We start from the raw sequence: 65098 nt of genomic DNA, 5'->3' as shown, positions 1-65098 counted from the left end.
CATTTTATTGCTTGATACTAATATTTATAATAATAATATTAAAGAGTATGCAATTAATGCTTACTGTGTCCTTCATGAAGCTCATGAGTCAATTCCTCTAGAAAGCCCCAGTGCCTCATTGCCACCTGGGTTTTCCATCTACTGTGCAAGGGTCATTGCCCTGTCCCTGCCCTAAGAGAGCTGTCATTGAAGATCACAGCTCTCTTAGGGCAGGGACAGGGCAAAGACCCTTGCATTCAACACAAACCCCATTATGTGTATATTCCCATTTAATTTTCACAACTTTTCCTTGAGTTAAGTACATTATCATCCTCATTGTGCAGATGTTGAGACCAAGGTGCAGAGAATTAAGCAAACTGCTAAAAGTCACACTCAGTGGGTGAAAGAGCTGGGGTTCACCCCCAAGATGAATTGAGTCGAAAATCTGTGCTTTTAATTACTCTTCTATACTGCCTCAAGTATTTGGTTGTTGGTTGAATGAATTAATACATCTTAAAACTACAAAGAGCCTTTAGTATAGCTTTATATAATTCCCTACAATAACCCCAAATTTTCTCTGGCTTATGTAAAAGTTACCATAAACTTTGTGGCATAACAGTAGAAATTTATTTCATCACAATTATGGAGGCTATAAATCTAAAATTCCTTTCATTGAAATTGAGGTATAAGCAGGACTATGTTCCTCTGGAAGTTCCAGGACAGAATCTGTTCCTTTTCTTTTCCGATTTCTGGTGATTGTCAGCATTCCTTGGCTTGTGGATGCATCACTCCAATCTCTGTCTCCCTGGTCACTGTCTTTGTTCATTTTCTGCTGATATAACATAATAACATCATCTGGGTAATTTATAAAGAATAGAAGTTTGTTTGGCTCATGGGTCAGAGGCTGGAAAGTCCAAGAGCAAGGTGCCAGTATCTGGGGAGGGTCATTCCATGGTGGAAGAATGGAAGGCACAAGTGAGCACACAAGACAGACAGAAGAAATTGGGCTGAACTCTTCTCTATAAAAACATAATCTTGGGCGGCGCCTGTGGCTCAGTGAGTAAGGCGCCGGCCCCATATGCCGAGGGTGGCGGGTTCAAACCCAGCCCCGGCCAAACTGCAACAAAAAAATAGCTGGGTGTTGTGGCGGGCGCCTGTAGTCCCAGCTGCTCGGGAGGCTGAGGCAAGAGAATCGCGTAAGCCCAAAAGTTAGAGGTTGCTGTGAGCCGTGTGACGCCACGGCACTTTACCCAAGGGCGGTACAGTGAGACTCTGTCTCTACAAAAAAAAAAAAAACAAAAAAAAAACATAATCTTGTGATAACTAACCCACACTCATGATAATGGCATTAACCATCTCCTAAAGTCCCTACCTCTCAACACTGTTACAATGGCAATTCAATTCTTTCTTTCTTTTCTTTTTTTTTTTGAGACAGAGCCTCGAACTATCACCCTGGGTAGAGTGCTATGGCATCACAGCTCACAGCAACCTCCAACTGTTGGGCTCAAGAGATTCTCTTGCCTCTGCCTCCCAAGTAGCTGGGACCACAGGTGCCTGCCACAATGCCCGGCTATTTTTTGGTTGCAGCCGTCATTGCTGTTTGGCGGGCCCAGGCTGGATTTGAACTGGCCAGCTCAGGTGTATGTGGCTGGCGCTTTAGCCACTTGAGCCACAGGCACCGAGCTGGCAATTCAATTTCAACATGAGTTTTGATGGAGACATTCAAACCATAGCATTCCATCCCTGGTCCCCCAAAACTCATGTCCTTTTCATATACAAAATGCATTAATTCCATAACAAGAGCCCCCCCAAACCTTAACTCATTCCAGCACGTACTAAAAAAGTCCAAAATCCACAATCCACAGTGTCTCTCAACTAAATTGGTTATGGATGGGACTCAAAGCATGATTTATTACATATATATATACACACACACATGTATTTTGAGACAGCCTCAAGCTGTCACCCTGGGTAGAGTGCTGTGGCATCACAGCTCACAGCAACCTCCAACTCCTGGGCTCAAGCAAGTCTCCTGCCTCTGCCTCCCAAGTAGCTGGGACTACAGGCGCCCGCCACAATGCCCAGCTATTTTTTGGTTGCAGCCATCATTGTTGTTTTTGGTGGGCCCAGGCTGGATTCGAACCCACCACCTCTAGTGTATGTGGCTGGCGCCTTACATATATATATATATAAAAATATATATATATAATATATATATAAATATATATATATAATATATATATATATTTTTTGAGACACAGTTTCACTATGTCACCCTTGGTAGAGTGTCATGGTGTCACAACTCACAGCAACCTTCAACTCTTGGGCTTAAATGATTCTCTTGCCTCAGCCTCCTCAGTAGCTAGGACTATAGGCACCTGCCACATTGCCTGGCTATTTTTAGAGATGAGATCTTTCTCTTGCTCAGGCTGGTCTTGAACTCATGAGCTCAGGAAATTACACCTGCCTCGGCCTCCCAGACTGCTAGGATTACAGGCATGAGCTACTGCATCCAGCCTCAAAGTGTAATTTATCCCAAGACAAATTTCTTCATCTGTGAGCTTGAAACATCAAAACAAGACATCTGCTTTCAAAATGTAATGGTGGGGGTCGCTTCATATTGGTCAAGGGAACAAGACAACAAGAGGACATTTCCATTATAAATACTTATGCACCGAACATAAATGCTCCCAGATTTATGAAACAGTCCTTAATTGGACAGAGCAATATGATATCCTATAACACCATAATATCTTGGGACTTTAACATCCTTCTGACAGAACTGGACAGATCTAAACAGAAACTAAACAAAGATACAAGGGACATAAATGCAACCCTAGAACAATTGGGGTTAATAGACATATCCAGAACACACCATCCCAAAGTTAAAGAATGTACATTCTTCTCATCAGCCCATGGAACATACTCCAAAATAGATCATATCCTAGGACACAAATAAAAACTCAACAAAATTAGAACAATTCAAATGATACCTTTCATCATTTTTAGAACACAATGCAATAAAGACAACTCAACTGTAGGAAAGATTTTCATCCCCACACAAAGGCATGGAAACAAAAACAATCTTATGCTGAATGACAGTTGGGTCAAGGAAGAGATGAAGAAGGAAATTATTAAATTCCTCTAACATAACAACAATGAAGCCACAGGCTACCAAAACCTATGGGATACTGCAAAAGCTGTCCTAAAATGGAAAGTCATCACATTAGATGCCTATATCCAAAAAACAGAAAGAGAACACATCAACAACCTAATGAATCATCTTAAGGAAATGGAAAAGGAAGCACAACCTAATCCTGAACCTAGCAAAAGTAAATCAAAACCAAAATTAAACCAGAAATAAATGCCGTTGAAAACAAAAGAATCATTCATAAAATTAATGAAACAAAAGTTTGGTTCTTTGGGGGCAGCATCTGTAGTTCAATAGGTAGGGTGCTGGCCCCATATACCAAGGGTGGTGGGTTCAAACCCGGCCCCAGCCAAACTGCAATAAAAAAAAATAGCCGGGCATTGTGGTGGGTGCCTGTAGTTCCAGCTACTCTGGAGGCTGAGGCAGGAGAGTCACCTGGGCCCAGGAGTTGGAGGTTGCTGTGAGCTGTGTGACACCACAGCACTCTACAAAAAAAAAAAAAAAAATTGGTTCTTTGAACAGATAAACAAAACTTGGGTGGCACCTGTGGCTCAAAGAGGTAGGGTGCCGGCCCCATATGCCAGAGGTGGCAGGTTTAAACCCAGCCCCGGCCAAAAACTGCAAAAAAAAAAAAAAAGAGAGAAAAAGAAAAGATAAACAATACTGATAAACCTTTGGCCAGATTAATTAGAAACAGAAAAGTAAAATCTCTGATAACCTTAATCAGAAACATAACAGAGGAAATATCAATAGATACCACAGAGATACAAGAAATTATCTCTGACTACTACAAGAAACCTATTCCCAGAAATTTGACAATGTGGAGGAAATGGACCAATACCTGTAATCACACTATGTCCCCAGACTTAACCTAGAAGAAATAGATCTCTTGAACAGACCAATATCAAGCACTGAAATTGAAGAAACAATAAAAAAGCTTCCAACAACAATAAAATAAGCCCTGGACCAGATGGCTTCACACAAGAAGTCTATCAAACCTTCAAAGAGGAGCTTGTATTTATACTGCAGAACCTATTCCAAAACATTGAGAAAGAAGGAAACTTTCCCAACACATTCTATGAATCAAACATCACCCTGATACCAAAAGTAGGAAAGAACCCAACTAAAACAGAGAACTACAGACCAATTTCACTGATGAATATCAAGGTAAAAATACTCAATAAAATATTAGCTAATAGATTAGAGCTACACATTAAAAAATTATACATCATAATCAAGTAGGCTTCATGCTAGGGATGCAAGGTTGGTTTAACATATGCAAATTCACCATATCAATAGAAGCAAAACCAAAGACCATATGATCCTCTCAATCAATGCAGAAAAAGGATTTTTATTTTTATTATTTATTTATTTACTTATTTATTTTTGAGACAGAGTCTCAAGCTGTGCCCTGGGTAGAGTGCCGTGGCATCACAGCTCACAGCAACCTCAAACTCTTGGGCTGAAGCAATGCTCTTGCCTCGGCCTCCCAAGTAGCTAGGACCACAGGTGCCACAATCCTTGGCTATTTTTTTTGGTTGCAGTTGTCATTGTTGTTTTAGCTGGCCCTGGCTGGGATCGAACCCACCAACCAGCCTTGGTGTTCATGGCCAGCACCCTACCCACCGAGCTACAGGCACTTCCCCAGAAAAAGGATTTGACAAAATTTAGCATCCTTTTCTAATAAGAACACTTATGAAAATAGGCATAGGTGGCATTTCTATTAAATTTTTATTTTGTTTGTTTGAGACAGAGTCTCATTATGTTGCCCTGGGTAGAGTGCCATGACATCACAGCTCACAGCAACATCAAACTCTCTTTTTTTTTTTGTAGAGACAGAGTCTCACTTTATGGCCCTGGGTAGAGTGCCGTGGCGTGACACAGCTCACAGCAACCTCCAACTCCTGGGCTTAGGCGATTCTCCTGCCTCAGCCTCCCGAGTAGCTGGGACTACAGGCGCCCGCCACAACGCCTGGCTATTTTTTTGTTGCAGTTTGGCCGGGGCTGGGTTTGAACCCGCCACCCTCGGCATATGGGGCCGGCGCCCTACTCACTGAGCCACAGGCGCTGCCCCAACATCAAACTCTTAGGCTTAAGCGATTCTCTTGCCTCAACCTCCCAAGTAGCTGGGACTACAGGTACTGCCCACAATGCCTGGCTATTTTTTTTTGCTGTAGTTGTTATTATTGTTTGGCAGGCCCTGGGCAGGTTTGAACCCGCCAGCCCAGGTGTATGTGGCCGGTGCCCTAGCCGCTCAACTATAGGCTCTGAGCTTAGGTGGCATATTTTTAAACTGATTGAAGCCATCTATGACAAATCCACAGCTAATGTCATACTGAATGGAGTAAAACTGAGAGGTTTTCCACTTAGAACTGGAACCAGACAAGGATGTTCTCTATCACTATTACTATTCAACACAGTTCTGGAAGTTTTAGCCAATGCAATCAGGCAAAAGAAGGATATTAAGAGCATCCAAATGTGGGCAGAGGAGTCAAATTCTCCCTACTTGCTAATGATATGATTGATCTTCTACTTAGAAAACCCCAGGACAGCTCGGTGCTTGTAGCTCAGTGGCTAGGGTGCCAGCCACATACGCTGGAGCTGGCAGGTTCAAACCCAGTGAGAATTACAATGAGAATTACAACCAAAAAATAGCCGGCGTTGTGGCGGGCACCTGTAGTCCCAGCAACTTGGGAGGTTGAGGCAAGAGAATCGCTTAAGCCCAAGAGTTTGAGGTTGCTGTGAGCTGTGACGCCATGGCACTCTACCCAGGGCAACAGCTTGAGACTCTGTCTCAAAAACAAAACAAAACAAAAACACAGAGACTCAACCACAAGACTTCCAGAGGTGATGAAAAAATACAGTAATGGGCTCAGTGCCTATAGCCCAGTGGTTAGGGCACCAGCCACATACACTGAGGCTGGCAGGTTTGAACCCTGCCAGGGCCAGCTAAACAGCAATGACAACTGCAACAACAACAACAAAAAAAAATAGCCGGGCGTTGTGGCAGGCACCTGTAGTCCCAGCTACTTGGGAGGCTGAGGTAAGAGAATCGCTTGAACCCAGGAGTTTGATGTTGCTGTGAGCTTTGACACTACAGCACTCTACTGAGGGTAACAAAGTGAGGCTCTGTCTAAAAAAAAAAAAAGAAAGAAATACAGTAATGTTTCAGTGTATAAAATCAATGTTCACAAATCAGTATCCTTTGCATACACCAATAACAGCCAAGTTGAGAAGCAAATCAAGGACACAACTCCCTTCACAGTAGCCTCAAAGAAAATGAAATGCCTAGGAATATACCTAACAAAAGAGGTAAAGGACTTCTACAAAGAGAATTATGAAACCCTAAGAAAGGAAATAGCAGAAGACATTAACAAATGGAAGAACATACCATGCTCTTGGCTGGGAAGAATTAAAATTGTTAAATTGTCTATACTACTCAAAGCAATCTACAGAGTCAATGCAATCCCCATTAAAATACCAACATCATACTTTGAAGAAATGAAACAAATAGTTCTTCATTTTGCATGGAATCAGAGAAAAACCCATATAGCCAAGGCAATTCTTAGTAATAAAAACAAAACTGGAGGCATCACTATACCAGATTTTAGGTTATATTACAAGTCCACAGTGATCAAACCAGCATGGTATTTGTACAAAAATAGAGACACAGACATACGGAACTGAATAGAAAACTAAGAGATGAAATCAGTCTCTTACAGCCATCTGTTCTTTTATAAACCTAACAAAAGCATACACCAGGGAAAAGAATACCTATTAAATAAATGGTGCTGGAAACCTTTCACCACTTGGAAAAATTGATTCAAGATGGCTAAAATATTTAAATCTAAGACATGAAATGATAAAAATCCTAGATGAAAGTATGGGAAAAACTCTTGAAGATGTCAGCGTAGGGAAAGATTTTATAAAGAAGACTTCAGTGGCAAGCGCAACAACAACAAAAATAAACAAATGGGACTTCATTAAACTGAAAGGCTTCTGCACAGCTAAGGACACAACAATTAAAAGCAAATAGGCGGGCTTGGCGCCCGTAGCACAGTGGTTATAGCGCCAACCACATACACCAAGGTTGGCAGGTTTGAAACCTTTTTTTCAAAGAAAAAAAAAGTTTTCCCTTCTCTCCACGTATGTGCCAGCATCTGCAACTTTGGGACGTTGTGATGTGGACTATTCTCACTGGGGTTAGGTAATAACTCAGGTTGGTTTTGATTTGCATTTCTCTGATGATTAGGAATGCTGAGAATTTGTTCATATGTTTATTAGCCATTCATCTGTCTTCCTCAGAGAAGGTTCTGTTCACGTCTCTTTCCCAGTGATAGATGGGATTCTTTGCTCTTTTTGTTGATTAATTTGAGTTCACTGTAGGTTCTAGTTATCAATCCTTTGTCAGAATTGTAACATGCAAATACCTTTTCCCATTCTGAAGGTTGCCTATTTGCTTTTTTTTTGAGGCAGAGTCTCACTATGTTGCCTTGGGTAGAGAGTGCCATGGAGTCATAGCTCACAACAACCTCAAACTCTTGGGCTTAAGTGATTCTCTTACCTCAGCCTCACAAGTGGCTAGGACTACAGGTGCCAGCCACAACGCTCAGCTATTTTTTGTTGCAGTTGTCTATGTTGTTCAGCTGGCCCAGGCTGGATTTGAACCTGCCAGCTCTGGGGTATGTGGCTGGTGCCTACAGCTGCTTAAGCTACAGGTACCCAGCCAAGAAGGGAACACTTTTACACTGTTGGTGGGACTGCAAACTAATACAGCTTCTTTGGCAAGAAGTATGGAGAATCATCAAAGAACTCAAATTAGACCTGCTATTTGAACCCATTATTAGGCATTTATCCAGGAGAAAAAAATTGTTTTATCATAAGGACTTTGAAATGCCTTCTGGGTATTTCTTCCATTGTTTTTATGTATACCACCTGGCTCCCTCTATCCATGGTATCTCTTTAGCAAATAGTCACTTGGTCACACCCTTAGTATTCTCTCCCAAACATGCTCTTTCACTCTTTACCTGGACAGGCTGTGAGTTTTGTAAGTATTTCAGCTCTGCTTCCCTTTTCATAATAAATTGTGACTTTAAGTTATTTCTTTGGACTTGCTTCTCACTGTATGCAGTTAAAAGTAACCATGCAGCAGCCTGAATGCTTTGATGCTTAGATGTTTCTCCTACTAAATATTCTAATTTACCACTCTTAAGTTTTTCATTCCATAAAGTCCTCAAGTTTGAATATAATTTCCAACCTTGTTCCTCATTTCCGTGTAACTTCATCAGAATAACCTATATGTCCATATTTCTACTAACATTCTGGTCACAAGTATTTAGGTAATCTCTAAGAAGATGCAGGTTCTCATTGCAATCAGTGTAACTGGCTTATTGTACCCTCAATGAATCCCCAACAATAAAAAAAAAAAAAAAAAAAAAAGAAGATGCAGGTTCTCTTTAGTTCTAAGATCTTCCGTTAAGCCCTCACCAGAATCACCCTTAATGTTTTCATTCACAGCAATTCAGGTTTTTTCTAGTGTGCTCCTCAAAATTCTTCCAGTTTCTACCTATTGCCCAGTTCTAAGGCTGCTTCCACATTTTCAAGTATTTTATAACAATAAGCCCACTTGTCAATACCATTTTTTTTGAATTAGTGTGAGGGTAGAACCCTCATGACCTAATTCCCCTTAAAGGCCCCATCTCTCCACACTGTTAACAATGACAATCTAAATTTCAGCATGAGTTTTAGTGGGAACATTCAAACCATAGCAGTCACATTGCCCTCTTCTCTTCTGTTTGTGTCAAATACCCTCTGCCTCAATCTGATAAAGACACTTATAATTACATTTAGGGCCTACTCAGATAATCCAGGATAATCTCTCCATCTCAAAATCTTTAACATAATCACTTTCTTGTAAGGTAATGAAGCTGAGAGCAAACCTGACTAAGCTTGTCAAACTTCAACCTGTTTGGCTTGCTTTTAGATGTTTTTTTTCTTAAAGACTCCCTTCAGTTTCCTTACAGATGACATCTCTGACATAATGGGTCACAATAGTAATGGTTGCCTAAGTATTTTTTCAGGAACCTAAAGTCAGTATCTTGTTTAGTTCAAGCCAGTTGAGACCACTGCTTGAGTGTTTTCCAAATGACCTTTTGACTCAGAAGACCAAAATATCCACCTACAGATCAAACTAATGCTGCCATTCTTCAAACATGCTTCCTAGAAAGAGCCTTGAAACTTGGCTATGATTGTGCAGAACACAGATTACCTCCCTCTTCCTTACCCCTAATCACCTTTCCTCATGCTTCAGACCACCTTGCTCCTCTATATCATAAATATCCCTAAACCTCATCTTCCTGGAAGTCAAATTGAGACATGTTCTCCCATATTCTTACTTGGCTGTCTCATGAGCAAACCTTTTCTCTGCCGCAAAACTGTCAACTCAGCCATCAGCATACTGGGCCTGGTTCGATAATAGCAATGCTCATTGATTCCAAAGGTTACAATGTGTCTATCTTTTGGGGGAACATTATTCAATCTACCACAGTCTGCCCTCTGGACCCCAAGGATTCACATCCACACAACATGCAAAAAACATGCCCTCCATTCGTCAGTCCTCAAATCTGTCTCAACCCATTCAGCATCAATTGAAGTCCCAAATTTCATCAAATATTATCAACTCAGAAATTCCAAATATCATCATCTAAAATATGTATGAGTGAGATGCTAGTTGTGATCCATCCTGGGGCCTAATTCCTCTATATCCATGGACTTGTGACACTAAAAAACAAGTTATCTATTCACCAAATACAGTTGTGGGATGGGCATATGATATCAGTTATAGGCATTTTCATTTCAAATGGGAGAAAATGGAAGAAAGGAAGAAGTCACTGATCCCAAGCATTTGAAATCCAGCAGGGTAAATTCTATTTGGGTTCAAGGCCTGGAAATAATTCTCTGTGGCTTGTGGCTCTGCTCTCTGGACTAGTGACTCTGCTCTCAGAATGTATGTCAATCACAGGTATTCACATCATCAGACCAGAGATTCTTCAAATATATTTCCCAGATAATCACATTTCTATTACTGGCTACGGCAGAGATAGTTGAAGAGAGTTGAAGAGATTGTTGAGTCGCATGCCTAACCTTTTCAGAACTAGCAAACACAGCTACACTCTTGACTTTTTCTTCAGAGCATGTCTTCCTGACAGTGACTCTACTAATTTTGGTCTATTTTGCAATCTTGATAGGTTGAGAATTTCCTAAATCAGCAAGCTTGGATTCTTTTTGCATAATAGTTGTTTCCTCGATTTGTTGTCAAACTGCAAGAGGGTTTCTGGCCTAGGGGATTTCTTGCCTAGGCCTAGTTGCTTATCAAGCAAAGATCCAATTATTGACAAGGATTGCCAAAGAAGAAAGGAATTTTTTTTTTGAGACAGAGTCTCAAGCTGTCACCCTAAGTAGAGTGCTGTGGCGTCACAGCTCACATCAACCTCAAACTCTTGGGCTTAAGCGATTCTCTTGCCTCAGCCTCCCAAGTAGCTGGAACTACAGTCACCCCAACAATTCCCGGCTATATTTTTTGTTGTAGTTGTCATTGTTGTTTGGCAGGCCTGGGCTGGATTTGAACCCGCCAACTCCAGTGTATGTGGCTGGCGCCCTAGCCGCTGAGCTACAAGTGCCAAGCCAGAAGAAAGGAATTTTTAACACAAAGTACAAGGACAAGAAAAGGGGAGAAGCACCTCAAATCCTTTCCCCCCAACTAACGGAGATCAAGGGCTTTTACAGGAGGGGCCACATGCCTTGAGGAAGGTCCTGGTGTAACTAACAAGAAGCTACAGGCATTTGGGGGAGGTTGTGAGGGAAGGTGAATCTTGGCATCAGGAAGTCTGTCCAGTGGCCTTCAGAATCTCAGCTTTGTCTTGGACAAAATCCACCGTTTCTGAGAAACAATTTACAAGGTCAAGTAGTTAGTTAAGGGAGAGGACTATAAAAAAAACATACAGGGGTCATTGAAATTTGTTCCAGAAAGCTAGTTACAATTTATCTCTTTCCATTTTACTAAAAACCGCAAGAATAAATCAGAACACCTCATTTCTTTGAAAATCTCTTTTAGGTAAATGCCCACGTGTATCACGTATAATTTCTGCTTTCCACAAAACTGTAGGACACAAATCAGCTAAGGTTTCTGTCAGTGTGTAACAAAAATTGCCTTTCTTCTAGTTTCCAAGATTCTGCTTATGATGATATATGAATTCTCTAAGATGATACAAGTTTTCTTTCCTATACTCCTTACTTCCTTCTTAACCCTTTCAAGAATTGCTTTCAAATGTTCACATTTCTATCAATCAAGTAAATCTAGGCTTTTTCTGTCTAGCTCTTCTACAATTTTTGGGCCTCAACTCATTATCTAATTCCTTTTTTTTTTTTTTTGGGACAGAGTTTCACTTTGTCACCCTTGGTAGAGTGCCATGGCATCACAGCTCATAGTAACCTCAAACTCTTGGGCTTAAGTGATTATCCTGCCTCAGCCTCTCAAGTAGCTGGGACTACAGGTGCCCACCACAATGCCCGGCTATTTTTTTGTTGCAGTTATTGTTGTTTAGCTGGCCAGGGTCGGGTTTGAACCTTCCAGCCATGGTGAATGTGGCTGGCGTCCTACCTACTGAGCTACGGGCGCCACCCCATTTTTTTTTTTTTTTTTTGAGACAGAGTATCGCTCTGTCTCCTGGGATTAGAGTGTAGTACTGTCATCATAGCTACCATGCCCAGCTAATTTTTCTATTTTTTGTAGAGACAGACTCTTGCTCAGGCTGTTCTTGAACTCCTGGCCTCAAGTGATCTGCCCACCTTGGCCTCACAAAGTGCTAGGATTAGCATTGCACCTGGACCATAACTCTAATCTTGAAGGCCAGCATCCTCAGATCTCTTTCTCCATCTTCGTATTGTCTTCTCTATGTGTTTCTTCAAATCTCCCTCTGCTTTTTTCTTATAAGGATACGTACAGTTGGGCACACTACCACATGTCTGTAACCCAGCACTTTGGGAAGTTGAGGCAGGAGGATCGGTTGGGGCCAGGAGTTTGAGACCAGCCTGGACAACACAAAAAGACTATGTCTCTACAAAACAAAAACAAAAAAAGCAGGAAAAATTAGCTGGGTGTGGTGGTGCACACCTATAGCCCAGCTACTTAGGAGGTTGACATAAGAGGATTGCTTGAGCCCAGGAGTTTAGGGCTGTAGTGAGCTATGACTGAACTGTTCTCCAGACTGAGTAATATAGTAAGATCCTTTCTCTTAAAAAAAAAAAAATAGACAGGCTCACTGCTTGTAGCTCAGTGACTAGGGCACCAGCCATATACACTGGCCAAACAACAATGACAACTACAAAAAAAAAAATAGCCAGGCATTGTTGCAGGTGCCTGTAGTCCCAGATACTTGGGAGGCTGAGGCAAGAGAATCGCTTAAGCCCAAGAATTTGAGGTTGCTGTGAGCTGTGACACCACAGCACTCTACTGAGGGTGACATAGTGAGACTCTGTGTCAAAAAAAAAAAAATGGACATGTGCCCACCTGGATAATTCAGGACATTCTCTCCATGACAATAACCTTAACTTTAATCACATCTGCAAAGAACCATTTTCCAAATAAGGTAACATTTACAGATTCCTCGGATTATACCCTAATATCTTTGGGGGCCATTATTTAGCCTACTACAAGTAGTAAGGTTGGAAGAGTTATTCTCAAGTTCTAGGGTCACTGGGTTTGGAAAGGAGTGACTGGAGCTCTTTGAGGTTACATGGAGTGGGAGGCGATGCAGCCTCTTGGGTGGGATGTGGGCTCTGTAGTCACATTTGAATTTACTTCTCAGCCCCAACATTTGATGACCTTGGGCAAGTCACTCACTTTCCAAGGACATCCATTTCCTCCTCTGTGAAATGTGGTAATGATTGCATCTCCCTCACAGGACTATTGTGACTTGTGCCACTAAGGGACTTAGCTTAGGGCTAGGCATATTGTGAGTGATCAACAAACATTAGCTCTCATTATTTATTAAACCGCAAACAGAATGATAATAATATTGTGGATTTATTCTGTGTCTACTCTGTCCCAGGTTCACAAGGAATGTTAAAACACATTCCCCCCCCAGGAACCTGTGATGTAGATGGTCTTATTGTCCCATGCCACAGATGTAGACTCAGAGGCCAGGATTTGTTCAAAGTCAGATAGTCAACAAATAGCAGAGGAAGGACTGAAGACTATGTCTGAACTTTCACCACAGGAGGAAATTCTAAACTCTAGCACCTGTAGAGAGCCCATGTAAATGACAGGGACACATGTGTAAGACACAAGTCTGAGGCCAGTTGTGTGGAAGGACTTGCTGACTGTCAAGGCTGAAGACGGTGTGTGGGAAAGCAAAATGGTGGAAGTGTCCATGCACAGAACTTTTCCATAAAGAAAATGAGAGATCAGGGTGGCAGCTCAAAGAAGTAGGGCACTGGCCCCATATACCAGAGGTGGCAGGTTCAAACCCAGCCCTGGCCAAAAAACTGCAAAAATAATAATAAGAAGAAGAAGAAGAAGAAGAAAAGAAAAGAAAAGAAAAGAAAAGAAAAGAAAAGAGAGATCATTGGCATTGGCCTTTGTGACAGATAGCTGTGCGAGGGCAGAGCCTGCCCTATGATGCAGGATGCTGTGGATCTTTGGACCCTAGGATTTGATAGGGTGGAAGGCCCAGTAGGTTCTGCACATGGGACACCTAATTGTCAGACCCCGTGCATTCGGATATCCAATTGTTCCAGCATCATTTGTTGAAAAGCTATCCTTTCTAACCTACATTGCCTTTGCACCTTAAAAAACTGGCTATCTAGGCTCGGCACCCATAGCACAGTGGTTACAGCACCAGCCACATGCACTGAGGCTGGTGGATTTGAGCCCCACCCAGGTCAGCTAAACAACAATGACAACTGCAACAAGAAAATAGCCAGGTGTTGTGGCGGGCGCCTGTAGTCCCAGCTACTTGGGAGGCTGAGGCAAGAGAATTGCTTAAGCTCAAGAGTTTGAGGTTGCTGTGAGCTGTGATGCCACGGCACTCTACCAAGGGTGACAAAGTGAAACTCTTTCTCAACAAAAAAAGAAAAGAAAGAAAAAAAGAATTAGATAATGAAATGAGACTCTGTCTCAAAAACAAACAAACAAACACAACTGGCTATCTATGGATGTGTGGGTTTATGTCAGGAGTGTCTATTTTGCTCTATTTATCTATTTGATCTTTACACTAAAATTACACAATATTAATTAGTACATTATTTAAATAACTTTTTTGAGATGGGGTCTTTATAATAATTCTTGAGTCAGATAATTTTAAGCCTTCTAATTTTTTTTCTTTCTTCAGTTGTTTTTGTCTATTCTAGATCCTTTGCATTTTCGTATGAATTTTAGAATCAACATGTCAGTTTCTACCAAAAATCTTGCTAAATTTGTGATTGATATTGTGTTAAATCTATATGATTAAACTTGGGGAGAATTGACATCTTAACAACATTGGCTCTCCCAACCTATGGACTAGGTATCTCTCTCCATTGGCTTAGGTCTTGTTTAATTTCTCCCAGGAGTGTTTTGTAATTTTCAATATATAGGTCTGTCAAATCCTTTGTCAAATACACCCTGAAGTATTTGATATTTTTAACAGTATTTTAAATGTTATTTATTTTTTTTATTAAATCATAGCTGTGTACAGCAATATGATCATGGGGCACCATACACTTGGTTCATAGACCATTTGACACATTTTAATCACATTAGTTGACATAGACCCTCCTGGCATTTTCTTAGTTACTTTGCTAAGACATTTACATTCCACATTTCTGATTGTTGCTTGTATATAGGAATACTTTGTGTCTTGTATGATGATCTTGTATTCTGCAACCTTACTAAACTCACTTATGAGTTCTAGGACTAAAAGTTATTTATTTAAAAATAAATTCCATCTGGTTGGGCAGCGCCTATGGCTCAAAGGAGTAGGGCGCTGGCCCCATATGCCGGAGGTGGTGGGTTCAAACCCAGCTCCGGCCAAAACTGCAAAAAATAAATAAATAAATAAACAAAAAATAAATAAATAAATTCCATCTGGCTGGGTGCCTGTAGCTCAGCGGCTAGGGCACCAGCCACATGCATCAGGGCTGATGGGTTCCAACCCAGCCCAGGCCTGCCAAACTACAATGACAACTATAACAACAACAACAACAAAAAAGCTGGGCGTTGTTGCAAGTGCCTGTAGTCCCAGCTACTTGGGAGGCTGCGGCAAAAGAATCACTTAAGCCCAAGAGTTTGAGGTTGCTGTGAGCTGTGACGCCACAGCACTCTACTGAAGGCAACATAGTGAGACTCTGTCTTAAATAAATAAATAAATAAATTCCATCAGATCTGTTACATACATGAAAAAGTCATCTCTGACATTTTAAAAATTTTAACCATGAGCTTGCTTTATCTACAGATGTGCCATTTTAATGTGGCCCTCATGTAACTTTTTTTTTTTTTTTTTGCAGTTTTTGGCCAGGGATGAGTTTGAACCTACACCTCCGGCATATGGGGCCAGTGCCCTACTCCTTTGAGCCACAGGAGCTGCCCGTCATTTAACTTTTTCCCCCCTAAAATATAGTACAGAAAAGTGAAAAAAGAAGCTATTCCATAAGGTCTTTTACTTAGTATTCACTACCACTATCAACAAACCATTAGATCAGTGATTTTCAACCATGGGGGGTGAATTTACTTCCTAAGCGGCATTTGGCAATATCTTATAAATTTTTATTTATCATAACTGGGATGGGGGAGCCACTGGCATCTAGTAGGTAGGGGTTAGGGATGCTGGTAAACAACCACTGGTGGGCAAGACAGCCCCATACCCAACAAAGTGTCAGCCAGCCTGGGATGTCAGCACCACAGAGGTTGAGAAACTCTTCCTTAGAAGTAGATACAAACCCGACACTTACCCAGCAGGGGAGATACTGTGATTACAAAGGCAGTTTCCCCAAGTTTAGGTTTATCCATTGTACTCTCTGCAATTTCCCCAAATGTAGGAAATTCAATTGCATAATTTGTAGTGATGGAGGACTGTACTCATGTTCTCCCCTGGTATGATTTAAAAAAAATTAGATACATACACAGATGTGCATACACAATGAACATGCAGATGATGTTGTGTGGGCAGTTGTGGCAGGGTTCATTTAAATTTTACGTAAATTTTATCTTTCCCTAGACTGACGTGGTGGCTCATGCCTGTAATCCCAGCACTTGGGAGGCTGAGACCAATGCATTGCCTGAGCTAACAGTTTCTCGCAACCAGCCTGAACAAGAGCAAGATTCCGGCTTCTAAAAATAGCCGGGTGCTGTGGTGGGCTCCTGTAGCCCCAGCTACTCAGGAGACTGAGGCAAGAGGATCGCTTGAGCCCAAGAGTCTGAGGTTGCTTTGAGCTATGACGCCATGGCACTCTACCAGGGGCGACGAAGTGAGACTCTGTTTCAAAAAAAAACAAAAAAACAACCTCATCCTTCCCTAAAATCCTGTGATAACTCTACCTTTTCCTTTGGTGAGAAAACTCATGGTCCTGGTGTGCAGCCTCCTCATTGAAAAGAGTCAGTACACTTGGCGTTGTCAGATTGCAGGTTTGTTCCTGATGCTATCAGGCTGATCAAGTTAGGATAAACTCATGGTGTGAAATCAGATTCTCCATTCTGAGGTATTTCTGGGAAACCCGGCTAATCCAGAAACTCTGGAGGAATGGGAGGTGAAGAGTTTCTTATTTTAGGATATAAAAGTATACACTGGGCTCCGTGCCTATGGCTCAAGCAGCTGAGGAGCCAGCCACATAAACCCGAGCTGGCGGGTTTGAATCCAGCCTGGCCCGCCAAACAACAATGTTGGTTGCAACCAAAAAAACAGCCCAGTGTTGTGGTGGGTGCCTGTGGTCCCAGCTACTTGGGAGGCAGAGGCAGGAGAATTGCTTGAGCCCAGGAGTTGGAGGTTGCTGTGAGCTGTGATGCCACAGTACTCTACTCAGGACAACAGCTTGAGGCTCTGTCTCGAAAAAAAAAAAAAAAGTATAAGCTGGCTCGGCACTCGTAGCTCAGTGGTTACAGCACTGGCCATGTACACCAGGGCTGGTGGGTTCAAACCTGGCCTGGACCTGCTAAACAGCAATAACAACTGCGACCAAAAAATAGCTGGGCATTGTGGTGGGCACCTGTAGTCCCAGCTACTTGGGAGGCTGAGGCAAGAGACTCACTTAAGCCCAAGAGTTTGAGGTTGCTGTGATCTGTGATGCCACAGGTCTCTATCGAGGGTGACATAGTTGAGACTCTGTCTGAAAAAAACAAATAAAAAAAGTATAAGTTTATTTTATATTAGAGAGAGGGAAGAGAGTGGGGGAAAAGAGATGAGACAGAGAGAGCAGAGAGCAGGGAGTGAGAGAGGGGAGATGAGGATGAGAGAGGGAGGGAGGGGGAGGGGGGACAGAGACAGAAGGAGGGAGGGGGACAGGGAGAGAGAGGGAAGGAGGGGGATGGACGGGGAGGGAGGGAGGAGGGACAGAGAGAGAGGGAGGGAGGGAGGGAGGGGGACAGAGAGAGAGAGGGAGGGAGGGAGGGGGACAGAGAGATAGATGGGGAGGGAGAGAGAAGGAGGGAGGAAGGGAGAGAGACAGAGAGAAAGGGAGGGAGGGAGGAAGGGGAACAGAGAGAGAGGGAGGGAAGGGGATAGTGAGAGAGAGGGGGAAGGGAGGGAGGGAAACAAAGAAAAAGAGAGGGAGGGAGGGAGGAAGGGGGACAGAGAGAGGGAGGGAGGGGGACAGGGAAGGAGGGAAGGACGGGGACAGAAAGAGAGAGAGGGAAGGGGACAGGAAGGAAGAGGGAGGGAGGGAAGGAAACAGAGAGAGGGAGGAAGGGAGGAAGGAGGACATAGAGAGGGAGGGAGGGATGGGGGAGAGAAAGAGAGAGGGAAGGAAGGAGACAGGGAGGGAGAGGGAAGGAGGGAGGAAGGGAGACAGAGAGAGAGGGATGGGACAGAAAGAGAGAGGGAGGGAGAGAGGGGGACAGAGACAGAGGGAGGAGGGGGTGGGACAGGGAGAGAGAGAGGGAAGGAGGGAGGGGAAGAGAGAGAAAGAGAGAGATGGCAGGGCATCCCAAAGAAAGAAAGGAAGAATGCCAGCCAGGTGAAGAGTTTCTTAACTGAGCCTCTGAAGCATGGGCATGGTGAGCTGAGTGAAGGTCCTAGTTTATGAAAGTCCATGGCCAAAACATTTTCTACTTGGAATGACCTTGTCCTTCCTTTCCTTGCAGCAGCAACTTCTTCAGGGCCTGGGGACTTAATGTTCAGTTGATAGCCCAATCCTGTGACCAGAACCTTCTGCTGGAACTTTGTGTTAGTGAAGCTGTGTAACCTGCGTGCCTACCATAGCATCTCGAAGTAGCTGGACCACCAAGCACAGTATCTTTGAAGGGTGTCACTGGTGCCCAGGATTGGCACTATTTCCAGGTAGATGTTGAAATCTGCACTGCTTCTCAGTAGCAAAATCAGATGCCCCTGCTCATCAAATCTTGAATGATTAATCAAGCGTTCTTTCTCTTCTGGCCCCGGGAGTTCCCATAGCCCCATTGGTGCCTGGATCCTGGGGCTAATTCTTTCCAAACTGCAGAGCTACAAAGCAAAGTAGCTTAGACCATCTGTCCAGAAATCTGGGACATGAAGTCCTCCCCTAAGGCCTTTGAACCTGCTAGTACAGCCAGTGTGTTCTGGTACTTGAATATCTGGAGGCAAATTTTGGGACAAGATGACCTGCTGGGGCACAGACAGCATAGGGAAGGGACACTTTCCGCAGTCCCAAGGGTGTCAAATGTGGGCTCCTTATTCCTGCTCTGAGGACACCTGGGCTGCTCTTGGGCAGAAAGGGCAGTTTCTCCTAGCCCCCTCGCTCCAGCCCTCCCCAGGCCTGCCAAGCAGGCATAAATCATCAGCTTTCCAGGTCCTGACCTTTTGTCTTGGGTGTGCTCTCCACAGATTTCACTAGACATGTGAATTTTCCCTGGATGAAGGACAGTGGGGACTCCATGGGACAGATGACAGGGCAAGAAGTCCTCCAGACAGAGGCTGGGGTAGCCAGATCCCCAAATTAGATTCTCATTGATTCTGCTCCAGTTGTGTACATGAGTTGGGTGTATGGTCCTTGCAAAGGAAACCCTCCGTCCCTGCCTCACCAAGTGGCCCACTCTGTCTCTGCCTTTTATCTGCTGATCTCTTTCTGATCTGTTCTCTTCATTCCTTCTTTCTCTTACAGTCTCTCAGACTCTCTTCTCCCTCCCATACTCTCTTCCTTTTCTGTCTCTCTGCTCCTTGCCTCTTGATTAAAGATGTTGGCTGCTGCCTCTCCAGCCAACGTCCAAACCCTTGTAGAACTACATACATGGGCAGTGACATCTGCCTTTAAACACTTGTCCTTTTTTTTTTTTTTTTTTGGTAGAGACAGAGTCTCACTTTATCGCCCTTGGTAGAGTGCCGTGGTGTCACACAGCTCACTGCAACCTCCAGTTCCTGGGCTTAGGTGATTCTCTAGCCTCAGCCTCCCAAGTAGCTGGGACTATAGGCGCCCACCACAACGCCCGGCTATTTTTGTTGTTGTTGTTGCAGTTTGGCTGGGGCCGGGTTTGAACTGGAGACAGCTACTGAAGGGAGCTGGAGCATGGAATGATGGAAACCCCTCTCAGGGCCCAACACATTCACCCTGAGCCTGCATATGAAACAATAATGAGTAAGATTTGTTACCTAAAGGGAATCAGTGGGAATGTGGTGGGAAGATGGAGGGGATGGGAAATAGGAATGAGCAGGGAGCAACACTTTCAAGTACATCTTTTTGTAGAGTTTTGACTCTTAGAACCAGAGTAATGTTTCACATATTCCAAAAAAAAAAAGGAAAGTAAGGAAGAGGGTTAAAAATAAATATAAAAATAAATATGTACACATACATTAAAATAAACTGAGGCTCAGTACCAGTAGCACAGTGGTTACCGTGCCAGCCACATACACCGAGGCTGGCGAGTTCGAACCCAGTCTGGGGCCAGCTAAACAACAATGATAACTGCAACAAAAAAATAGCCAGGCATTGTGGTGGATGCCTGTAGTCCCAACTACTTGGGAGGCTGAGGCAAGAGAATCGCTTAAGCCCAAGAGTTCAAGGTTGCTGTGAGCTGTGATGCCATAGCACTTTACCGAGAGCAACACAGAGAGACTCTGTCTCAAAAAATAAATACATAAATAAATAAACTAGAATGTGTGTGTGGGATGCGAAGAATGGAATTCAACAGAAACAAAACCACCTGTGTTACAAATGAATAACCACCACACTGAAGAAAATAATTTACCTAAATAACTTTGGGAAACAATTATTTTGACTGGATACTATCAGGCTAAAAGTAAAAAGAACCATAGATGAATATTGTATTTTAGTTAGTAAATTTTTTTACACAGGCATTACCAATCTGGAAAAAAGATAGGGCTAGAATGACTCTGAGGTCTTGAAATTGAATTGGAGATGTTAATATAAACCCACGGGACATTCTGCAAAACAACCTACTTAGGTCCTGTAAACAATGTCAATGTTATAAAAGATGAAGGAAGATTAAATTAAAGGAGACTGAAGATATATGACAAGTAAATTCAAAGCATAAGCCAGGACTGAATCTTCGAACAGACAAAAAAAATTTATTTTGCTGTAAAAGGCATTATGGGACTTTTGGCACATTTTGGAAAAGGTTTGGAGATTAAATAATTGTATTGTATACTATCAATGTTAATTTCCTGACTTTGCTTATTTTATTGTGGTTATAAAAGTCTCCTGTTTTGTTTTTAGGAAAAAGTACATTAGTATTTAGAGCAATGTACCTTTAAATTCAGAAAAATTATATATGTATATAAGTCATTTATGTAAAGAAAATGGGGCAAAATAATAACATTTGAGGAATCTGGATGAAGGACATATGGAGTTCTTTATACTACTTTTGCTACTTTTTGTACGTTTGGAATTATTTTCAAATAAAATGTTAAAGTAAATGCATATTATTAGACCTCATCCATAACCTATTGTATTAGAAATTCTGGGATTGGGGTCTAGGAATATGCATGAACAATTCTAACTTCATAAAAATTCTCCATTTCCAAGGGTTTTCCATATATTTAAGAGAAGTTGTAAAGATGTACATAGCTACTGTATTAGTCTGCTCAGGACACCATTAAAAAATAGCATATGTATACCATAGAATACTATTCATCCATAAACAAGTGGAGACTTTACATTTTTTGTATTAACCGGGATGGAGTTGAAGTCCATTATTCTTAGTATCATATGAATGGAAAAGCAAGTACCTAATGTACTCAATACTATTATAAGACCAGTAGATGAACAATTATTCTCCCATGGGAGAGAAAACACAATGAAATTCAAGTGCGGGGAGTGGAGGGAGGAGGAGAAAGGAGGATGAAGGGTGAGGGGGACTGATGTGCTCTCACCTAATGGGCACAATATAGGGGTATATGGCACACCTCCTGGGTGAGGGGCTCAACTACAACTTGAACTTTACCTAACAGATACAAACTGTGTAACCCAGTAGTTTTTACCCTCATATTAATCTGAAGATTAAAAAAATACCATAGACTGGGTGGGCTACTTAAACAATAAATTAAATTTCTCTCAGTTGTGGAGGCTGGAAAGTACGAGATTTAAGAGCCAGTATGGTTTGGTTTCTGGTGAAGCCTCTGTTCCTGGCTTGCTGATTGCTGCCTTCTTGCTGGGTCCTCACTTGGCAGAGAGAGAATTTCTGGTATCTCTTCCTCTTTTTTTTTTTTTTTTTGCAGTTTTTGGCTGGGGCTGGGTTTGAACTCACCACCTCCAGCACATGGGGCTGGCGCCCTACTCCTTTGAGCCACAGCAGCACCCATCTCTTCCTCTTTTATAAGGAAACCAGTTTTATTGGATCGGGGCTTTACCCTTATGACCAAATTTAACCTTAATCATCTCCCTAAAGATCCTATCTCTATACAGTCACCTAGGGTTTTAGGGCTTCAACATATTAATTTTGGGGGAACACAATTCATCCCATAGCAATTTAACACAAATAAAGTCTAGACATAATTGTGGTTTTAATTAGGATCACACAGAAGATTATGTGTCCTCTCTTCGGTACATTGTATCTGGACCTTGGGTCACATTTCTACCATCTGTGTCCTTCAGATCTAAGCCTTGATCCTGGTCCTATATGAACTCTTCTACCCTCACTGCTACTCAGGTCTGACCTTGAACCTGGTTCTCTGTTCAGTTTTTTTCCTCTACACAGGCTTTTGTTAATCAGTTAATCCTTCTGCCACTAATGTGCTACCCTGTTTCCCTGAAAATAAGACAGTGTCTTATTTTAAGGTGTGCTCCCAAAGATGTGCTAGGTCTTATTTTCAGGGGACGTCTTATCTTTCCTGTAAGTAGGTCTTATTTTCGGAGGATGTCTTATTTTCGGGGAAACAGGGTACTTGTTGAGGAAGTTAACTTAGGTCTCTGTTAACTATTTCATCACCAACTTATTTCTGTCATGAAACCCAAACCTGATCTCTTTTTTCCCCAATGGACAGGAAGTAGGATTTATCGGTGGGTGTGAATAAGGAGGGGGTAGCACAGTGGAAGCCATTATGAGTGCAGGACCTGCCACATGTCCAGGGGCCCACTATCAGGAATGTATTTGACCCAATAAATTCTGAGCCATTATGTCTTCAAATTCATCCACATTAAACTTGGCAAAACCTTACTTCTTTGAGACGTGGATCTTTTGGTGGCCAGGAAATTTGAACTTGGCCCAACATAGGGCCTCAGTCACGTGGTCTTCGTTCTGCAGTTTGGTGTGGATAGACATGATGATTTGGCCAATGTGAACCCTTGCTACAGTTCCCTGGAGCTTTTCAAAGGCACTGTGCATACCTGTCTGGAGCTTAGATTGGGGACAGAATAAGGTCTGACACATGAACATATATCAGAAAAGACTGTTTCTAAGGTCCCTTAGAGCAACTCATACAAGCAACAGGCTGCGTTTGCTACCAAGGAGGCTGCTATTTTTAGCCATTGCACATTGGGCCCGTATCAGCTTAATTGGCTGCAGGTGATTCCTTTTTATTTCTTCTTCCATCAATACCTCTTCTGATCTGTGAATCAAACCCAGGTCTCTTAACACCATTAGTTTCTCCCTCTGATTGATACATTAAAACCAGATTTCAGTTATAGATTTAAGCATTAATGCTCCTTTTTTTTGACCACGAATCTGGCTATCTGTTAAATCTTTAATCATTAATGACCCTCAGCTTTAACCTTCAAACCTGGGACTCTGTTAATTACTCCACCATCACTGTGCCTATATTCTAGATCAGGGGTCCTCAAACTTTTTAAACAGGGGGCCAGTTCACTGTCCCTCAGACCATTGGAGGGCCATACTATAGTTTAAAAAAAAAAAACCTATGAAAAAATTCCTATGCACACTGCACATATGTTATTTTGAAGTAAAAAAACAAAATGGGAACAAATACAATATTTAAAATGAAGAACAAGTGAAGTTAAATCAACAAACTTACCAGTATTTCAACGGGAACTATGGGCCTGCTTTTGGCTAATGAGATGGTCAATGTCCGTTTCCATATTTGTCACTGCTAGTTGTAACAAGTGATGCAAGTGTGCATCAGTTAGTCTAGATCTGGTTGGAGATTTCAGATGTTTCATTCTGGAAAAAGTCTGTTCACAGACATAAGTGCTGCCAAAGATAGTTGCCATTTTGAGTGCATGGTTCCTGAGATTAGGATATGTACAAAAGACTTAATAAAAAAAATTAAAAAAAAGGATATGTCTCAGAGGGGAAAGATGCATAGAAATTAGGAAGGCTGCTTGACTTGAATGTGTCTTTCAGAGAGTCACAATTCTGCAGTTCAGCCATTTCCATTTGGTAAATCGTATCCACATTTTCAATGTCAATAGAAAAGGGGTTACAGAAAAGCTGTATGTCCTGTTCATGGAGATTAAGCTCTTTAAATCTAAATTGAAACTCCTTTTGCAACTTTTCCAGTGAATCCACACATGTTTTATTTGGGAATGCAACCAATGGATTTTCCGCTAACAGATTTTGAGTTGTGGGGAGATGGCAGAAATTTTCCTCCTTCACTTGTTTGATGAAGAAGCCTAATTTTACTTCAAATGCTTTCACATGTGATTGCATAGCACAGATGACCTTCCCCTTTCCTTGAAGTTGCACATTGAAACTGTTGGGTAGCTCTATTACATCTGTCACAAAGGCAAAGTGCTATTTCCATTCTGCATCATTGAGCTCTGCTACTTCTTTGTTTTTTGAAAGCAGAAAAGCTGTAATCTGTGGAAGTAAGTCATAGAAATGTTTCAAAACTCTCCCTCGACTCAGCCAATGGACTTCTGTGTGGTACGGAACATCTTCACAGGCAACATTTAGCTCAGACAGAAATTCCTGAAATTGTCTGTGGTTTAGTGCATTAGCTCTAAAGAAGGTAACACAAGATACCACAATTTTCATAACGGAGTCCCACTTCACTGATTTACTACACAGCGTTTGTTGGTGGATGAGGCAATGTATGGCTATTGGATGAGAATGGTTATGTTTGTCCATCTCTTGGTTAATGTGAGCAATTACTCCTTTCTTAGACCCCACCATGCTAGGAGCACCATCAGTTGTCACACTGGCTAGTTTAGCCCAGTCCAGCTCCAACTATTCACAGTTTGGCAAACCTTTTCATAAATATCTTCTCTGGTAGTAGTTCCTTTGATGCTTTGCAGTGCAGCAAGCTCTTCTGTGACTTCGAAATAGTCATTCATCCCACGAATAAAAATTAGAAGTTGTGCAGAATCACAAACATCATTACTTTTGTTGAGTGCCAAGGAAAAATAGGAAAGTTTTTTTGCGAAGTTTTGCAAATGCTGATGCAAATAGTCTCCCATTTCTTCAATCCTTCATGTAACTGAGGGTCCTGAAAGACTCACTGTACTAAATAAATTGGCCTTCTCTGGACACATCTCTTTGGCAACAGAAAGAAGGCATTCTTTAACAAATTCTCCCTCCACAAATGGTCTGCCAGTGCACATTATTAGCTTGGGCAACTTGAAAACTTGTTCACAGTGATGAAGTATTTAGTTGTTTCTGCTTCACAAAAGTATTTTGCTGAGTTGTCAATGTATATTTCAGTTTTAATATTTTATCTTTTCTCACTTCTCCAACCAAATAATCATATTTATCTTTATGTTGAGCTTGATAGTGTCGATGCATATTGTATTCTTTGAACACAGACACTACATTCTGGCATATCAAACACACAGCTCTTTCCTTGTACTGCATGAAAAAGTAATCATAAGTCCACTGTTCTTTGAATATCCTACACTTGGAGTCAATTTTTCTCTTTCTTGATATCATTGTTTCCTAGGGATTCCAAATTGCTATTAGTAAAATATCAATATATATATATATATATATAGCGCTCCAAAAACAGTATACCAGCAATAACTTTGCCCACACAGAGACATATAGACTGCACTGCCCATCAATGCAGTCTGATCAGTGCCCATCAATGCAGTCTGATTAGTGTCCATCAATGCAGCCTTGCCAGTCCACATCATTTCAGCCTCGCCAGTGCCCATATGGTGGAACTCCACTTTTACCTCAGGCTCACACTGGTGCAGTGTGGGAACAGGCCCGATTACAGAGCTGGTTCCTCCACCACCTTTCTAGTTCACACTACCCTGTGCAAACTGTACTGCGATCTATGAACTCGCACAGGAATCTGATCACATGTGTGAGAAGACCCATGCAATCAGATTCCACTGCAGGAAAAAAAAAGAAGGCATGTATGCCTTTTGTCTTCCAAATCTAATGCGAGTTCAGCCATACAAGCATATGACTGAACTTGCACTGCTCAGAGATTGCAACAGTGTGAACCGGGGCTTACATAGCATACAACATACAACATCATACACAACTCAATAGCAATCAGAATATAAATGCACTTACTGGCAATTAAATTGGGTTTCCTACTCCTCGGCTGTCTGCAGAGCTGGATTAAGTTCCTATGGGGTCCTACGCAGATTACCAGTTTGGGGCCCTCACGTGATAACACTGGCATTGACCATTTGTATTAACACTGACTGCTGACCATTTGCAATAACACTGAGCACTGACCATTTGCATTAACACTGACCGCTGACCATTTGTGATAACACTGACTGCTGATGATTTGCATTAATACTGAGCACTTACAATTGTCATTACCACTGAGCACTGACTATTTGCATTACCTGTGAACTCTGACCATTTGCATTACCTCTGAGCACTGACAATTTGCATTAGCACTGAGCACTGACTATTTGTGTTATCACTGTGATGCAACTCCCCTAGAAACCACACCCGACCAACTAACCAACTTAAAAAAAAGGCTTTCCTAACTTAAAAAAAAAGGCTTTTCTAACTTCAAAAAAGGCGCCTCTATCTGTAAAAAAAAAAAAAGACCTCCTAACTTCAGGAAAAAAAGGCCCTCCTTAACTGCAAAAAAGGCCCTACTAACTGCAAAATAAAAAAAAAATACACCTCCTAACTTCAAAAAAAAAAAAAAAAATCCTAACTTGTTCTTACCTCAGTCCTTAGGCAGCAGCAGGCTCTGCACAGGCAACCTGGTGACTACTCCGATTACACCAGAGACTGAGAGGAGGAGTCGAGAGACAGAGAGAAGAAGCAGAGTCGGAGAGTTGGTGCACATTCCACACATTCTAGATCAGGGGTCCTCAAACTTTTTAAACAGGGGGCCAGTTCACTGTCCCTCAGACCGTTGGAGGGCCATGGATGAGTTGGCTGCTAAACAGGACAGGCGGGTGGCGAAAACACCCGGTGGGCGGATAAACGTCCTTGGTGGGCCACATGTGGCCCGTGGGCTGTAGTTTGAGGACCCCTGTTCTGGATCCTAAACCTGGGTCTCTCGATCCTGGATCAGTATTTCTATTGATATTCCATCAATTTACTTTGTTCTAACCTTAAACTCAGGCCTTTGAAACAATTCCAATGTAACAGCCTGGGCCCCTTATCAATGCTTATTTGGTTTGAAATCAAATCTTTGTTTTTTGTTTGTTTTTTGAGACAGAGCCTCAAGCTGCAGCCCTGGGTAGAGTGCCGTGGCATTATAGCTCACAGCAACCTCAAACTCTTTGGCTCAAGCGATTTTCTTGCCTCACTCTCCCAAGTAGCTGGGACTACAGGCACGCACCACAATGCCTGGCTATTTTTTTTGTTGTTGCAGTTGTCATTGTTGTTTTTAGCTGGCCTGGGCTGTGTTCGAACCCACCACCCTTGATGTATGTGGCTGGCACCCTACCCACTGAGCTACAGGCACTACCCTTGAATGTAAATCTTATCTACCATCAATAGTTTTCTCCTGTTAATACCCTGTACCTCAATCAGATCTTCTACCACCATTGAAGTTTGACCTCAAAATTGTGGTAGAGAGAATGATGTCCCCCTACCCAAAGATGTCCATGTCCCAACATCTAGGACCTGTGATATATTACCTTACATGGCAAAAGGCATTTTTCAGATGTGATTAAGAGTCTTGGGAGAAGAAGTTTTTTTTTTTTTTGGAGACAGAGCCTCAACGCTGTCACCCTGGGTAGAGTGCCGTGGCTTTACAGCTCACAGCAACCTCCAACTCCTGGGCTTAAGTGATTCTCCTGCCTTAGCCTCCCAAGTAGCTGGGACTACAGGTGCTTGCCACAACACCCGGCTATTTTTTGGCTGCAGCTGTCATTATTTTTTGGCGGTCCTTGGCTGGATTCGAACCCGCCAGCTCAGGTCTATGTGGCTGGCGCCTTAGCCACTTGAGCCACAGATGCCGAGCCGAGAGAAGGAGATTTTTCTGGATTATCTGGATGGTCCCAATGTAATCAAAGTTCCTGTAGGAACACAGCCTGTTGCATGGCAAGAGTAATGCCATCAAGAAATGAAACCACCATTTAGCTCCTACATACCAATGTGTTCACACACCAAGGTTAAGAAGCAATGCATGTAGAATAGATAACCTCCCCTAAGGATGCTTACCTAACTTGCCCAGTGGTCATGAATTTTGCAAGAGAGTCTAAATAAAACATGACCAGATACATATTTTACCAAAAAGCTTGCTGTATAAAGGATACTTTCTGGAGGGCAGGTTTGGGGAGCCACCGTTGCATGGCCTCCTGAGACATGGATTCTATTGCTAAGTCCCCATTAAATGTTTCTTTTTGATAAACTGCATCTGTCAGTCTCTTTCTTCAGCCTCTCAGCTCCCTCAGCCTTTGGGGGTAGGTGTGCATAGACTTGTTTACCAAGGAATAGGTTCCTATAAGACAGAGGGAAAACAGTCAAAGAAGGAGCTGTGATGATGAAAGCAGAAGGTTGCAGACAGAGATTTGAAGATGTTACACTGCTGGCTTTGAAAATGGAGGAAGGGACCCTGAGCCAAGGAATACAGGTGGTCTCTAGAAGTCAGAAAAAGCTAAGAAATGGACTTTCCAAAGGAAAAAAAAAAAAAAGAAATGGACTTTCATCTGAAGGGAGTGCAGCCCTGCCAACACCTTGATTTTAGCCCATTTCAGATTTCTGCCCTCAGGACTGTAAGATGATAAATCTATATTGTTTTGAGCTAGTAAGTTTGTGGTAATTTGTTAGAGCAACAATAGGAAATGAATACAGGCACTGCACCATTATTGCCCATCTGGTCTATACTCGGACCATGTCCTTGTTAACTGTTCCACCATCCATGTCCCTCAGGTCTGACGCCCAACCCCAGACACTGTTAGTCATTTCACCATCAAAATCCTTTATCTGTGCCATCCGACCTGAGCTCTGATTTTACTTCAGACTTAGGCATCTGTTATCTAGACTACCATTAAAGGGTTCTGATTCAGAGATGTAATTCAGGGTTTTGAGGGTGGAAAATTAAAAATTGCTTTGGGTCTGTGTATTAAACTTGAGAGTCAGTCTGTTCATTTTCCCACTGTCCGGGGAATTTAGTTGTGAATTGTTTTTCATGTCTGTTGACTCTTTCTGATTCTTGCCCCTCAGGTTTATACATTGACTTCATACCTCAGTTATGTTTTCCCTATCTATGCTCCTTTGGTGTGTGCAGAAAGTCATGTCTGTGCTAACTCTTTTGTCATTTGTGCTCTTTCTCCTGTGTGCGTCGGACCCAGCCTCAGCTAACACTTTTTTTAAAATTTTTTATTGCAGTTGTCATTGTTTATTTATTATTTTTTAAATTTATTAAAATTTATTTTTATTTTATTTATTTTTCTTTTTGAAACAGCCTCACTTTGTCACCCTCAGTAAGTGCTGTGGTGTCACAGCTCACAGCAACCTCCAGCTCTTGGGCTTAGGCAATTCTCTTGCCTCAGCCTCCCGAGTAGTTGGGACTATAGGCGCCTGCCACAACACCCGGCTATTTTTTGTTGCAGTTTGGCTGGGGCTGGGTTTGAACCCACCACCCTTGCTTTATGGGGCCAGCTCCCTACTCACAAAGGCACAGGAGCCGCCCAGCAGTTGTCATTGATGGTTTAGTTGGCCAGGGCTGGGTTCGAACCCGCTGGCCTGGGTGTATGTGGCTGGCGCCGTAACCACTGTGCTATAGATGCCAAGCCAGAATTTCTCTATGAATTCTGTTATGCACTGATGCATCAGTACTGGTTACAGGATTCGACATTTTCTTCACATATGTAAGGGTTTTCCCTATTATAAATTTTCCACATATAAAATGGTTCGAGCACAAGATGAACACTTGTCAAGTTCTTCACATTTGTAGAGTTTCTCTACAACATGAATTCTATTGTGTAAAGAAAATCGTGACTACTGGCACATGGCTTTGCCACATCTTCATATTGTTACCATTTTCCTCTGGTATTTCTCTTATGTTTACTAAGGACTGAAGACCAATTAAAACCTTTGCCACATTGTTCACATTTTTAAGGTTTCACTTCAGAATGATTTATTTTATGATTATAAATGATCACATAGTGATTAAAGGCTTTGTCACAGTGTTGACATTTGAAGGATTTGTCACCGGGATGAATTTTTTCATGTCTAAAGATATGTGAGTACCAGTTAAAGGTTTTGCCACATTCTTGACATTGGTAGGGTTTCCTCTTCAGAATGAATTATTTTATGTGCAGAAGGATCTGAGTACTGGTTAAAGGCTTTGCCACATTCTTCACATTTGTAGGATTTCTCTCAAGAATGAATTCTTTCATGAGCAGAAAGATGTGAATTCTGATTAAAGGCTTTGCTACATTTGTTGACATTTGTAGGGTTTCTTTCCAGAATGAATTCTTTCATGTCTAAAAAGGTGTACATTCCAGGTAAAAGCTTTGCCACATTGTTGACATTTGTAGGGTTTCTCTCCATTATAAATTTTCTTATCGTTAGAATATTTTGAGCTATGGCTAAGACATTTCCTATAATTTTCACACTGGTAGAGTTCTTCTACAGTATGAAGTCCACTGTGGGTAGCCAGGCTCGAGCAACATTTAAAGACTTTGCAACATTCTTTACATTTGTACTGCTTTTCCACAAAATGAATTATCTGGTGATTTCTAATGCATAAGCATAGGTTTAAGGTTTTCTCATATTTTATACACCCAAAAGTTTTGTCTGTAGTATGTATCATCTTATGTGTATTTAGATTTGATAATTTTTTGATGACTTTAAAACACTTACTGCATTCGTAGATTTTGCCATGAGGAGCTGTTAGATATTCGTCAAGTCTACTATAACATACTTTCTGGTGCATACACTCAACACCCTTTCCCAGTCTTCTGTTAAGTTTAAATTTTCAGGGCCATAGTTTTCATATCTTCTCAGGATTATCTCTGGGAAGAAAATATTTATACCCAGGTCTTGTGAATGGTCTTCAGTAGAATAGATTAGATATAGCTGGGTGCTTGACTACTGTCTGGTGTGTCTTTACCTTCCAGGATTCTTTGCTTTGCTCCAGACGGGTGATGAGGTCTGGCTTAGAGACAGCAAGCCCATTTCCTGGCTTTTTTGTTGTCCTGGCATCCTCCTCCACATCATGCAGTAACTGTAGGTCACAGGGTAACAGAGGCTGTGACAGAGACACCTGTACCTTTCAGATTGAAGAAGGAGAACAGCACGCAGATTGAGCCTCAGTTCACACTTTTATCATGAATGCTTGTTTGGTTTAACGTTGAAGTCAGGCCCTGTTTAACTCTTCCAGCAATATTGCCCCTTAGGTGTGGGTCAGCCTCCCCCTTCTTTTTTTTGGCCCTTGTTAACTACACCACCATTAATGTTTCTATGATCTGTAGCTCAGTTTTGGGCCTAAGTTAACGTTCCATTCAAAGCCTTTCTGAAATGACTTTGGAATGGGTCACTATTCCACCATCAATAGCCTTCTGGTTTGACCTTCAAGCAGCCTTTTGGTTAATGTTTTCTCCTTCCATACACCCTGGTAAAGGTCTTGAATCCTAGCACTTTCTCAATTATTTTGCCATCAGAGCCCCTGTTTTGTGAATGTAGAACCTGAGCCTTTGTTAATTCAGGAATCCCATTCCGGGCTGACTTCCAATATAGCCTCCTGTTAAGTCTTCTAAAAATCAATGACCCTTAGGTTTTACCTCGAAATTCTGATTCTATTAACATTTTTCTAGTTGTTTGTACAGAATGAGTCCTACTATGTTGCCCAGGCTGGACTGAACACCTGGCCTCCAGTGATCCTCCCACCTTGGCTTTCCAAAGTGCTAAGATTACATACATAAGCCATCGCGCCATCGCGCCGGGCCAACTCTTTCAGTTTTGATATAGCTGTAAAAGGCCACATCTGCTCACGTTAAGGCTGGCAGCAAGTTCAAGCTGTGAATGACAGGTGAAGACCGGCCCTTCTGTGTTCAAAGGAGCCAACGGAAGACCGAGTAAACAGTGAGTGACAGGCAGGGGCGGGCTCTGCCTCTCTGAAGGGTCAGTACGAGGGTGAGAGGGCGCTGACGGCCAGATTGTGAGAGGCTGGCGAGATGTGTGTATGAGCCCACTAAGTGTCAAAGGCCATTTTCACTTTCTCTAGACGTTTAATAAATGAGGCGTCCTCCGAGGACTCTTCTAGGTGGTTCCTCCACCATCCGGCTTTTCCACTTTCCCCATTTCCCACCCGATGTGTAGCCACGACTTTCCTCTGGCCGGGCCTCTTCTGGTGGCTGGGAACGCCCACTCGCCAGTCCGGGACGGTCGCGGCACTTCCGAGCCTCACACTGCTTTCACAGGACCAACCCCTAATACCCTGCTGTAGGGATATCACGGGGACTCCCCCGTCTCCCAAATGCACATCTCCTTTGGCGGGAATGGTAGCCTCAAGAAGCAATGTGAGGCCTCTCCCTACGACATAAGTCCTGGCGCGACGGGATGACGCCACTTTTGTTACTGATAGAGCTCAGCTTCTCAGCTGTTTCTGAGCTTTGCGAAAGATAAACTCTGGCGTCATCCGGATCCACAGAGGAGGGCTGCAAGGGAAAGGTCCTTTCGGGGACCCCCGCGTTTGAGCCAGCGGGGAGCCACGCCTTGGCTTGAGAAGGAGCTTTTGGGTCCTGAGAGCAGAGCCAGGGTGAGGGGCCTGGTGCGTGATCAGTGATGGATGGGGGGACCTGTGGAGGGCTTCTTTGGACTGAGTGAAGTGAAGAACAGTTGATAGGAGAGTCTGGGACCAGGGATAACGGTGTATAGCCTATGTGATGGGGAGTTTGTGGAATGAGTGATGGGGCGCCTAAGGAATGGGTGAAGGGGGTCTGGGGTGAATCATGGAGGGTCAGTGCGCTGAATGGTGAGTAATGGGTGGGGTGAGTGGCTGTGGGGTGGCTGTGGGGTGAGCAATGGGTGGTATGTAGGGTGAGGCATACTGGTCCATAGGGTGAATGATAGAGGGATGTGTGGGGGTGAAGGATGGTGAGGGATGAGGGTTGGTAGGGACAGGAATTCGGAGGTGTGAGGTCAGTGTTGAGATTCTGTAGGGTCCATGATGGGTGGCGCTTATTTGAATAAACAAAATTCCTGTCTATGTGGTATCAACATTCTGATGGATAAGTTAGACATTGTGGTTTGGATTTGTAATTCCCTGATGACTAATGAGATTGAGCACTTTTTCATAAATGTATTGATCACTTACTTGGACAGCCTCTTTTGTGGGGCACCTGTTCAGATCCTTTGCTCATTTTTCCGTCATGCTTTCTACCTTTCCCTTATTGATTTGTAGGAATTGTTTTTATATATTCTGATACCTCTCTTTTATCAGAGATATGTGTTTTGTAAATATCTTCTTCAAGATTTTAGCTTTACTTTTCCTTATTGTGGCTTTGAATATGAAGATTTTGAGTTAATCTTAAATTGCAAAGCATAATGTAAACCTAACATTTTGTTATTCTTTGAGTTTTAAAACAATGTCCTCTGTAATTGAGGAGAATTAATTTTTTAGCACATCCACAAGCAAGCAGAGTTGCATCTCTAAAAATTTTGGTGCCAGGACATACAAGGAGTTCTCTGCTTTTTTTTCTTCCACCACTCACCCTGTAATCACTGGCTGTGCGATCTAGGCTGAATTGGTTAACATTTCTAGCCCTCAATTTCCTCAGTGTGAAATGTGGATTATAGTAGGGCCTACTGGCCTATGGGTGAGCTCACACCTGTAATCCTAGCACTTTGGGAGGCTGAGGAGGGAGGACTGATTGAGCTCAGGAGTTTGAGACCAGCCTGAGCAAGAGTGAGACCCAGTCTCTACTAAAAATCAGAAAAACAAAACAAACCTAGCTGGGTGTGCTGGTGCACACCTGTAGTCCTAGCTGCTCTCGAGGCTGAAGCAAGAAGATTACTTGAGCTCAAGAATTTGAAGTTGCTGTCAGCTATGACTCCACAGCACTCTACCCAGGGCAACAGTGAAACTCCGTCTCAAAAAAAAAAAAAAAAAAAAGAAAAGAAAAAAGAAAAAGAAAAAAATAGGAGGGTCTACCCTGTGAGGCTTGGGAAGAGAATTAAGCAAGTCAATACTTGATTGTTATCTATTTTGTGGTAGTTTTGTAGCACTGGCCATCCATGAGCTCAAGATTACCGCTGCTCATGTGATACTCAATAAATCTAGTGAAAGAAATTAAATACCAAGGAATAAAATTTTGTCAGATAGGGTTGAGCTTTGGTGGGCCACGAACCATTGTAATGGCTAAGATTTTTTTTTCCAAGAACCAATTTTTGTTTTTTTTTTTTTTTGAGACAGAGTCTCACCCCATTGCCCTCGGTAGAGTGCCATGGCATCACAGCTCACAGCAACCTCCACCTCTTGGGCTTAGGCGATTCTCTTGTCTAAGCCTTCTAAGTAGCTGGGACCACAGGTGCTTGCCAGAATGCCTGGCTATTTTTTTGTTGCAGTTTGGCTGGGGCCGGGTTTGAACCTGCCACCTTCAGTATATGGCAGTACCCACTGGGCCACAGGTGCCGCCTCCCAAGAACCAATTTTTGTCCCCTTGGAGGCAATATCATCTCCATGGGGAACGCATGATCTACACTTATCTGTTACTAAACAATTGGGAGCATGTTCTTGTGATCTGCCTCTTCGTTTTCCAGCTGTATTTCCATGTCATTAACTTTATTTCCATAGTAATACTTACTTACTTTCTTTTTTTTTTCTTACTTTCTTTTTTTAAGAGTAAAATTTGATTAGATTTTATTGAGAATTCTTATGTGAACACTTACTTTATTTCTAACATAATACCTGAATAAAAACATCATTCTTATGGAAAATTTCAGATATCTATAAAAATAGGGGGAATTGTATGGTGGATCCTTGTTAAGCCCATCACCCAGTCAATCATCAATTCATGGCCAGTCTTGTTTCATTTAGTGGGGGCTGGAAAACTATGAGCAGTGGTGTACACAGCTATGATTTAATAATAATAAAAAAGTAAAACAAACAAACAAAAAAACTATGAGCAGTGGACCAAATCTGGTCTGCTGATTTTTTTTTTTTTTTTTTGAGACAGAGTCTCAAGCTGTCGCCCTGGGTAGAGTGCCTTGGCGTAACAGCTCACATCAACCTCAAACTCTTGGGCATAAGCGATTCTCTTGCCTCAGCCTTCCAAGTAGCTAGGTCTAGTGATTTTTTAATATATCCATGAGCTAAGAATGGTTTTTACAATTTCTAATTGTTGGAAAAAATCAAAAGAAGAATAATATTTTGTGACAGAAGAAAATGATATAAAATGCAAACTTTGGTGTCCAAAAATGGCATTTTATTGGAACACAACCAATGAGTACCATTAGTTTCTGTATTGTCTATGGCTACTTTCAACCTGCAATGGCAGAACTGAGTAGTTGCAACAGATACCACAGACCCCACACAGTCTAAAACATTTACTATATGCCCCTTTATAGTAAAAGTTTGCCAACTCCTCATCTAGACTACCCACAAACTTTGTCCTCCTAGATTTTTTTTTCTTTCTTTTTTATTGAGGTAAAAGTACACTAATACTAAGTGTATAGCGCAATGATTTTTACATACATAGTTCTTACTATTTTGAAACAAATTTTATAAATACCAGTTCATCCATAAGTAGTTCATTATGTAAAAGATAAGGACTTGAAGGTCAATACCGTTATCCAAGGTAAAATAATTAGCAATAATATCTTCAGATCATCAGTGGTTAAATTCCTTAATGTAATCAAATACCTACTCAGGGCTCAAACTTTAATGATTATCCAAACTTCTTTTTGTCTGTTCAAATTAAGACCCAAACAAAGTCTATACTTCACATTAATTGCTGTGTCTCCTGAGTCCTTTTTTTTTTTTTTTTAGACAGAGTCTCAAGCTGTCGCTCTGGGTTGAGTGCTGTGGCATCACAGCTCAGAGCAACCTCAAACTCTTGGGCTTAAGCAATTCTCTTGCCTCAGCCTCCCAAGTAGCTGGGACTACAGGCGCCTGCCAGAACACCCCACTACTGTTTTGGTTGTAGTTGTCATTGTTGTTTGGCAGGCCTGGGCTGTATTTGAACCCACCAGCTCCGGTGTATGTGGCTGGCACCCTAGCCGCTGAGCTACAGGTGCTGAACCCTCCTGAGCCCTTTTTAATCATCTTGCAAGCGTCCTCAAACTTTTTAAACAGGGGGCTAGTTCACTGTCCCTCAGACCGTTGGAGGGCCGGACTATAGTTTAAAAAAAAAACAACAACTGTGAACAAATTCCTATGCACACTGCACATATCTTATTTTGAAGTAAAAAAACAAAACGGGAACAAATACAATCACACTGCCTCATGTGGCCCGTGGGCCGTAGTTTGAGGACCCCTGACTAGAGTGTTCACTTTTTAATGGTTGCCTGTCTTTCCACTAGAGGTTCCATAATTTATTTTCCCAGTATTCAGTACTGGGCATTTACATTATTTTTACTGTAGTGTTAAAGACAAAGCTGTGTTGAAGGCTCCTGTGGTTAAATATCTGTCCACACCCATCAATTGTTACCATAGAACAAAGTTCCAGAAATGGAATTACTTAGGTGAGAAACACAAGTCATCATGAATTAACAAACAATGCATTTTCATATTCTGCCACCGAATACAGTTTTAACTCAGCTTCATCTCTGAAGACTCTTCTGCACCCCACCCTGACCCCACCTCTATTGCTCTCCAAAGAGAAATAGAAAATGATTGAATCTCAGGTAAATTGTTTCCAACAACAAAATGGGAAAGGGCAATTAGTTGAAAATAAGAATTTGAGGAATTTAGAGAGAATAGAAAATCAAAACACAGGCAAAATTGTTATGAAGATAAAAAGATCTGTATCTGACCTTACTTCATGTGAATGGAACTAAACATTTTTACTATGAGCTTCCTGGAAGCCACGGTGAATTGGGCAAAGTGATTAATTACATGATTTGCATCTCCATAAAGAGAGATCAGTCCAATTCCTTAGCAAGTCAAGATTTCTGGGACTCTGGCCTAAGAAATTTCATCATTGAGTTTTCCTAAAGGCCAACGGTTTCACCAATGGTTTTCCTAAAGAGGGTGTTTATAGCTAAAACGTGCTAGCAGAGGCTTGGAGACAGATAGTTTCTCATTTTTTTATGGCTCTTTTGCTGACATCTCTGAGTTTGTGGGGTTATGACTCAAGTCAAGGTCAGATCCTTCTCTTCGGCTTTTCCATTTTTAGTCTATTTTTTCCCTCTCAAGTTAATCTATACATGGGGTAAAGAATGTAAACAATATAGCAAAGAAAAACTTAGAAAGTGAAATATCTCTGTAATCTAGCTTCTGTATCATGTTATTGTATGTTGAACTCATGTAACAAGTTGGGAAATACTCTTGTATTTTCTGGGAGAGTTTGAGTAAGATTGGTATTATTTCCTTCTTAAATATTTGGAAGAATTCCCTAATTAAGCCACAAGGGTATACAGTTTTCTTTGTGGGAAGGTTTTAATCATGAATTCAATTTATTTCAAAGACATAGTACCATTCAGATTTTCTATTTCTTTTTATGTTCGGTTTGGTAAATTGTAATTTTCAAGTAATTTGTCCAGTTTGTCTTAATTAGGGGTCAGCAAACTTTTTCTGTAGAAGGCCGGATAGAAGTATTTTAGGTATTGTGGCCTATATGGTCTCTGTTGCAACTACTCAAATCTGCTGTTTTAGGTTGAAAGCAGCTGCAGACAGTATGTAAACCAGTGAGCATGGCTGTGATCCAATAAACTTTATAGATGCTGAAAGGTGGATTTCTTCACAACATATTATTCTTCTTTTGACTTTTTTAAAAATCGAAAATGTAAAAACCATTCTTAGCTTGATAGCCACTGAAAAACACACAGCAGGTTAAATTTGGCCTGCAAGGCAAAGTTTGCTGTCCCCTGATCTATACTGCAAATTTCTTGGCATCTAATTATTCATGGTATTGTCCTATTATCTATTTAATATTTGTAGGATACCAGAACCTTGTTGATCGGCTTTAAAAATTTTTTTCTAGTTTTTTTTTTTGTTTTTTTGTAGAGACAGAGTCTCACTTTATCGCCCTCGGTAGAGTGCCATGGCGTCACATGCTCACAGCAACCTCCAACTCCTGGGCTGAAGCGATTCTCTTGCCTCAGCCTCCCGAGTAGCTGGGACTACAGGCGCCCGCCACAATGCCCAGCTATTTTTTGGTTTGCAGTTCAGCCGGGGCCGGGTTTGAACCCGCCACCCTTGGTATATGGGGCCGGCGCCTTACCGACTGAGCCACAGGCGCCGGATATACATTATTAATAATCCAAGCTAATACTTACCGAGCACTTGCTTATGGTGTGCCAGGTACCATTATAATAAATTATAATGGAAATAACTCACTTAATTTTACCCAGGCACCCTTTGTGTTAGTAACATCAATATCCCTATTTTTCAGATGAAGAAACTAAGGCACAGTGTTCACACAGCTAGTAAATAATCTAGTCAGGACTCTAAAGCAAGGAAGTCACAAATAAGGAAACAACCTCATAAAGCCATATTTTGCATTTGTCAATTATTTGTATAGCCAAATTCTTAGAAATGAGTGTGCTAGGTCAAAGGCACATGTTTATAAATGTAAAGGGTACGTTCCAAATTGTATTTTCTTTTAGAGACAGAGTCTTTTTTTTTTTTTTGAGACAGAGCCTCAAGCTGTTGCCCTGGGTAGAGTGCTATGGCATCACAGCTCACAGCAACCTCTAACTCCTGGATTCTCTTGCCTCAGCCTCTTAGCAAGTAGCTGGGACTACAAGTGCCCATCACAACGCTTGGCTATTTTTTGGTTGTAGTTGTCATTGTTGTTTTGGCAGGCCCGGGCTGGATTCGAACCCACCAACTCTGGTGTATGTGGCTGGAGCCTTAGTTGCTTGACAGGCGCTGAGCCTAGAGAGTCTTGATCTGTTGCCCAGGCTAGAGTGCAGTGGCATCATCACCGCTCACAGCAATTTCAAACTCCTGGGTTTGAGTGATCCTCCTGCCTCAGTCTCCTGAGTAGCTGGGACTACAAGCATGTGACAGCATGTCTGGTTAATTTTTCTATTTTTTTCAGAAATGGGGTTGCACCGTGTTGCTAAGACTAGTCTTGAACTCTTGGCCTCAAGTAATCCTCCTGCCTTGGCCTCCCAAAGTGCTAGGATTACAGGCATGAGCTACTGTGCCCAGCCTCCAAATTGTATTTTGATACTATGCAATCAGTTTATATATGTGGCCACAAATCATTTTTAAGGCCTATTTTCCAATATTCCTCCCCACACCAGACATCACTGATATTTTAAATTCTTGTGGTTTTTACATGTATGATTAAACATTATATTTCATTCTCAGTTGCTTTTGTTTAAGGGTTAAATGAACTTCAGAATCTTTTCACATATTTATGTACCTTTTTTTTTGAGACAGAGTCTCACTGTGTTGCCCTGGGTAGAGTGATATGGCAGCACAGCTCACAGCAACCTCAAACTCTTGGGCTTAAGCGATTCTCTTGCTTCAGCCTCCCGAGTAGCTGGGACTACAGGCACCTGCCACAATGCCCGGCTATTTTTTGGTTGCAGTTGTCATTGCTGTTTAGCAGGACCCAGCCAGGTTTGAACTCGCCAGCCTTGGTGTATGTGGCTGGCGCCCTACTCACTGAGCTATGGGCACCAAGCCTTATTTACCATTTTGTATTTCTCTGTAATTACCCCTTTCCTTCTTTGTTGTTCACTTATTGTTTTCGAAGAGCTTTTTGTATATGAGTGATATGAATTTTGAAGTGCGTACTTTCTTTTTTGGCTAGGCAGTGATTTATCTTTCTACCTTGTTATCTGTCTCCCCTCACTAGAATATAAGCTCCTTGAGAGAGGGTATTTTTGCTAGGTGTTTTTTCTGCTGTATTCCCTGCCCCTAGAACAGTGCCTCATATTTAGTAGGCGCAATAACTGCTTGATGCATGAATGAATGCTTTTTTTAAAACATACTTATCGGTATATCTTAGAGACTGTTGCATATGAACCCATATTGCTTTTTATGATTGCATATAGTATTCCTTTATGATGATTGCATGTAATTTATTCATCCAATCCTCCATCAGGTTGTTTCCATTCTGTTGCTATTATAAGCAGTACTGTAGAGGAGTATCTTCATGCGTGCTGTTTTGCTATATAAATATTTAAGTATTTACATAGAATTATTTCTAGAAATGGAATTGCTAGAGAATGTGTACATTTTACATTCTGATGAATATTGTCAAATTAATTGCCCTCAAAATATACTGTACCAGTGTACACCCACAGACAATTTGGATGTGCCTGTTTCTAGTTATCTTCACCAACTCACAGTGACTCATCAAATGCTGATTTCTGAAAATATGTAAGGGAAAATGGTGTCTTGTTTTAGCTTGCATTATCTTCATGTGATTGAAGATGAGCATTTTTTTACATTATTAAAAAATCCATTTGCATTTCCTTTTCTGTGAATTGATGGGCATGTCCTTTGATCATTTTTAAAGAAGTTAAGCTCTTTGGTCTTTTTTATTTTTATTTTTATTTTTTTTGCAGTTTTTGGCTGGGGCTGGGTTTGAACCCACCACCTCCGGCATATGGGGCCAGCGCCCTACCCCTTTGAGCCACAGGCACCACCCTCTTTGGTCTTTTAATTCTTGCTTTATATTAAGGAAATTAGCTTTTTGTACATCATATATATGTTAATGTGTGTATATATCTTTTCCCCTGTTTCACATACTTTGAGTTTGTTTATGGCATATTTGGCCATGCAATACATACAAGTAGTCTGATTTGTCCTTGTTTTCCTTTGTGGCATTTGAGTTTTGCAGCATGCTTAGAAGAATCTTCTCCATTCTAAAATTATTTTTATAAACCTCTCCGATCTTTACTTTATAGTTTCTCTTTTTCTTTGTTTAAAATTTTGTTATATTTTAAATTTATTTTTCTGTATACTATGAGGTAGGAAATTCAACATTACGATTTTTTCTGATAGCTCTTTAGTTTTGAATGATCTATTTTTTACACATTGATTTATAATGCTACCTTTATTATATGCTACATTTCCCATTTTTATTTGAATTCTATTTCTAGATTCTCTGCTCTGTTCCACTAACTATTCTTGCTAATGGGAGGATTTCACATTGTTTATTTCATAAAGTACACCACACAAAGTGCAAAGTAGGCATCCTATATGTATTTCTATGGTAAAAATGATCAGAATGAACAGATTGTACAGGAGTGTGCTATTATAGGAACCAGTGACATTTGAGGATGTGGTTGTGGACTTCACCCAAGAAGAGTGGCAGCATCTGGACCTAGCTCAGAAGACCCTTCACAGGGATGTGACGCTGGAGACCTGCTGCCATGTGGTCTCCGTGGGTAAGGGTGGATTCCTGCATACCAATGAATCAAATTCTCCTCATCATTATTTCAGAGCCATCAAGTCCATAACATTTATTATTTTCCCTTAGAGTGTTTTCTTGTATAGTTTTAGTTTTTCATGTTTGCGTTTTTGTTATATCTGGAATTTATTTTTGTGTTTGGTGTGAGTTAAGGATCTGTCTTTGCTAGGAGGCCCTGAAATTACTTCTTTTCATGAATTTCTGAGCTGCTAAGGCCAAGGTCATTATAATTTTCTCTTAACAGGGTGTTCAGGTATAAAACCAGGGGCAATCTTTAAGTTGGAACATGGAGAAGCCCTGTGGATTACAGAAAGTGAGTTGTCCAGGTGGATCTACCCAGGTAAGTGAGTACTGAGTAGGTGGTCAAAAGGGCTGTTTCTTCTTCTCTGATATTGATGGCCTCCTTTCTTAAAACTTACCAGGTCTCAGGCAGCACCTGTGGCTCAGTGAGTAGGGAACCGGCCCCATATACTGAGGGTGGTGGGTTCGAACCCGGCCCTGGCCAGCTAAAATAGCACTAGCAACTGCAACAAAAAATAGCTGGGCGTTGTGGCGGGCACCTGTAGTCCCAGCTACTTGGGAAGTTGAGGCAAGAGAATCGCTGAAGCCCAGAGTTGGAGGTTGCTGTGAGCTGTGATGCCACGACACTTTACCGAGGAGAACAGAGTGAGACTCTGTCTCAAAAACAAACAAAAACAACAACAAGAAAACAAACTTACCAGGCCTCTTTTATAACATTCATCCTACAACAACCACTTCCTAGAACCTCTGTCCATTGCCAAATGTTTTTTGTGTGTGTGTTTGATTTTACCTCTTTCTTCTTTAAGACAGGGAGAAAGGCCTTGAATCTTTCCAGCAGATCCATTTGTGGAGAACCTTCATGCCAAAGGGAGATAATGCAAAGATCCCCAAAGGATAGTTTGATATATTCCATTTTAAAAGTTTGGTGTATTGATACTCAACTAGATAGTTATCAAGGAAACAAAGATGGAGTTTTGAGGCAGGTCACAGTCATCAGCCATGAAACACTGGCTGAGGAATTTGGAAGAATGTTTGATAGGTGCACAGACTTTGATCTTTTGGGTAAAAAACTCTATAATTTTGATTCATGTAAAAAGAGCTTAAAATCTAATTTGGACTCACTAAATTGTAATAGCAGCTATGCAAGAAAGAACCCCATTGAGAGATTTGGCTGTGGAAGACCACCTAACTATAGTGCTTTCTGTTCTGTGCCTGAGAATGAAGGTTTCATTCATTCATACAGGAATGAAGCCCTCTGGGAGATAGTGTATGTGAAAAAGTTCTTCATAATAAGCAAGCCCATATTCAGTATAAGAAAGTTCAAGCCAGAGAGAAAGTCAATGTTTGTAGTGTGTGTGGGAAGGGCTTTATCAAGAAGTCACAGCTTGTTATACATCAAAGAATTCATACTGGAGAGAAACCATATGTATGTGGAATTGTGGGAAAGCCTTCAGTGAGAAATCACACCTCACTGTTCATCATAGGATTCATACTGGGGAGAAACCCTATGAATGTACTGTGTGTGGAAGGGCCTTCTCCCAGAAATCACCCTTCATTGTTCATCAGAGAGTTCATACGTGAGAGAAACCATATGAATGCTTTGAGTGCCCAAAAACCTTCTCCCAGAAGTCACATCTCATCATACACCAGCAAGTTCATAACAGAGAGAAGCCCTTTGAATGTAGTGAATGTGGGAAAACCTTCTGTGAGAAATCTCACCTTTGTATACACCAGATAGCTCATACTGGGAAGAAACCCTATGAATGTGCTGAATGTGGGAAGACTTTCCCTCAGAAAACATAGCTCATCAAACATCAGAGAATGCATACTGGAGAAAAACCTTATAAGGGTAATGAATGTGGGAAAGACTTCTGCCAGCAATCCCACCTCAAAGGACATCAAAGAATTCATACAGGAGAGAAACCTTATATGTATACCGACTGTGGGAGGGCCTTTTCCCAGAAGTCACATCTCACTGGCCATCAAAGACTTCATACTGGAGAAAAACCTTACATGTGCACTGAATGTGGAAAATTCTCTAAGAAATCACCTCTTACTATACACCAGAGAATTCATACAGGGGAGAAACCCTATGAGTGTAGAGAATGTGGCAAAACCTTCTCCCAGAAATCATCCCTCATTATTCATCAGAGAATTCACACAGGGGAGAAACCCTATGAATGTACTGAATGTGGAAGGGCCTTTTCCCTGAAGACACATCTTATTATACATCAGAGAGCTCATACTGGAGAGGAACAACATGAATGTAGCAAATGTGGAAAGGCCTCCTGTGAGAAATCTCCACTCATTATCCATCAGAGAACCCATGGTAGGGAAAAACCCTCTGAATGTGCTGAGTATCAGACGGCCTTTTCCCAGAAATCACAGATGATCACATATCAGAGAACACACACTGGGGAGAAACTCTCCAAATGCAGTGACAGTTGGAAGGCCTTCTTCTAGCATGAATACCTCACTGGACATCAGAATCCCACTAAAGAAGAAACCTTATATGTGTAATGATTGTGGGAAGGCCAAGTCAGAGCACATCAAGAATGGGAAAATTCACATTGAACAGAAATCCTATGGATATGTTGGATGTGAAAAAATGTGGCAGTTTCTCAGCTGTAGAATAGACTCACATATTTCTCATTATGTGTGATTACCCTTTCCCAGAATGATCTGGTTAGGCCCGCAAAGTGTTTTCAACAAATACGAAATCAATTTACTCACCCTCAAATTATCTCAGCTCCCTTCATAGAATAAATGTGTCTGGAACAATTTACACTGCTTTGGTGTCGTCTGGTCCTTAAATGTTTTATAGAAATCTCCTAGGAGTTTACTTGGGTGTGGTGCATTATTTGAAGGGTATTTCGTTACCATCTTTATTTTTTCTATCATATTTTTTCCTGTTTAAATTATATGTGTATTAGATCATTTACATAACACTTATATATAGATATTTCTTTTTTTTTTATTGTTGGGGATTCATTGAGGGTACAAAAAGCCAGGTTACACTGATTGCAATTGTTAGGTAAAGTTCATCTTGCAATCATGTCTTGCCCCCATAAAGTGTGACACACACTAAGGCCCCGCCCACCTCCCTCCTTCCCTCTTTCTGTTTCCACCCCCATAACCATAATTGTCATTAATCGTCCTCATATCAAAATTGAGTACATAGGATTCATGCTTCTCCATTCTTGTGATGCTTTACTAAGAATAATGTCTTCCACGTCCATCCAGGTTAATATGAACGATGTAAAGTCTCCATTATTTTAATGGCTGAATAGTATTCCATGGTATACATATACCACAGCTTGTTAATCCATTCCTGGGTTGGTGGGCATTTAGGCTGTTTCCACATTTTGGCGATTGTAAATTGAGCTGCCATAAACAGTCTAGTACAAGTGTCCTTATGATAAAAGGATTTCTTTCCTTCTGGGTAGATGCCCAGTAATGGGATTGCAGGATCAAATGGGAGGTCTAGCTTGAGTGCTTTGAGGTTTCTCCATACTTCCTTCCAGAAAGGTTGTACTAGTTTGCAGTCCCACCAGCAGTGTAAAAGTGTTCCCTTCTCTCCACATCCACGCCAGCATCTGCAGTTTTGAGATTTTGTGATGTGGGCCATTCTCACTGGGGTTAGATGATATCTCAGGGTTGTTTTGATTTGCATTTCTCTAATATATAGAGATGATGAACATTTTTTCATGTGTTTGTTAGCCATTCGTCTGTCGTCTTTAGAGAAAGTTCTATTCATGTCTCTTGCCCATTGATATAAGGGATTGTTGGCTTTTTTCATGTGGATTAATTTGAGTTCTCTATAGATCCTAGTTATCAAGCTTTTGTCTGATTGAAAATATGCAAATATCCTTTCCCATTGTGTAGGTTGTCTCTTTGCTTTGGTTATTGTCTCCTTAGCTGTACAGAAGCTTTTCAGTTTAATGAAGTCCCATTTGTTTATTTTTGTTGTTGTTGCAATTGCCATGGCAGTGTTCTTCATGAAGTCTTTCCCCAGGCCAATATCTTCCAGTGTTTTTCCTATGCTTTCTTTGAGGATTTTTATTGTTTCATGCCTTAAGTTTAAGTCCTTTATCCATCTTGAATCAATTTTTGTGAGTGGGGAAAGGTGTGGGTCCAGTTTCAGTCTTTTACATGTAGACATCCAGTTCTCCCAACACCATTTATTGAATAGGGAGTCTTTCCCCCAAGGTATGTTCTTGTTTGGTTTATCAAAGATTAGGTGGTTGTAAAATATTAGTTTCATTTCTTGGTTTTCAATTCGATTCCAAGTGTCTATGTCTCTGTTTTTGTGCCAGTACCATGCTGTCTTGAGCACTATGGCTTTGTAGTACAGACTAAAATCTGGTATGCTGATGCCCCCAGCTTTATTTTTGTTACAGAGAACTGCCTTAGCTATACGGGGTTTTTTCCGGTTCCATACAAAACAGAGAATCATTTTTTCCAAATCTTGAAAGTACGATGTTGGTATTTTGATAGGAATGGCATTGAATAGGTAGATTGCTTTGGGAAGTATAGACATTTTAACAATGTTGATTCTTCCCATCCATGAGCATGGTATGTTCTTCCATTTGTTAATATCCTCTGCTATTTCCTTTCTGAGGATTTCATACTTTTCTTTATAGAGGTCCTTCACCTCCTTCGTTAGGTATATTCCTAGGTATTTCATTTTCTTTGAGACTATGGTGAAGGGAGTTGTGTCCTTAATTAGCTTCTCATCTTGACTGTTATTGCTGTACACAAAGGCTACTGACTTGTGGACATTGATTTTATATCCTGAAACATTACTGTATTTTTTGATGACTTCTAGGAGTCTTGTGGTTGAGTCTTTGGGGTTCTCTAAGTATAAGATCATGTCGTCAGCAAAGAGGGAGAGTTTGACCTCCTCTGCTCCCATTTGGATTCCCTTTATTTCCTTGTCTTGCCTAATTGTATTGGCTAGAACTTCCAGCACTACATTGAATAGTAAAGGTGACAGAGGGCAACCTTGTCTGGTTCCAGTTCTAAGAGGAAAAGCTTTCAGTTTGACTCCATTCAGTAAAATATTGGCTGTGGGTTTGTCATAGATAGCTTCAATCAGTTTTAGAAATGTGCCACCTATGCCTATACTCTTCAGTGTTCTAATTAGAAAAGGATGCTGGATTTTATCAAATGCTTTTTCTGCATCTATTGAGAGGATCATGTGATCTTTATTTTTGCCTCTGTTAATATGGTGGATAACGTTTATAGACTTGCGTATGTTAAACCAGCCTTGCATCCCTGGGATGAAGCCTACTTGATCATGATGAATGACTTTTTTGATGATAAGCTGTAATCTATTGGCTAGGATTTTGTTGAGAATTTTTGCGTCTATGTTCATGAGTGAGATTGGTCTGAAATTCTCCTTTTTGGTTGGGTCTTTTCCTGGTTTTGGTATCAGGATGATGTTTGCTTCATAGAATGTGTTGGGGAAGATTCCTTCTTCCTCAATTTTTTGGAATAATTTCTGCAGTACAGGAATAAGCTCTTCCTTGAAGGTTTGATAGAATTCTGGAGTGAAGCCATCTGGACCAGGGCATTTTTTGGTTGGAAGATTTTTTATTGTTTCTTTGATCTCAGTGCTTGAAATTGGTCTATTCAGGAGCTCTATTTCTTCCTGGCTGAGTCTAGGGAGAGGGTGTGACTCCAAATATTGATCCATTTCTTTCACATTGTCAAATTTCTGGGCATAGAGTATCTGGTAGTATTCAGAGATGATCTCTTGTATCTCTGTGGGATCAGTTGTTATTTCCCCTTTATCATTTCTGATTGAGGTTACTAGAGATTTTACTTTTCTATTCCTCGTTAGTCTGGCCAATGGTTTATCTATTTTATTTATTTTTTCAAAAAACCAACTCCTTGTTTCATTAATTTTCTGAATGATTCTTTTGTTTTCAATTTCATTGATCTCTGATTTGATTTTGGATATTTCTTTTCTTCTACTGAGTTTAGGCTTAGATTGTTCTTTTTTTTCCAATTCCATAAGATCTCTTGTAAGATTGTTGATGTGCTCTCTTTCTGTTTTTCGAATGTAGGCATCTAAAGCGATGAATTTTCCTCTCAAAACTGCTTTTGCAGTATCCCACAGGTTTTGGTAGCTTGTGTCTTCATTGTTGTTATGCTCAAGGAAGTTAATGATTTCCTGTTTTATTTCTTCCTGCACCCATCTGTTATTCAACAGAAGATTGTTTAGTTTCCATGCCTTTGGGTGGGGTCGAGCATTTTTGTTAGAGTTGAGTTCCACCTTTAGTGCATTATGGTCTGAGAAGATACAAGGTAAAATTTCAATTCTTTTGATTCTGTTGATATTTGTTTTGTGTCCCAGGATATGATCAATTTTGGAGAATGTTCCATGCGGTGATGAGAAGAATGTATATTCTTTATCTTTGGGATGGAGTGTTCTATATGCGTCTATCAAGCACAGTTGTTCTAGGGTCTCATTTAAGTCTCTTATATCCTTGTTTAATTTCTGTTTAGAGGATCTGTCCAGCTCTGTAAGAGGAGTGTTAAGGTCCCCTGTTATTATGGTATTATCAGATATCATATTGCTCAGACTGAGTAAGGTCTGTTTCAAGAATCTGGGAGCATTTAAACTGGGTGCATAGATATTTAGAATTGAAATGTCTTCTTGTTGTATTTTTCCCTTGACCAATATAAAGTGACCATCTTTGTCTTTTTTGACTTTAGTTGCTTTAAATCCACATGTATCTGAAAATAAGATTGCAACTCGTCTTTTCTTCTGAATTCCATTTGCCTGAAAAATTGTCTTCCAACCCTTGACTCGGAGCTTGAATTTGTCTTTTGAAGCCAGGTGTGTTTCTTGCAGACAGCAAATGGATGGCTTGTGTTTTTTAATCCAGTCAACCAATCTATGTCTCTTCAGTGGGGAATTCAAGCCATTAACATTTATTGAGATAATTGATAAGTGTGGTAGTATTCTATTGGTCTTATTTTGTGGGAGTCCATTGCTTAGTTTTATCTTTTGCAACAGTGTGGAGGTTTGGTTCTGTCCTTTAATTTCTGAGTTCTTACTTTGCTGCTGATCCATTGTGGTGGTCAGTGTGCAGAACAGGTTGAAGTATTTCCTGTAGAGCTGGTCTTGTTGTGGCGAATTTCCTCAATGTTTGTATATCCGTAAATGATTTGATTTCTCCGTCAATTTTGAAGCTTAGCTTAGCAGGGTACAGAATTCTGGGCTGGAAATTGTTCTGTTTAAGTAGATTAAAGGTAGATGACCATTGTCTTCTTGCTTGAATAGTTTCATTAGAGAAGTCTGTGGTCAATCTGATGAATTTGCCCCTGTAGGTCAACTGGCGCTTACTCCTGGCAGCTTGCAGAATCTTTTCTTTTGTCTTGACTTTGGACAGGTTCATCACAATGTGTCTTGGAGAAGCTCGGTTAGAGTTGAGGCGACCTGGGGTCCGATAGCCCTCTGAAAGCAGTGTGTCAGAATCTTTGGTGATATTTGGGAAATTTTCTTTTATAATATTCTCTAGTATGGCTTCCATTCCTCTGGGGCATTCTTCTTCCCCTTCTGGAATTCCTATAACTCGTATGTTGGAACGCTTCATAAAGTCCCATAATTCTGACAGTGAACGTTCTGCTTTCTCTCTCTTCTTTTCTGCCTCTTTTACTTTCTGAGTTATCTCAAAAACTTTGTCTTCTACCTCTGAAATTCTTTCTTCTGCATGGTCTAACCTGTTGCTGATACTTTCCATTGCATCTTTAAGTTCCCTAATTGACTGTTTCATTTCCTTCAGCTCTGCTATATCCTTTTCATATTCTTCATATCGTTCATCTCTGATTTGATTCTGTTTTTGGATTTCCTTTTGTTATTTTCTACTTTATTAGCAGTTTCCTTCATTGTTTCCATCATTTCTTTCATTGTTTTCAACATGTGTATTCTAAATTCCTTTTCTGTCATACCTAACATTTTTGTATAGGTGGAATCCTCTGCAGTAGCTACCTCATGGTCCCTTGGCGGGGTTGTTCTGGACTGGTTCTTCATGTTGCCTGGAGTTTTCTGCTGATTCTTCCTCATGGGTGATTTCTTTTATCTGTTTCCTTGCCCTAATTTTCCTTTCACTTCCTCTTGCTCTTTAAGTTCTCGTGCCTGTGGACTAAGGGTTACAGGACCAGAAGAGTGAGAAGGTTGAAGAGCAAAAAAGGGATGAAAGAAAGGAGGACCGAGTGAAAAGAAAAAAAAAAAAGAAAAATAGAGAAAGGAGAGGGGGTGGGTAAAAGGAATATTGACAAAAAGAAGAGAGGCACAGAAAGAGGGAGACAGAGCAATATAGGTGTACAGTAGGGTACTTTGATGTAACCTTAAAAAAAAACAAACACCTTCTGGGGGTGCCCAGTTGGGTGGTTCCCTTGAGGTCAGCAGCTCTTTGCTAACCTGATCAGACACAGTACCCCACCTCCACCAAGTAGAGAGGAAAGACAAAAATGGCATAAATCAAACCAAAACAAGCAAACAGAAAACTTTACGGGATAAAATTGGCTGGAAAAACCAAATAATAGCGGTAGAAACACTAACAAAAATGAAGTTCTAATTATTGAAATAGGCAGCAATGGGAAATTATAATTATACTAGAAAAATTGAGAAAGAAAAAGGATCTGTATGGAAAAGGTTGAACTTAAAAAATAAAACAACAATCCACAACATCAAAATAAACAAAAAAAACAACCAAACCAAAAAAAAAAAAAAAAAAAAAACAACCAAAAACAAAGCAGTATGTATATGTTATTGAATATTGTCTGGGCGACACGTGGTCTTCTGGGGTATGAGATGTTAATCACAGTTCTGATACGAGTGGAGGCTGCTAGTTTCTCAAACCCCAGCAGGTAGACACCCTAAATCTCTCTTCAGCCCACTTAAAAGGCACTTTGAACTTGTTCACTTACTGAGCAGAAGCTTTCTCAGGGAAGTGCTTGTCATTGGAATCACTGCTGAAGTGGCTATCCACTTACCCTGTGTGCCAAAACCGGTCTCACTCTGCCCCTGAGGGTTAGGGCTGCATGGCGGCTCAGACCCCGCCCTTAGGCTACTTGGTCGCTGGGTTACCAGCTCCCACCCAATTCCAGCTCTGCGACCCTGAGGGCGGAGCTTGCTGGGGCAGATCGCTCACAATGTCTGCCTGTGACCCAGAGCCAAACACTATTACCTCCGTCTGGCTCAGAGGCTCAGACTGGGGCCCTAGACAAAGGCCAAAGTTCTCCGCACTCCCGCTCAGGCTCTCCCCAAGGCAGTTCAGCTGAGTGCCAAGTCCAAAGACACCAAAACAGTTCACAGGTAAGGCCTTTCTGGTTTGCAGTCTTACTGCTACTGAACTTATAGTTGCGGGCGGGTTTAGACGGATTGAACACACGTGACCACTTGCCGGTTTTCCACTGTTTTAGTCCTCCTCTTGGGGTCCAGAAGTCTCTCGCTGACTCCCTGTATCCTCTCAGGGGTGATGATAGGCAGGTCCCACCAGCCAGAGATGCCTGGAGTCCTATATCCCCAGACTCACGGTGCCCAGATGCAAGGAAGCTGTTACTCGGCTGCCATCTTGCTCCGCCTCCTCCATATGAAATGTATATATAGATATTTCAATATATGGATATAGACATATGTACTCTTTGTAATAAAAAAATCATCTATTTTTTCAAGGTTCTTTTTTTTTTTTTTTGGAGACTGAGTCTCACTATGTCACCCTCAGTAGAGTGCTGTAGCATCACAGCTCACAGCAACCTCAAACTTCTGGGCTTAAGTGATTCTCTTGCCTCAGCCTCCCAAGTAGCTGGGACTACAGGCACCTGCCACAATGCCCAGCTATTTTTTGGTTGTAGTTGTCATTGTCGTTTAGAAGGCTGGATTCAAACCCACTAGCTTCGGTCTATCTGGCCAACGCCGTAACGACTGTGCTATGGGTGCCAAGCCAAGGTTCTTAATATATTTGCATAATTTTGAGCAAAGTAGTCTCATGGTTAATTTAATTTTATGTCTGTGGTTATTTTTCCAGTATCCTTTCTCATAAAGTGTATTTGTGATTTCTTTTTCCTCATGTAGGTAGAGTGATACTAATATTTTATTTCTTTTATTTCCCTAACCACCTGTAGAGCAATTCTTGCATTTATATTATGTTTCTATTTAATTCTTTTATGTTTTTATTTCACTAAAATTCTTCCATATGCTTTTCTATTTTTTTCTTTTTCAAACTTCTTTAGTAATTCAATCAATCTCACACTTTCTCCTTTATTATAGGTGTATTTTGGGCTATTTTTTATTTTTTGGGACAGAGTCTCACCATGTTGCCCTGGGTACAGTGCTGTGGTGTCACAGCTCACAGCAACCTCAAACTCTTGGGCTTAAGTGATTTTCTTGCTTCAGCTTCCCAAGTAGCTGGGACTACAGGCACCCGCCACAATGCCTGGCTATTTTTTGGTTCTAGTTCTCATTGTTGTTTGGCAGGTCTGGGCTAGATTTGAACCCGCCAGCTCCAGTGTATGTGGCTGGTGCCCTAGCCTCTGAGCTGTAGGCACTGAGCCTGGGCTATGTATTTTAATATGAGAGCTACTTTAGCCACTTGTGGTCCAATCTGAGAGTATTCTGTTTTTCGGTAGGCAGATCCTACTATTCAGCTCAATATTTTTTTATAGGTGTGACTGATCTATTTGACCTTAGGTCTCTCCTTAGGTCTTTCCTGTTGTGTGTCCTGTTTTCATTCCTTTTATGTTCTTTAACCTTTCATCCTGTGGTGGGTCCTTACTTCCTTTTTACTATTTTGGATGCGTTACTTCTGTTTCAGAGCATAGCAAAGGGGGGACCTCCTCTAAAGTGTTCTTAGGAATCTAAGCATAATCCTGATAGCCATAATCTTGATAATCCATAGAAATGAGGTGGGAGATGAGATCTGAGGCTGCAAAGAAGCGTAATGAGAGGCGTATGGCTATGCAAGTTCGAAGGGGTTTTTACCTTTCTTCTTAGTGCCAGGATTTTAGGTACACATGTACCTTATCGTTTCTTGTAGTCTTTTTTGTGCTGCTATAATAGAATACCTCAGACTGGGTAATTTACAAAGAACAGAGATTTACTTCTCACAGTTTTGGAGGCTGGGAAGCCCAAGAACAAGGCACTGGCATTTGTGCTGGTGAGGGCCTTCTTGCTGTATCCTCACATGGTTGAAGGAAGAAGGGCAAACTAACAAGCTAGCAAGCTAACCAAATGTTGCGTGAAGCCTCTTTTAAAAGGCTCATAATTGCTAAATGCAGTGCACATTCCTGGATCAATTTTTAAAGACTGGTCATAGTCTGATGTGTTAAAATAATAATATATGCTGTTTTTCATCAGATTTGTTGATGATGTAAATAAATGTGTCAATATATTAGTAAATGTTAATATTCATGTATTTTAAGTTAAGGTTATAAAATTTGTCACGATGTGATTTTTCTTTTTTTTGGCCGGGGCTAGGTTTGAACCCGCCACCTCTGGCATATGGGACCGGCACCCTACTCCTTGAGCCACAGGTGCCGCCCCACGATGTGATTTTTCATTCAAGTAAAACGGATGTGTGCAGCTATTTTGCACATTGATTTATAAACATTCATATTCTTTATAAAATAAAAAAATAAAAGGCTCATAATTTTAAAGAGGCTAGGTGCAGTGACACGTACCTATAGTTCCAGCTTCGGGGTCTCACTTGAGGTCAGGATTTTGAGGCTGCACTGCACTATGATAATGCCTGTGAATAGCCACTGCACTACTTCCTGGGCCACATAGTGAGATATCACTTCTAAAAAAATAAAAATGGACATTTTAAAAAAATTCAAAAGGGCCTTAACCTATCAACAAGAAAGCAGCCCTCATGCCCTAATCACCTCTTAACTGCTCCATCTCTTAATACTATCACATTGGCAACACCTGAATTTTGGAGGGGACACATTCAAACCATAGCACAGTCCCTTGAGTAGAGGTGGTTTTATTTCTAGCTCATTTTGTCATCGAAAGTGAAGCTTTTTTGTTCTCAGATTGATGTCAGCAGTCATTATTAGTGTGAGTAACTTTGGTTTGACAGATGCTCTCAAAGTGATGGGGAGAAAATAGTGGATGTTGTGATCTGAATGTTTGTGTCCTTTCAAAATTAATGTGTTGAAACCTAATCACCAAGGTTATGTTATTAAAATGTGGTGCCTTTGAGAGATGATTAGTGAAAGGTGTAAACAATGGTGCCCAGAGATGAGGCCACAGTGGAGATGTTTAGGCCAGGTTTATTGAAAGGGGGATGACTTGCCTGGGCAGTGCAAAGGTGGCATCTGCAACCGGGGACAGTTAGAGATCCTTTTAATATGGGTCCGTAGGGGGTGGGCATATTCCACAGATTGCCTGGAAAGTTAGTCTTTTGGCAGGAACTTCTCACAGTAGGGGGTGGAGCTAGACAGATCCTTTGTGTCTTTGTCTTAGGAGGAGAGGAGGAGAAGGAGGAGGAGGGGAAAGGGTTCATGTGTGGCTGCATTAGGCCCCCCAACAATTAGCCCTCATGAATGGGATTAGTACCCTTATAAAAGAAGTCCAGAGGGAGCTTGTTTGCCCTTTTTACTATGTAAGGATGCAGCAAGAAGAAGCCATCAATGAGGAATAGGTTCTCAGTAGACACCAAATCTGCTGGTGCCTTGATCTTGGACTTCACAGCCTCCCAGAACTGTGAGAAATAAACTTCTGTTGTTTACAAGTTACCCAGTTCATAATAGTTTTATTACATGGTATAGTGGACTGAGAGGACCAAGACAGTGGAGTGTCTTTGTTTACTGAGGTTGCTGTGGCCAAGTTTCTGAGGTCTGGTCTCCTCTGAAGTCAGTACCTTTTAGCAAGGCATAGAAATGGGGGATTTCCTAAAAATGTCCAAAATATTTGATGAACTTTTATAGAGCATGTACTGCATGGCACACATTATTTTGAGAATTCTGCAGTGAACAAAGTTGACAAAATAGTCTTTGTTTTGTGATACAGATACAGATCATAAAGACACAGATCATAAAACAGTGATGTATATAGATAAACACATTTATCTTTGTTTTGTGATACAGATACAGATCATAAAGATACAGATCATAAAACAGTGATGTATATAGATAAACATTTTTATCATTTGGTGAGATATATATATATATATATATATATATATATATCTCCATCCCCTGGTGATAAATGCTTAAGTGGTAAGGATGAAAGTAGAGCAAGATAGGAGAATGAGGAGTCGTCTGAGGATATGGGGTGGGCAAGGAAGACCTCCATGATAAGGTGCTATTTGAGAAGAAATTTGAAGGAAGGGAGAGAATGTTTAAAGTAGGATCTGCCAGGCAGAAGGAATAGCAAGTACAAGGTACAAGGCCCTGAGGCAGAGGGATACCTGCCATCAAGCTTCTTTGCAGCCTCTCATCACATCTCCAATGTGTCCAGTGTCCAGTGGTAACCCCAAAATATCTCAAGAATTTACCTTAAATAGTCCCAGGTTGATTCGACCCCAGCTGCCCGAGAGAAGTAAATATGAATGCACTTTGGTGTAAACCGCCTTTCAACTCGCAGATAAAATTCCAAGATATAAGAACCCACAGTGGAAAAAAAATCACAAAGCACACAAGAAAATGAGACACTATTAGAAAGATTCATAAGAAAGAATAACAGTCAAACCTATAAAACTTTAGATACTGAAGTTACCAGACATAGACTATAAAAGAAATATATATTTAAAGTAACAAAAGAAGGTGTGTTTGTTTGCTAGAGCTGCCATAATAAAGTACCCAAGGTTGGGTGGTTTAAACAACAGAAATGTATTGTCTCAGTTCTAGAGGCTAGAAGTCCAGAATCAAAATATTGGCAGGGCTGGTTCCTTTGAGGGCATTAGGGAAAGATCAGTTTCAGGACTTTCTCCTTGGCTTGTAGATGGCTTTCTCCCTATGTGTTTTCACATTGTCTTCCCTCTGTGCATGTCTCTGTGTCCAAATTTCTCAATTTAATAAAGACACCAACTATATTGGAGTAGGGCCCAACCTAATGACCTCTTTTTAACTCAGTTACCTGTGCGAATAGCCTATCCCCAAATAACATCACATTGTGAAGTATTAGGGATTAGAATTCCATAATATGAATTTTGGAGGAAATGATCTAGTCTATAACATAGTAATGCAATATATAAGCAAAGAGGAAGAGAGTCCAAAATGACCAGATTTTTAAAAGACACCAACATAACTTATAGAAATGAAAAACAAAATAAGTATAAATAAAAACTTAACACATGAGTTTAACAGCAAATGAGAATTGGCTGTAAGGGGAACTGGTACACTGGAAAACTGATCTGAAGTAATTATTGAGAAAGCAGGACCAAAAACAAGGTAATGGAAATTTTTAATAGCTTAAGAGGTGGGTGATAGAATAAGCAGGTCTAGCATTTATCTTAATCAGAGTCACAGTAGGAGATGAGAGAAAAAATGGGCAGACGCAATATACAAAAAGATGATATGATAGCTGAGAGTTTTTCTTTTTCTTTTCTTTTCTTTTTTTTTTTTTTAAGACAGAATCTCACTATGTCACCCTCAGTAGAGTACCATGGCGTCACGGCTCATAGCAACCTCAAACTCTTGGGCTTAAGTGAGTCTCTTGCCTCAGACTCCCATGTAGCTAGGACTACAGGTACCCACCACAACACCTGGCTATTTTTTGGTTGCAGATGTCATTGTTTAGTAAGGCCGGGCCAGGCTCGAACCCTCCCGCCTCAGTGTATGTGGCTGGTGCCCTCCTCACTGAGCTATGGGTGCTGAGCCAAGCTGAGAGTTTTTCAAAATTAAAAAACAGTGACAATGTGACTCTCAAGTAACATCCCAATAGCAGCAATGGAAACCAGAAGACAGTGGAACTATGGCTCCAATATGCTAAAATAAAAGAACTGTCAACCAGAAATTGTATGCCTAGTAAAAATATCTTTCAAGAGCAAGGTAAAAATTAGGTTATTTTCAGATAAATCGATATATAGGGAGCTTGCCACTACCATATCTTCACTAATGGAAATTTGAAAAGGTGCATCTTAACTAGAGGGGAACTGATCCCAAATCAACAGTCTGAGATGGAAGAAAGAATCATGAGCAAAGAAGGTGATAATTATGCGGGTGAATCTAAATAAACGGTAACACTACAAAAAAACAAACCTACAAAAAGCCAGTAATGATAAATCATAGGTATAAGACAGCAATAAAAGGTAGAGCTGTCACTGACTAAGAAATATGTTGACCAAGTTAAGATTTCATAAGTCAATATGTATATTAACATTTGTAAGATAACCATTAAAATAATAGAAAGTACATAACAATTTACAAATGAACACATTAAAGATATGGGTGGTGTATTAGTTTTCTATTGCTTCTATAACAAATTACTACCAACTTTGTGGATTAAAATAGCACACATTTATTGTTTTATAGTCCTTAAAGTAGGTGAAAAGTCCAACATGGGTCTCTCTGGGCTAAATCAAGGTGATAGGGCTACATTCATTTCTGGGGGTTTGCAGGGAGAACCCATTTCCTTGCCTTATGCAGCATCTAGAGACCATCTGTATTCCTTGGCTCCTGGCCTCTTTCCTCTATTGTCAAAGCCAGCAATATTTCCTATCTCTGAAACTTCTTATATTGTTACATCTCTCTCTCTCTGACCTTAGCTGGGAATGGTTTTCCACTTTAAAGAATTCATGTGATTATATTATGCAGCCAAGATAATCCAGGATAATCTCTTATTATGATATTATGATAACCCAAGATAATCTCTTCATTTCAAGGTCTCTAACCTTAATCACATCTACAGAGACTCTTTTTCTACATAAAGTAACATATTTACAGGTTCTGAGGGTTAGAGCATGAACATCTTTGGTGTCATCATTCTGCCTATCAGGTGGATTAAAAAAATTCAAAAATAAGCCAAAAAGGAGATAAAAGTAAATATGGAAATATAATGTTACAAATAAAAAGCAAAAAATAAGATAGTAGAAATTATTACAAATGTACCATCCTCGCTTCTTGGCCTTTTGGCGAAGATCAAGTGTAGTACAAATGTACCACCAATCCCACTAAATATGAATGAACTGTACATATTTAGTTAAAAGACAAAGTTGTCAGATTAAATAACATAAAATTCAGTCACGTGATGTTTTAAGAGGCATACTTAAAGCCTAAAGATCAGGTACTTATAAAATATTGTTAAATAATACAACTTGTTTCTTACAACTATTTCTATAAAGCACTATGTAGGCTCTAAATTAAGAGAGAGATCATGTATAACACTGAGGAGGTATCTAACTTCCCTTATTTTATTGAGAGTTCCTTTTTTTTAATCAAAAATGAATGATAAATTTTATCAAATTACCTTCTCAGCACCTTTGGGGATGATCAAATGACCATTAATTTTGATGCATTAATATGATGAATTATATATGTCCTTTTTTTCTTTTGAGACAGAGTTTTACTTTGTCATCCTCAGTAGAATGCTGTGGCATCATAGCTCACAGCAACCTCAAACTCTTGGGCTCGAGAGATCCTCTTGCCTCAGCCTCCTGAGTAGCTGGGACTACAGGAGCCCGCCACAATGCCTGGCTATTTTTAGAGACAGGATCTTGCTCTTGCTCTTGCTCAGTCTGGTTTCAAATTCCTGAACTCAGGCAATCCACCCACCTCGGCCTCCCAGAGTATTAGGATTACAGGCGTGAGCTACTGCTCTCAGCTACATATGTCCTTATATTGAACAAGTATCACATCCTGGAGCATACTCCATTTGTTTATGCAACCAGTGTGCAGTTGAAGACATTTTGCTAGTACTTTAATTAGTAGTTTTAATATTAATAAATAAAACTGATGAGTAGTTTTATTTTTATCTACATTTTTCATGTCTGTGTGTTAGAATTATGTCAGCTCTCTAAAAACTGGAAGTGTCCCTCTCTTTGTTACTACTGGAACAGAAGAAACATACTCAAAATGACACAGAGGAAACTAGGACAATATGATGAAAGATAAAGACATGAAAGCAATGAGAATAGAGCACACAATAAGAAATATGCCAGAAGACTAACCTAAGACCAAATAGATTTGTCATATCCACAATGAAATCATGGTAAACTTATGCACTGAAAGACCAAGTATTCCCAGTTTGAATCACAAGGGAAAGCCTGATATATGATACAATTCGGAAAGATTAGAAATAGAAGGATAAGTAGGAAGGCATGTCTGACAATTGCAAGCAAAATAGAGTTGAAAAAGAATCTAGGGCGGCACCTGTGGCTCAGTGGGTAGGGCGCTGGACCCGTATACCGAGGGTGGCGAGTTCAAACCTTGCCCCCGGCCAAACTGCAACAAAAAAATAGCCGGGCATTCTGGCAGGCACCTATAGTCCCAGCTACTTGGGAAGCTGAGGCAAGAGAATCGCCTAAGCCCAGGAGTTGGAGGTTGCTGTGAGCTGTGTGATGCCATGGTACTCTACCGAGGGTGATAAAGTGAGACTCTGTCTCTACAAAAAAAAAAAAAGAAGAAAGAAAAAGAATCTAAACATCTGAAAAAGTTGAATTTACTGTGACAACCAATAAATGAGAAGATACAGGCAATTATATATGAAATCTAAAATGAAGTTCTAAATAGCAATAAATATATATGTCCCAGATAGCATAGCATCAACATTTATAAGAAAACTGTAAGAAATATTCAAAACATGTTAAAAATAAGAGATTTATCTATTGATCTGTAAGAGATAATTAGACAAACAAAAAAGGCTAGAACAGAATAAGTAATATAATTAATAAGGTATGTCTAACATGCACAAGACAAATAGATCTATTGGATCTATACACATAGCAGGATTAAACTGACCATGTGAAAAACAGAATGGCATCAGATTGGATTACAAATAGCTAAAGTGGTACTCAAATGAATTCAATAGTCCCAAATGTTTTTATTAATATACAAGAAACCCCATTAAGAGGAAAATCATAAAGGTGTTTGCCTTGACAGTTTATAAGTTTATGAAGAGAAAGAGCAGTTTCAGTAGCTTCACAATAAAGCTGCCCACTGGCCTCCCATCAAAGATGAGCTCACGTTGGCTTGGTGCCTGTAGCTCAGCGGCTAGGGCGCCAGCCACATACACTGGGGCTGGTGGGTTCAAACTCGGCCTGGGCCTGCCAAATAACAATGACAACTACAAGAAAATAGCCAGGCATTGTGGCGGGTACCTGTAGTCCCAGCTACTTGGGAAGCTGAGGCAAGAGAATCGCTTAAGCCCAAGAGTTTAAGGTTGCTGTGAGCTGTGATGCCACAGCACTTTACCAATGGTGACATAGAGAGACTCTGTCTCAAAAAAAAAAAAAAAAGATGATCTCACATCATACACAAAAGAAATTCTAGATGTAACAAAAAGGTAAACATTAAAAAAATCTAGAAACCATAAAAGTGGTAAAAGAAGAAACACCTTGTTAAAGGAAAAAACAAAAGGTCTTGGCCTTGACAGCTCAGAAAGACAGAAAAAGCAACTAGGTTCATTAAATTACAGATAGTCACCCTTACCCACAGCTTCACTTCCCTGTTTGAGTTCTTCCCTGCCTATGTTCTGCTATTCTGCCTCAGAGTACTCCACAGTCATGTTCTTGAATATCACCAATTCCGGTACAGCACATACCTGTTCAGTCTCTAGTGATCATCTGATCACTTTTACTACAGTAAAATGTATAGAATGCCTACTATGCACCTAGATTTTGCTTTGTACTTTATAAGGGAAACAATGTAAAATCCTACCATCAGCAGAATAGTCACCGAGAGAGAATAGAGTCCAGGTGGAAAAACAAGTAGGAAATACGGTTTTGGGGATCCCCAAGAGTACTGTCAGGCTTGATGACTCATTAAAAGGACTTGCAGAACTCAGGGAAACTGTTTTACACATGGTTAAGGTTTATTACAGCATAAGATACAGGTTAAGTTAGCAAAGAAAAAAGTTGCATAAAGCAGAGTTCATGAAAAACTAGACAGAAGCTTCCAGTTATCCTCTCTGAGTAGAATCACATGGATAGCACTTAATTATGTCAGCTATGATGGGTGACAACATACGAGAAGTAAAGCCAACTAGGGAGACTCACCCGAGTCTTCATGTCCAGAGTTCTTATTTGGGGGACAGTCATGTAGGCATGGAATGTTCACATGACTGACCTTAGATACTTATATCCAAGTTCCTTAGAGGTCAAACTGATACAGGGTGGCCCCAAGTCCTAAGCATACAAAAATAGGCATTCACCTATGTTAACCAGTTTGATGAAAATATTTCAAATTGTATATAAAACAAGCACATTGTACCCCATGATTGCATTAATGTACACAGCTATGATTTAATTAAAAAAAAAGATGTGTCCTAACCCCACACACAAGAAAAAAATAGGCATTCACATAGACTTTATTAGCATAAACTATCAGGTGTGACCTCAGGTTTCAAGTATATGAAAATACTCTTTTTTTTTTTTTGTCCTCAAGACAGGGTCTCACTATGTCACCCTTAGTAGAGTGCTGTGGCGTCATAGCTCACAGCAACCTCAAACTCTTGGGCTTAAGCTATTCTTTTGCCTCAGCCTCCCAACTAGCTGGGACTATAGGCGCCTGCCACAATGCCTGGCTATTTTTTGGTTGTAGTTGTCATTGTTGTTTGGCAGGCCCAGGCTGGATTCGAACCCGCCAGCTTCAGTGTATGTGGCTGGCGCCCTAGCTGCTGAGCTACATGTGCCAAGCCAATATGGAGATACTCTTATCAGGCAAGATATTCCAAGGGCTCAGAGGTTATCTCTCAGGAGTTGCTCAGGGCAAATAGTTTACCTCCAACCTTCCTAATGTCGCAACCCTTTAATACAGTTCCTGTGAGTCATGACCCACAGGTTGAGAACTGCTGATCTAACTTACAAGAAAATGATGATATTTGTTTGAGCATCTACATGCTACAAAAATACTAGTAGTATTTAACAGAGCATATATCAGACATAGTTATAGTATCAGTATGCATATTCCTAACTCTTGGAGGAAACAATGTGGGATACAGTTAGTTAAAGAAACTACTAATCGGGTGGCGCCTATGGCTCAGTCGGTAAGGCACCGGCCCCATATACCGAGGGTGGAGGGTTCAAGCCCCGGCCAAACTGCAACCAAAAAATAGCCGGGCGTTGTGGTGGGCGCCTGTAGTCCCAGCTACTTGGGAGGCTGAGGCAAGAGAATCGCTTAAGCCCAGGAGTTGGAGGTTGCTGTGAGCTGTGTGACGCCACGGCACTCTACCGAGGGCCATAAAGTGAGACTCTGTCTCTACAAAAAAAAAAAAAAAACAACAAACTACTAATCTATCCTATAAAACCATTACTTATTTTACTAATTTTATTACTCATTTGCCTGTTTGTATCTACTATTTATACCTTATGATAAATGTGTATGGAACTATTTAGCATAAAAATTAGCTGATGGCTAGCTAAATCTAGTTTTTATCAGGCTAGTTATTCTCCATCACGAAGAGGCATTTAACCCAATCTTCCAATAAATTTCATCATCAATATCACTATTAATCACATGAGTTATTTATATAAGACTGTTGAGTTTTACTAATAATGCCATTATGGTGAGGGCACAGTTCAAATCAGTAAGAATTACAGAGGTATTGGCTAAGCCTTCCCCATAGAATTATCCCTGCCATCAGGACAAAACCAGTCAGCATATCTCAAGTCACAGACTTGTAGTGAGACTGATTTCTAGTATGTGTTGTTATAAAGCAAGGCCCACCTCCTTTTTATGGGGAGAACATAGGTGTCCCCGTGGCCATTTCAGTCTCCATCTGTATTAAAATAGTAAAGAGGCATTGCTGAGTTAGGGTACAAACCCTTTCCCAATGCTGCATCCAACCATTATCCAGCATTATTTGTGGAGCCTGCCTGGCCCACTTGACTAAAAGCCTTTTTGTCTTTCAAGGCTGACACCCATTCTTTGCCTTCCTCCTGGAAGAGAATCTTTCTACTCTGCTTATTCTACTTAATAAGTTGTTTCCTCTGAATGCTTCTCCTCTTTTTTTTTTTTTTTTTTTACCAAACAAAAGGTCTCACATATTTATTACCAAACCAGCCTATTAGTGCAGAGCATATAAACAGAAAAAATCATTTTCCCAAAGAAATGTGGCTGACTGTCCAACAGATAACATTTTTAGCTTGATATGGTAAGGTGATAGTGTCCTTGATACTGCTTGAGTATGCATGCCATCTCACATGCAACTCCTTATAGACCCAGCTCGGTTCTTCTCCAGTGTCTTCTCTTTTCATTCAGATCCACTGGGGAATGGGACGATTTTCTTTTTGTTTCTTGTCCAGAAGCTGCTTGATTCTGAAAGTCTTGTGAGAAGACATGACGAGAAACAGTTATGCACTCGCACCACAATGGCAGAGAAAGGGAGAGAGAGGGTACTTTTTCTCCTTAAAAGTGAATTCAACTTGTTCCACAATGCCCAGACCACCACTTACGTTCCCTAAAGCTCTTTTCTGCCTCTTGGATCAATACTGTTTAATCTACCATGCATGTTATTGCCATTGTATACTAATGGCCATAGTGCAGTTAACAGACATGTTTTATACTCCAAAATGGGATCCCCCTACTAGGGTTAGATGACTAGTAGTCACATTTAGATGTCATTTAGTTTGAGTATGACACAGGATCTCCCATAACCTCCCTCATTTTAGAGTGAGGTGTTTCCCAGAGAATTTGAATGTATGGTGTGATATCTACTGCTTTAATCTCATCTGAAACCCATTGTTTTGTCTATTCTGTGTAATAGATTTCTATCCACAATGGTGTACATTTGTGCTATTGGCCCCATGAACAAACACAAAATGACCCCCCCCATATATGTTTTCCCCGTAGTTTTCTTATGCTTTGGATTTTCAGGCCAGTAGTGCTCAATGACCAGAACATTTTAATCTTTCTGTTTAGCTAACCTTTTTACCTTTTGAATTGTCTCCCAGAAACGACAGAAATAACAGAGCTGTTTCTAGGAGACAACTCCCAGCTAACAACGCCAAGACTCACCATCCATTACTAACTTGCGACTTCTGAATTAGCCCTTCTGCACGTGTTGCTTTCAACACAATCTTCTCCAATTACACACAGCCGCTTTCCCGAAACCCTTATAAAAACCCTTATCCTCAGTTTGTCAGGGAGACGATTTGAGGCAGTTGTCCCATCTTTCTGGCTGATGTAATCCATAATCCATTCCCTTTCGTTATGGGCAATCGTCACTGCCTCAGTAATTGGCTTTCTGTGTGATGATCACCTGGATTTAGGCCAGAACCTCCTTGTGGGTTGGGGTAACAATTGTGGCCTGTCAGACATGTTGCTGCTATATTTTGTGGACCTTTCTAAAGTATTTTATCATCAAGGTCTATAGTTACATGGTAATAAGTCTGAATTTTACAGTACACAGTCCCACGGCCTGGTAAGGTATAGCTCTAGATAATTTCCTCCAAACGATATACTTTTGGATATATATAGGATACACTTTTAGCATAGATGTATCCTGAAAAATAAGAGTCAAAAGATATTGCTTACCCTCTGCTTGGTCTTTACCAAACTTGAGTTGGACTTCTCTCTTTCCTACAGACCTCTCTGCTTGTTTCCAAACCCAAACCCCAAAATGTGGAGCATGCCCCTGCTCTCAGCTCCTCTTGGGAAGCAGCTGACCACAGTGGAATACTTCCTGTTGGACTCCACTAGTCATTTCCCCTTGCTTGTCCAGCTTCCTTTCTAGATTCTGTTTATCTCTGTTTGCCTCCTCCTTACCCCATAAAAGAAAAAACCCGTTTTCTGCTCGGTTTTGAGACTCTTGTAGACCTTATGATCAGTGTTCTCCCTGTTGCAATTGTCCCCCCTCTCCTTATTTTGACATTCCCTTTCCCTCCCTTGACTATAATCCTATTAAATAAAAGTCTCTCCTTACTAAATCCTGATTTGTTTTTCTTTTTTCTTTTTTTTTTTTTTTGTAGAGACAGAGTCTCACTGTACCGCCCTCGGTAGAGTGCCGTGGCGTCACACGGCTCACAGCAACCTCTAACTCTTGGGCTTACGCGATTCTCTTGCCTCAGCCTCCAGAGTAGCTGGGACTACAGGCACCCGCCACAATGCCCGGCTATTTTTTATTTTTTGTTGCAGTTTGGCTGGGGCTGGGTTTGAACCCGCCACCCTCGGCATATGGGGCCGGCGCCCTACTCACTTAGCCACAGGCGCCGTCCCCTGATTTGTTTTTCTTTGACTGTTGCTGGTGTTGTGACATGGATTTGGAGGACAGGCCTGAGAAAATCATCCAAAATCAATTGGAGAAGAACAGAGATGCAGGTGATTGGAGAGATCCTAGATATA

The 65098-nt window shown here is 41.0% G+C and overlaps 1 protein-coding gene and 1 pseudogene across 1 annotated transcript; one reads left to right on the top strand and one right to left on the bottom strand.

The window, feature by feature from the left end:
* Nucleotides 1-23194: 23194 nt before the first annotated feature.
* On the bottom strand, nucleotides 23195-23312 carry LOC128578811 (uncharacterized; annotated as a pseudogene).
* Nucleotides 23313-36914: 13602 nt separating this feature from the next.
* ZNF630 (zinc finger protein 630) lies at nucleotides 36915-44161 on the top strand. Its single transcript, XM_053581014.1, is given in 7 exon segments — nucleotides 36915-36929; nucleotides 41471-41597; nucleotides 41865-41960; nucleotides 42448-42482; nucleotides 42484-42888; nucleotides 42891-43074; nucleotides 43077-44161. Coding segments are annotated over 7 exon segments (1947 nt in total).
* The last annotated feature ends 20937 nt before the right edge of the window (nucleotides 44162-65098 follow it).

Source organism: Nycticebus coucang, chromosome X (genome assembly GCF_027406575.1).
Source record: "Nycticebus coucang isolate mNycCou1 chromosome X, mNycCou1.pri, whole genome shotgun sequence".
In the NCBI taxonomy this organism is placed as follows: domain Eukaryota; kingdom Metazoa; phylum Chordata; class Mammalia; order Primates; family Lorisidae; genus Nycticebus; species Nycticebus coucang.
Note: the sequence above shows the minus strand (reverse complement) of the source record. Positions and strands in the feature narration are given on the sequence as shown.